This window comes from Beta vulgaris, chromosome 1, assembly GCF_026745355.1.
Source record: "Beta vulgaris subsp. vulgaris cultivar EL10 chromosome 1, EL10.2, whole genome shotgun sequence".
Taxonomy (NCBI): domain Eukaryota; kingdom Viridiplantae; phylum Streptophyta; class Magnoliopsida; order Caryophyllales; family Amaranthaceae; genus Beta; species Beta vulgaris.
Window position 1 is genome coordinate 40,838,891 of NC_079202.1, and position 72,089 is coordinate 40,910,979.

The window sequence follows — 72,089 nt, forward strand, 5'->3', positions numbered from 1 at the left end:
AAATAAAGATGGAAAATAGGATGTTTAAGTAGTACTCAAAGAAATAGAAACAGAAGGATGTTTAAGAGTATGAACTTGAGATGTTGAGATGTGAAGAATGAAACTGGTAAAATGCGGTATTTATAGGAATAATTTGGGGGGAAAATTTTAATTTTGAAATTCTATTGAGGTGGGAAAATCATGAAATGAAGTATGTTGGGAGTTGGGAGATACTTGCTGAATTGAGGTGAGCGGATGATAATTCATCAGTCTGCAAATGAATAGTAAAGCTACATTGCAAAAGCTTGCAATTACATCGTGATCCTGCAAATTCATTCAGTATGTTGGGAGTAACAGTAACAAATGAATTATCTTTCATTTTTTTTTTTAAAAAATTTGCCAACGTGGCCCACATATAACACAATATACGGCTATATCTTCTCCTTCTCTCTTTTGATACTGTTACTAATAGTATGTTGGTATGGTGCCTGGTGAAATAAAAAATGGTGGATGCAACTTGCAGGCTTTTCATTTTCCACCCATTTCTTCTTTCTTCCCTTTTATTCTTATCCTATCCTTTCCACTTTCTACCCCATTCACTCATTCATTATCTTATCACAATTCACAATTCAGATTTTCAATCTTCATAATTTCGAAAACAACCTCAATTATTTTCGAAGGGGGATAGGGGCCAGGTAGGGTACGGCCGGACCGCCGGAGGGAGAAGCGCAGGGCGGGAGGGAGATGTTGTCGCCGGACCGCCGGTGGGAGAAGCGCGGTTCCCAAGTTCTTGTTTGTCGGACCGCAGGTGCAAGAAGGGGGATTGCGGTTTTGGGCCGGTTTTTGGGGCAGTTTTTGTCACGGTCAGGTTTTTGGGGCGGTTTTTGTGGCCGGTTTTGGGCGGTTTTTTGGGCGGGTCGGTTTTTTAACGGTTTGATGTGCAGGTTCAGGGCTGGTCACGGTTCAGGGTCAGGGCCGGTTTCGTGGGCGGGTTAACCCTCGGTCTCACACCGGTTTACGGTCCGGGTTCAGGGTGGTCCGGTCCGGTCCACCCCCCCCAACTATGGACCCACGCCAACCCTATCCTCTATCCGGTCCTGGGCCGGTTCAGGCCCGTTCCCTCGAGGGTCCGGTCCGTTCGGTCCAATGACCGGTCCGGTCCAGGGCTGTGCCCGGTTGAGCCCGCCCATTGGCCACCTCTAGTAGTTACTGGGGGTAAGGGACAAAAGAAATTTGGTAAAAAGAAGACGAACTTTAAAAATTTGAATTCTAAGGGTCCTGAAACTACTGACGTTTGTAACTACTGTAAGGAAAAGGGGCATTGGAAAAATGAATGGCCTAAGAAAAAGAAGCAACAGGACAAGAGTGAAGCACTGCTGCTCTAGCAGAAACTGAAGGTAACTTTGAGGAAGATCTGGCCCTAGTAGCTAATAACCAGTCATATTGTAAGGATGTGTGGGTTCTTGATTCTGGGGTGTCGTATCATATTAGTCCATGCAGGGAGTGGTTTTCAACTTATGAGCAGATAAATGGAGGCAATGTTTCTATGGCCAACGGTGCTGCCTGAAAAGTAGTTGGAACTGGCTCGATTAGGGTAAGGACTCATGATGGTACATTCTGTACCTTGAATGAAGTTAGGCATGTTCCATTAATGACAAAGAATCTGATATCTTTGAGTCTTCTTGATAGCAAGGGTTTCAGTTTTCAAGGTGAAGGTGGATTTATGAGTGTCTATAAAGGTTCAAAGGTGGTTATGAAAGGTATTAAAAATGGTACCTTATATATTCTTCAAGGGTCTACTGTGACAGGTTCTGCTAATGTTGCATCATCTGAGATTCACAAGGAGGAGTTAACCAAGTTGTGGTATATGAGACTTAGGCACATGGGTGAAAGGGGGATGCAAATTCTGTCGAAGAGGGATCTTCTATGTGGGCACAAGGTGCAGGATCTAGAGTTTTGTGAACACTGTGTGTTTGGGAAGCTTCATCGCAGTAAGTTCCCAAAGGCGATTCATACAACAAAAGGTACTCTTGATTATATCCATTCTGATTGTTGGGGACCTTCCCGAGTTGCATCTATTGGAGGTCATAGGTATTTTGTGTCGATGATTATTCAAGAATGACTTGGGTAATTATGATGAAGCATAAAAGTGAGGCTTTCAAGAATTTCAAGTAGTGAAAGGTCCAAGTGGAAAATCAAGCTGAAAGAAAGGTCAAAAGGCTGCGTACTGATAATGGTCCGGGGTTCTGTTGGTCTGAGTTCGATAAGTTCTGCAAGAATGAAGGTATTGGTCGCCATCATACTGTTAGAAATACGCCACAACAAAATGGAGTTGCAGAACGCATGAATCAGACACTGTTGGAGAGAGCGAGGTACATGCTCTCAAATGCTGGGTTAGCTAGGAGATTTTGGGCGGAAGCTGTAAGTACAGCTTGCTATCTGATCAATCGTGGACCTCACACAGGTATTAATTATAAGACACCTTATGAGGTGTGGTCTGGTAAGCCTAAATCAAAGTGTCCACTTTCTTTATAATTTATGAAGTACTGTACTTAATTCAAAAATCAACTAAAAAATTATAATATTAGAAATCATAAATAAATTCAATAAAATTTCTATTTTGTTCATAGAACCTAACTTTCAAAAGTAAAAAAAAAAAACAAAAAGAATAGTGAGAGACATAAGTGACAGAAACTAAACCACTCAAATTTTGCAACTAAAAACAATTATACTTTGTATGTCTAATGTTCAAATTTCGACAAAAAATTCAAGCATGCATCGCGTGCAAAAAATTCTAGTTATTATTTGTTGAGAGTTTTTGGTTCTACTATTTATTATCATGTAAATGAGGGTCAATTAGAACCTAGAGCTAAGAAGGGTGTATTTGTGAGTTTTGGGAGTGGAGTAAGGGCTATAGAATCTGGTCGCCTTCTGCAAATCGTGTTATACTTAGTAGAAGTGTAATATTTGATGAAAATTCTATGCTTAACTCTCTTATGAAGTCTACAGTGGTGTCTGTTAGTAGTGATAGATCGATGTTGATAAATAGGTGGAGCTGCAAGTCACTCAGGCTGAGAGTGAATCACAGCACCAAGGTGGAGAAGATCAACATGGTGCTACTGAAGAGTCTTCTAGTTATCAGTCAACCACATCTGAAGTACATCAACCAAGCATAGCACTTGATAGAGCTAGAATAGTTGGTGTGGGGCCTCCAAAGAGGTATGGTTTTGAAGACATGGTTGCCAATGCACTACAGGTTGCTGAGGAGGTGGAGGTTGAAAATCATGAGCCATCCACCTATAAAGAAGCTGTTTCTGGAAGTGAGTCTACTCTATGGCTCGCTGCAATGGGAGATGAGATGGAGTCTCTAGATAAGAATCAGACTTGGGAGCTAGTCAAACGTCCTAAGGAGAGGAAGATTGTAACATGCAAATGGGTTTTCAAGAAGAAGGAAGGGTCTTCACCATCTGAGGGGGTTAAGTATAAAGCTCGGGTGGTTGCAAGAGCGTTCACACAAAGGGAAGTGTTAGTTGAGAACAAGCACTTAAGCAACTACAAGAGGGGGGGGGGGTGAATTGTAGTTGGGGAGATTTTCTAACTTTTTGCGGAAATAAAAGAATGATTGACTAAGAAAGAGATAATGCATAAACAAAAAAGAAATAAGAACACGGGAGTTTTATAAGGAAAACTTCCTAGGCTCAATAGGAAGAAAAACCTTGACCACGAGGGATTTTGACTCAATTCTCTTTAATAACTTTAGGCCAAAAGACTCTATTTTGTACAACCTAAACTCGGACCTACTCCGTTCCTCTAGGAACTGGTTCCCAGTCAACTTGTTCCCCCTGAACAGTTGACTTTCTCTCTTGACTTCACTCGAAGTCTTTTCTCTTTCTCTTTCTCTTTTTCTCTTAAAATGATTACAGATTTAGATTCACTCAACCCAATCTATAATACACTAAGTAATAATGAAAGAAGAGTAAAACCGAATACACTTTCACTAAGATATTACACTTAAAATTCTGAAAGCATACATTAAAAGATTGTTACACAAAACTATTTGTAGAAGACAATCTTCCCATGATCTTCTCCACGATCGTAATGAAGCTTGAATTCAGCCACACTCCGTCCATGATCTATCCGTTGCAAATTTCCGTTGGGATTAAGTTGGTTAGTTTCCACATGTTCAGCCACTAACACACGTGCACTCATTTCCCAAGCCTTGTAAGTAGGTGGTTGTTGTGGTTCCTAAAATCTAGGAACTACCTCAACTTATCCACTTTAGGCGCTTGTTAGGTTAGATTTTGATGGCTCTTCTACCAGAATTCTATCCAAAAAGTTGCGCACAAACTAACTTCACAGAATATTATGGAATCATAAAATATCACAATTTTTACATCCATAATATAAACGGTTTTTGTCACAAATAAAGTTTAACAACTTAATTTTTGATTAATCTCCGAATCAATTCTCCAAAGTTATTTAACATATTATTTGTGATTACTAAAGATAATAAATAAAAAGAATAAATCTAATTTATAAACTAAGTTCAAACAATATAATCTAATAACATAAAATAAACTAATAACACACGAATAAGCACTAAACTAAATTAAACAAAGTTAATTATTTGTCATTATCAAAATAGTGAAACAACAATATTCCCCCTTTTTGATGATGACAAATAATTGGAAAATTTTTATGTTTTTATGTTTTAAGAAAGAACGAAAGAAAAAAAAATCAGAAAAAAATCACACACAAAAAAAATCACCTAAGTAGACTCAACTAAGACTGGGTACAGGATCAGGCTCTACTGGGAACAGGGATGAGGAAACATGCATAGGAACTAAGTAGGAACGAAGATAAAATTTTTTTTATACAGTAATATATCTTCCCCCTTTGTCATTATCAAAACCAAGGGATGAACCTGCAGCACTAGAGAGTCAATAGTCTAGGCATCAAGCAAGTTGCTCAAACACAAATCTCATAATATTAGCCACACAAGCACAAAAAAAAATAAGCAGGCATAAAGCAACAATATCGACAGCAGATTTCAAGCAATATGCAGAGTAAAGCAAAAAAAAGAAGAAAGTAAAAGTACTTCACGTGTCTCAAAAGGACACATAAAGAGAGATCCAAAAGAAATTGTTTAACAATAATTACAGCCACAAAAAAATTGTCAATTGTTTCAAAGTTAAAGGAAGTTAGGGCTTTGAGCGTTTGAAGAGAGAGGAGACACAAAATCAATTTTTGAGATCACACCATCCTTGTTCCGATCCCCGTATCAGCATTCTTGATGGCTATCATTTTTGTTGCTGCTGAAATCCAGAGCAAGACAGTGTCTTTAGGATTGATCCTGGTGTGCAGAAGGGTCAAAGATCTGAATTTCCCGGAGTAGCTTGTTGAGCCCAGTAGTAGATAACAACGGAAAATCCACAGCAGTAGAAGGAACTGGATCTGAGTCTAGGTGAATAAACACTGTTTCACCTTGATCCTGCTCCTTCAGAGACTTGGACCCAGCTAACCTTTGACTCTTCCTCACAGACCCACTTGGAACTCCCTCTTCACCCAGCTTCCTCTTACTACCCTCAACCTTGATAGGCGTTTCTTCCCTCTCAAAGTCTAGTTTCCCATTGACTAACCTTAAACTAAGCCTTGACAGAGTGTCCTTGGTAAGATAATTTTTTGGCTCAAGATAAAAGGAGGGACTGGCAGGCAATTTAACTTTGCAATTTTTGAAAACAAAGGAGAGAAGGTTGCCATAGCCAACTTTGGTGTTATGGGAAATGCAGTGAGAGAGATGTGAAATAATCAAAGAGGGAGGTTGTTGTTTGATGTTATGAGCAAGGCAGATAAAATGAAGAATCATTAGATGTGGGTTTTTTTTGAGGAACGGTAGAATGAAATGCCAAACAAACTGGAATAACAATTTGTGAAAGGGGGACAATTCTTTTTGATCTAAAGATAATGCATTAGAAATTGCTTAAAGAAAGCAAGAATTTAAGCATTGGAGATCCATTGATATTAAGTTTGCCTACCATAATATATCTTTGTAACCTCAATTGGGAATCAACCATTCCCCAGCTTCTTTTCAGTCAAAGTAACAACACAACCATTCACTACACTCACACATACGCCCAGTTATGTTAAAAACTTGAACAAAATCTTTCATTCTTTTCATAAAGACCCTCATCTAAACTGATAATTTTCCACCATTTTTGAAACTTTAAGATGTTCAACAGTTCTGACCACTTGGACTTTTTTGCACCATGCAACATCAACGAAAAAACCCACAAGAAATTGGGATGACTTTGTTTTCTTACCTCGCTTTGTAGGAACTGTGATCTCCTTTTCTTGTTCACTTTCAGCTTCGTTTTTACCATCTTCTTGTTTCGGAGAGAGAGAAACATGAGCAGAGGATTTTGATTTTGACCCATTGGAATCTTCTTTGGTCTTGGATGATTCTTGAGGGATGATTTCATCAAGGGATGGTGTTTTCTCTCTAGGAAATTTTCGTAATCTCCGGTATTTTTACTGTGAGAAGACATGGTGAAAGGGGTTTTGGAGGGAGGTTGAAGATGAGCGATGAGAGAGAGAGAGAGAGAGATGAAATGATGTGAGAGTTGGAAGTCGTGAGGGGGTCAGTGATGTGATGGGTTGGGTTATAAAGTAATGATGATACCGTGTGAAAGAGAAGTAGAGGGTTAGGTTTAATGAAACGGTTTATTGGGTTTTGGAAGAAATATAATGAAGTTTCTTCATTTAACTCAGATTAACCGAACGTGTAATTGTGGCAATAATACATGTTAATGCATTTATGTATGGAATGGAGGTGTGAAAAGAAAAATAAGCAAGGAAATTTGGAGGGAAAAATAGAAAAACAAAAAAATACTCTTGCATATGATAAAATGTGTCCATAATGTACAAACTACATACGTTAAATATGTGCAAGGACAATAAGGGTAATATTCAAAGACATATGTGATCTTATACTTGACCCTAGGTGTATGAATTTTAATTCATGAAAGTTGCAGGACATGCTCAGTAAGAAACAATTTTCGGGGAATTAACATCATTTGTACATTCAAACAATTTTTATCATTCCTAGTTCCAAGCATATATTTTCAAACCTGTCCCTAGATAGAGGTTTAGTCAATATGTCAGCTTTTAATTTTCAGTTGGAACAAAAATCAAACTTTGACTAATCCCTTTTCTACATTGTCTTTTAGAAAATGAAGTCGATGTGAATATGCTTGAACCCTAGAGTGATGAACTGATCCTTGGAAATGCAAATGGCACTAGTATTATCACAGAGTAATAGGAACACACTAAATTTTATGCAAAGTCACGTACCTGTTGCTTGATCCATAATACCTGAGAGCAGCAAGCAGCAACTGCCACGTATTCAGCTTCGGCTGTTGAAAGAGCAACGGTGTTCTGTTTCTTTGAACTCCAAGAAACTAAGCTTGATCCTAGGAATTGGGCAATACCTGAGGTGCTTTTACAATTTACCAAGTCTCTAGCATAGTCAGCATCAGAATAGCTCACTAGATCAAAGATGTCACTTCGAGGATAGAACAAACAAAGATCATCACTTTCTTTCCAATATCTAAGGACCCGTTTGACAGCTGTCAAGTGAGATTCCTTAGGATTTGATTGGAATCTAGCACATAAACCAACACTAAAGGAGATATCAGGCCTACTAGAAGTTAGATAAAGTAAGGAACCAATCATACCTCTATAGAGTTTATGATCTACGGACTTACCACTTTGGTCCTCATCTAACCTTGAACCTGTTCCTATTGGAGTATGGTTGGTTTTTGCTTGATCCAGTCCATATCTTTTCAATAACTCCTTTACATATTTTTGTTGATGAATCATTGTTCCTCTTTCAGTTTGTTTGATTTGCAACCCGAGAAAGAAGTTTAATTCTCCCATCATGCTCATTTCAAATTCACTACGTATTAACTCAGCAAATTCCTTACAAAAAGATTCGTTAGTTGCACCAAATATTATATCATCTACATAAATCTGAACCACTAGGATGTCTGTTCCTTTGGATCTAAGGAACAGGTTCCTATCAACCTTTCCTCGTATAAAATCATTAGAAAGTAATAATTTTGAAAGTCTTTCATACCATGATCTAGAAGCTTGCTTAAGCCCATAAAGAGCTTTATCTATTAGCTTGTAGACATGGTTAGGAAGATCAGGGTTTTCAAATCCAGGAGGTTGTTCCACATAGAAGTCTTCTATTAAATATCCATTTAAAAGGCACATTTGACGTCCATTTGGTACAACCTAAAACCCAGGAATGCAACAAAGGCAATGAAAATTATTATAGCTTTTATTCTAGCTACAGGAGCAAAGGTTTCATCGAAGTCAATACCTTCTTGTTGATTATACCCTTTGGCTACGAGTCTGGCTTTGTTCCTTATGACTCTTCCATGTTCGTCTATCTTGTTCATGAAGACCCATTTCAGCCCAATCACCTTTTGGTTTTTAGGCTTGGTCTCAAGATGCTAGACCTTGTTCCTTTGGAACTCATTCAGTTCCTCTTGCATGGCATTTATCCAGTCAGACTCCAGAAGGGCATCATTGTGATCTCGTGGTTCTGTCATAGACAAAAAAGCTTTGAAGGCACATAAATTTTTCAGTTGGGATCTCGTTTGAGTTCCCTTTTTAATATCACTTACGATTAAATCCAAGGGATGGGATTTTAGGTGTTTCCATGGTCTTGGTTCAAAATCTCCTTGTCTCTGCTCCTCCAGCTTGAGGATCTTCATTCGTTTCATTCTCTGGATGAATTTCTGCTGCTTGTTCCTCCTGTATGACAGGATTAGGAACAACTATCTCTTCTTCAGGAATACACTTTTTGTGGTTCCTGCAGGTGTTAGTTCCTCATCAAGGTTATGACTCCTCAGAACGAGTCAGTCCAATTTCAAAGTCATTTTCATGACTTAGTTCCTGCAGGGAGTTAGTTTCATCGAAAATAATATGGACACTTTCCTGAACACACATTGTTCTTTTGTTGTAAACTCTATATGCTTTACTATTTAAAGCATATCCAATAAAAACAGCTTCATCACTTCTAGCATCAAATTTCCTAAATTGTCTTTACCATTGTTATGTAAGCTTTACAACCAAAGATTCTAAAGTACGAGATATTGGGTTTTCTTCCTTTGAGTAGCTCATAAGGGGTCTTCAGGACAATGGGTCTCAGATGACTCTATTGATGATGTAGCATGCCGTGTTTACAGCTTCAGCCCATAAATTCTTCGGAAGATTGCTGGCTATTATCATTGTTCTTGCCATATCCTCCAATGTGCGATTCTTCCTCTCGACCACGCCATTTTGTTATGGGGTCCTAGGAGCTGAGAAGTTTGTGATCAAGTCCTTCATTTCTGCAAAATTCATCAAATTTTGGAGTTTTTCAAACTCCTCACCATGATCAGAACGCAAGTGCTTAATTTTAAAACAACTTACTCTTTGAGTTTTTTTTTGCAAAGTTTACAAATTCATCAATGCCTCGTCTTTGCTATGAAGAAAAATAATATCTTGAAAAATCATCAACTATAACAAGTACATATCTCTTACCAGATCGGCTTTGGATTCGAACAGGGCCACATAAGTCCATATGAAATCAACTCAAGAGGACTTTGTGTGCTACCATCTTCTTCTGTTTGAACGAGGATCTAATTGTTTTCCTTTTGCACATGGTCCACAAACTTATGATTTGAGACTTTTATTGTTGGTAGTCCAACAACTAAGTCCTTACCACTTAGCTTCTGGAGCCACGCCATACTTGCGTGACCACATCTTTTATGCCAAAGAAGTGGTTCATTGTCGATGGCACTTAAACAAGTTAGGTTGTTCATAGGAACAAGGTTGATGTCAACAACATAAGTGTTTTCTTTCCTAGTTCCTTCCAGAATCTTGGTACCTGTTCCTGTATTACTTACTACACAACATTCATCAGTAAAATTTACACTATTCCTTTTGTCGCAAAATTGAGAAATACTAAGTAGATTGTGTTTCAAACCCTCGACCAAAAATACATTATCTATGGAATATAACCTAGACTTTCCTACCTTACCTATAGCTACAATATTACCGGTAAGATTGTCTCCGAAGGTCACAGATCCTCCATTATAGGATGAAAGCGAGAGAAATTTCTTTTTATCTCCTGTCATGTGTTTAGAACAACCGCTATCAAGGTACCGCCACAGGTTGTTCCCCCTCACTTTAGCCTGTATCCAAGGAAATCAATCAGTGGTAGGAACCCAGTCTAACTTGGGTTCCTCTGTTGGGCTAGTATTTCTCTTAACTTTCCACACTTGCTTAATTAAGCGAGTGTTCATCTCAATATGTTCTTCTCTGGAGGAACAGTCAGACACTAAGTGTCCACTGTTCCCACAGTAAGAGCATATTCGGCTGCTTGGAAGATCAACATATTTTTTCATTTTGTTTTTCTTCTTGTGATTGAAACCTAACCCACTTCTTCCTTCATTTTTATACTTTTGTATCCAACTCACTGGATCAGGAAGTGTTGTTCTTGAAGATTCCATTTTCTCTTTAAGTACCAGATACTCCCTCTGTTTCAAAATATAAGGCATTCACGCTTTACGAAAATTTGCTTTGATCACAAATATCTCTCAAATACGATAAATAAATATTATGAAAATTATACCGTTGGATTCGTCTTGAAAAATACTATAATAATATTATTTTTTTAATTTTTTTATCATCATAAATTGAGAGTAATTAACGGTCAAAGTTCGACCTCGAACCTCGTGTGTGCCTTACATTATGAAACGGAGGGAGTACTTACTTAAAACCTTTTCATGTTCGAATTTTAATTTCTCGAACTCGGATCTGGTATTTATAGAGGAACTAGTTCCTTCAGGAACAAATACTTTCAATTCAGCCATCTCCATATTCAAGAAATAATTTTCATTTTTAGCATTTTCAAAAGCTTCTCAAATACGTCGGTTTTCATCAATAACTTCAAAGAATCTTTCCTCAATATTAGCATTTACTGTTTTAAACCAATTTGAATGTCCTTTGGTGACTTCTAAGGCTTTTTCAAGATTTTCTTCTCTAACGCAAATGGCCTTGTAGTCATCCAAAGTTTCCGAAAGAAGTTTTATTATTTGATTCTTTGAAAGTTCTTTTAACTCTTCTTCAATAACATTAATGCGTACCTTGTTGTTTGGAAAGTCTTCTTACTCGTTTGTCTTTGCCATGAGATACAAATGAGTTGTTTCCTCTTCTGGTTGTTCCTGCTCCTCGTCTGAATCCGATTCTCCCCAGGTAGCAACCATGGCCCTTCTCATATCAACTTTTGAGAATGGTTTTTGTTGTTCCTTTCTCTTCTACTTGTATTTTCATTTGCTCTTGTCATTTTCCCAGAGAGGACATTCCTTTATGAAGTGTTCAGGACTTCCACATTTGTGACAGCTTAGCTTCCCTGGCTTTTTCAAGTTCTTTCCCTTGTAATTCTTATTGAAGAACTTCTTGAATCTTTTCACGATCAATGCTGCTTCTTCATCATCAGTTTCTGAATCCTTTTGTTCATCAGACTTGAGAGCCAAAGCTTTAGGTCTACTAGAGTTAACTTTATGAGTTCCTAGATGTATTTCATGAGTCAACAAGGAACCGGAAAGTTGCTCGATATTGAATGTGGTGAAATCTTTTGTTTCAAGCAGAGCAGTGACCTTTGCCATCCATTTGTCATCCTGACGTAGGCTTCGTAGTACTTTTCGTACTTGTTCCTCTGGAGTAATGACCTTCCCTAGGGATTCAAGCTCATTTATTATGTTGGAGAACTTTGTGAGCATTTGTTGAACAGACTCCTTAGGCTTCATTTGAAATAACTCGTATTTGTGTATGAGCATGTCAATTTTTGATCTCTTGACTTTGTTTGTTCCTTCGTGAGTAACTTGAAGAAGTTCCCACATTTGCTTGGCTGATTTGCATCCCATGATACAATTGTGTTCATGGGGATTAAGGCCACAGTGGAGAATCTTTTTAGCCAAGTTGTTCATCTCCATTTTATCGAAGTCATCTTTATCATATTTGGAGAGAGGTTTGGGGATGTCTTAACCCTTTTCATTTTTCTCTGTGACTTCAAAGTCACCAATCTCTATCACTCTCCAAACTTGATAATTTTCAACCTTAATGAAAATTTCCATACGATTTTTCCAGTATGGATAATACTTGTCATTAAAGTTAGGTGGACGCTGAGTTGAGTAACCTTCTTCCAATCTTTCTCCCGATGTGTTCATCATTTCCAGGAGCTGGCTCCTCAGTGTTAACTGATTTTTGGAGGAACCAGGCTCTGATACCAATTGTTAGTTGAGAACAAGCACTTAAGAAACTACAAGAGGGGGGGGTGAATTATAGTTGGGGAGATTTTCTAACTTTTTACGGAAATAAAAGAATGATTGACTAAGAAAGAGATAATGCATAAACAAGAAACAAATAAGAACACGGAATTTTTACAAGGAAAACTTCCTAGGCCCAATAGGAAGAAAAACCTTGACCACGAGGGATTTTGAATCAATTCTCTTGAATAACTTTAGGCCAAAATACTCTCTTTTGTACAACCTAAACTCGGACCTACTCTGTTCCTCTAGGAACTGGTTCCCAGTCAACTTGTTCCCCCTGAACAGTTGACTTTCTCTCTCTTGACTTTACTCAAAGTCTTTTCTCTTTCTCTCTTCTCTTTCTCTTTCTCTTTTTCTCTCTAAATGATTACAGATTTAGATTCACTCAACCCAATCTATAATACACTAAGTAATAATGAAAGAAGAGTAAAACCGAATACACTTTCACTAAGATATTACACTTAAAATTCTGAAAGCATACATTAAAGGATTGTTACACAAAACTATTTGTAGAAGACAATCTTCCCATGATCTTCGCCACGATCTTCTCCACGATCTTAATGAAGCTTGAATTCAGCCACACTCCTTCCATGATCTATCCGTTGTAAATTTACGTTGGGAGTAAGTTGGTTAGTTTCCACATGTTCAGCCACTAACACACGCGCACTCACTTTCCCACGCCTTGTAAGTAGGTGGGTTGTTGTGGTTCCTAAAAACTAGGAACTACCTCAGCTTATCCACTTTAGGCGCTTGTTAGGTTAGATTTTGACGGCTCTTCTACCAGAATTCTATCCAAAAAGTTGCGCACATATCCAAAAAGCTGCGCATAAACTAACTTCACAGAATATTATGGAATCATAAAATATCACAATTTTTACATCCATAATATAAACGGTTTTGTCACAAATAAAGTTTAACAACTTAATTTTTGATTAATCTCCGAATCAATTCTCCAGAAGTTATTTAACATATTATTTGTGATTACTAAAAGATAATAAATAAAAAGAATAAATCGAATTTATAAACTAAGTTCAAACAACTAAATCTAATAACATAAAATAAACTAATAACACACGAATAAGCACTAAACTAAATTAAACAAAGTTAATTATTTGTCATTATCAAAATAGTGAAACAACAGGAAGGAGTAGATTATAATGAGTTTTTCTCACCAGTACTCAGGCATACTTCCATCAGGGTGCTACTAGCAATAGATGCACATCAGGATCTTGAACTTGAGCAACTAGATGTGAAAACAACTTTCCTACATGGGGAGTTGGAAGAGGAGATTTATATGACTCAACCAGATGGGTTCCAAGTTCCTGGAAAAGAAGATTATGTTTGCAGATTGAAGAAGTCCTTGTATGGACTAAAGCTGTCTCCTAGGCAGTGTTATAAGAGGTTTGACAGTTACATGATTGAGTTAGGCTACAACAGGAGTCTGTATGATTGTTGTGTGTATCACAACAAGCTGTGTGATGGGTCTTTTATATATCTGGTCCTGTATGTAGATAATATGCTCATAGCTGCAAAAGCTAAGTCTGATATTCAGAGGTTGAAGGGTCTTCTCAGTGCGTAGTTTGAGATGAAGATTTGGGTGCTGGAAGAAGATTTTGGGGATGGAGATCTATAGGGAAAGAAGTCAGGAAAACTTTTCTTGTCACAGAAAGGTTATATTAGAAGATTCGTCAAGGTTTGGCATGACAACACTAAGCCTATAGACACTCCAAGTGCTTCAATAATCATTGTCTGTGCTTTTGCACCCAGACTGCTGAGGAGAAGGAGTACATGAGTCGGGTTCCTATGCTAGTGCAGTAGGGAGTTTATGTAGCTATGGTTTGCACTAGGCCGGATCTTGCACATGCAGTTAGTGTTGTTAGTAGGTTCATGGGTGACCTGGTAAGGAGCATGCAGGCAGTCAAGAGGATTTTTCGTTACCTTAGAGGTACATCTGACATTGGTCTTATTTATGGGAATGATACTCAGTGTTTAGTCACTGGTTATTCTGATTCTGATTATGCTGGAGATGTTGACAGTAGGAGGTCAATGACTGGTTATGTTTTGACTCTTGGTGGTTCTGTCGTTAGTTGGAAGGCAACTTTGCAGGCTACAGTTACTTTGTCTACTACTGAAGCAAAGTACATGGCGTTGACAGCAGCTGCTAAAGAGGGGATATGGCTAAAGGGGCAAGTTAGTGATCTCGGTTTACATCACGATCCGGCTACTGTGTATTGTGACAGTCTGAGTGCAATATGCTTAGCCAAGAATCAAGTCCATTATGAGAGGACTAAGCATATTGATGTGAGATATCATTTCCTGAGGACTGAGACTAGAATTAAAGTGAAGAAAGTAGGAAATGTCGATAATCCTGCTGATATGTTCACCAAGCCGGTTCCGCAGAGTAATAAGTTTCAATATTGTTTGGACTTACTCAATATTCGTGATTGTTAGTTGCCCTCTTGGGGCAATTCTGGGGTCCTTAGGGACTAATCTGATCTGGTTGTCTTTTGGGACAAATCTAGTTGAAGGGAGATTCTGGGCGTTGTGATCAATGCATATGTTTTCGGGTTTTATGGTGAGAGGATTCAAGTCAAGGTGGAGGTTTGTGAAAATATGCCTTGAATCGTTATAGTAGAGCTATCTAAGATTTGACGACTCACGGATTGCAGCACGACTCGCGGCCAAAATCGTCGAGAGCTTACCGCGACTCGCGGCCAGCTCCGCGACTCGCGCTTTTGCGAGAACTCTTCGACGCGTGTTTTAGTTAAGAGTTATTAGCCAGGTTAAATTTCTATTTAACCTAATATCGTTTATTCGACTAAGATAGCATATATAATATCTGTAACTTTGTTTTTCCTCACATCATCATCAATAAAATATTCTCTCTCTTTGTCGTGGACGTAGCCAAATTGGTGAACCACGTAATTCTGTTGTCTGTTTTTCATTGTTTTTGCATTCGTTATTTGTTTCTCTCTCACGTCCGTTATAACACATATAATAAAAGAATTTCCTTCAGCACTCACTAAGAAAACTGACGAATGTTTAGCTATGCCCTGTTGCAAGCAATTGTTTAAGAAACCACTAAAAATTGGATGAAAAGAATTAACATGATTTCCTACTAACTTCTGAAAGATCGACTTGTCGACACTAAGTACATCAACCCAACATCAAATTTCGATAATTCTAAGCTCATATGGAAAGTTTTCTATTGCAATAAACAATCATAGAAAAAATAGATATGTCTCTTACATACCTGTGCATAGTGAGTAGTGACAGATCTACGATTTTCAAATCGGGGGTACTTTGATTAATTGTCGAAAATGACCAGTCAATTAATTCAAACTAATTCATAAACACATGAAAGTTGACCTGATTCCTATATACTAGTACTAAATACTATGATATTACAGGTTCAAAATTGACCAAATATATAAATTAAAAGCAAATTAGTCTAGTTTGTAAAACAAGGGTTATATATCTCTATTATATGGAGCCTAACTCACTGTCTAAGTGCCTTAAAAAATAAAAATCAACAACATAACAATAAAATTTGTTTCCCTAAAGAAAACAGAGAAATTAAACTAACAGAAATCCAGCGACCAACAGTGGCAATGCCGGCAAACGTTTCCAAGTAGCAACAACGACGTCGAGGGAGCGAGGTGGGATTGTGCAGTGGCGCCGACGGTAGACGACACTCCAACAGTTATGGGTTGTAATGCGACGGCGGACGACACTTCGGCAGATGACATAATCTCTCATATCTGACGTGTGAGTTCTGAGAAAGTGAGGACAGAGAAGTAACGCTTCTCGTCCTCTTTCCCATACTGTTGGTATTTTTTATTTTTAATTTTAAAAATAATTTTCATTCTAATGAAAGTTAGAGACTAGAGAAAGACAGAAGAAAAGAAAAGTTGAAAAAGTAAAAGTAAGAAATGACAACTGTCAACTATCCTAAAGTAAGTTGAAAAGTTATACTGTTAGGCAATGCTCTTTCTTTTCTGCAAAAAGAAAAAAATGACAACTGTCAACTTCCCGATTTCAAGCTCTTTAATCAAAAATTTGTGATTGTTGTAACTATCTCGTTATTGATGGTTGTTTTCATCCCCTAGTTATCTATAAATGTAGATAACTCTTCGTCTTTCATCTGCAAAAAGTACTTTAGATCTGCAAAAATTAGTAGCATGGTTAGCATTAAAATCACTCAAATGTCAGGGCTATGAGCCTAGGAGAAGAGTAATGGGGCCTATTTTCATCATTTCACTACTTAATTCGTTCTTAATTTGGATTAGGTGGCTCCAATTCATGAGATTTAAGTACAAAATCGAAAGAGGGTTAGGGTTCTGCTGTTTATTGATGGGACTGTTCGTTTATATCTTTTTGAGTGCTTGGATCAAGGTGTCTTCATTATTTTTGGTTTTAAGGTCATTATTTCTTTGAGGAAGCAGTCTGCCTTTTGCGAAAAGCAGAAGTCTTTTGTGTCTGGTGGAGTTTTCTCCATTATTCAGCTAATTCATTAAATGCGATTGGAAATTTCTCTGGTAAGTTTAATTCAGAAGTGGAGTTCAGGGTTTTTTGCCCTAAATTTTTTGGCTATAAAAGGTGGAGAATTCAGGTAATCTTTCACTTCACTCCAAGTTCTGTTATCTCGGTCTTTCTCTCGAAAAATTTCCTTCCTTGGTGATCGCCTGTCTTTCTATTGCAATTTTCTTTGTGAGTTAGTGTGCTCTATTATCATGTTAGTTCCTAAATCTTTTAAAGATCTTATTTTATCTGAGCCTGCTGGAGGTAATGGTATGTCCTTGGATACCAATTCTCCTATTGCTGTGGTTGTCCCTATTCATATGTTACTGGGTCATCCCATGTTCTGGTTCTGCTAAGCTGGGTGTAAGTGATTAAACTGACCCCCCCTTTTTTCCTGATGTCATTAATGTTGATGATTTGCCTCAAGTTAAAAAAAGATGTAGAGGATCTCTTTAAGTCTTGTTTGATAGGTAAAATGCTAGGTAATCCTATTGATTTGCGTACTATGATCACTAGAACGATAGTCGAATGGAAATTCTGTAAGGGTGAAATTGAATTCATGGATATGAGTGATCAATGGGTGATGATTAGATTTGCTAATTCTGGAGATCTTTATCTTGTGTGGTTTGAAAGACCATGGCATGTGCAGGGAGAACTTTTTGTTCTCCAACCGTGGCGTGCTAACTTGGATTCTTATATTGAGGAGTTGAAATAGGTGGACCTGTGGGTTAGGATTCCAAGGTTTCTTATTAAAATTGTTAAATCTTGAGTTTGTGGCTAACTTGTTGGCTTCTAATAATGTGGGAACTTTTGTTAAACTTGATGCAAGACCTCTTTTAAAGCATAAAACTCATTTTGCTAGGGTTTGTGTGATAGTTGATATTACAGAACCTTTGTTAGAATATGCTGAAGTTGTCAGGGCTGGTGGCAGTACTAGTGGCTATGTTTTGTGGTATGAAAATTTTTCTATTGGTTGTTCATTTTGTGGTGGTGATGATCATAGTATTGAGAAGTGCACTCTGGTTTACCCTCCTCGGAAAGAAGTAACAGTTAGGCTTCTTAAGAAACATAAAAAGAAATGGTTTGTAAACTTCCTTGAAAATGCTTCAAGGCAAGCTAAGTCTCTCACTACAGCTGAGCAAGCTAATGTAGTAGAGGTAAGGCCTAAGCATGTTCCTAGAAATCTCATGTTTCTGTTGTCGGACCTGGTGTTTTTCAAAATTCTTCTAGAAAGAAATTTCATGCTAAGGTCTTTTCTGGTGTGAAATTTAATCCTGTCCAGAAGGGTATTGTGATGAATGATGTTGAAAATGTTGGGGCTGGGAAAGTTGCTGCTTTGAGCATGCCAAAGGCTAATGAGAAAGGTAAATCTTTAATGATTTTTGATGCTATTAATGTGGAGTCTTCTGATGATGAGCCTAACTGTAAGGCATTAACTCCCTCTCCTAATCCCTCTCTTGACTCCCATGTCAAGCCTTGGGCTGCTTTGAAGTGTATTGAATCAGTTTCTGAGTCTGGGCTATTGCTTCTCCATCCCCCTGCCAATGATGAAATTATTTCTCCTGTCCCTCTAAGAGTTGTGTACCAAACAAATTTGTTTGCTGGGAATTATAATGAGGATGCTGATTATTTTCTCCCTAAGGAGAATGACCTTCTTGACATTGATGACACCTTTTCTGGTGTTGAAGAGGGCACATATATTATTGATGAGCAGCAGGATGATGATGATGCTATGATAGATGACTATCTGTCTGAGCCTGAAAATTCTTTTCACACTATTATTTCTTAGGCATTTATGATCAAGCAAATTGAGGGAATTGAGGTTGAAGAGGCTAGTCATGTGTAATACTCCGTATTTTTGGAGTTAACTCTTTATAAATAAGAAATATAAAGAATATAATTGAAAGGTATTTTAGCATTATTTACAAGAAAATAATAGAATAATAATAATACAATTTGAGTATGTTTACAACTTTAACGTAATTCTATTATAGTCCAGTTTAGTTTAATTTCGGAATTTAAAAGATCAAACTGAGTCCTACTTGACCTAGATATTCCATACTATAAATAGAGAGAATAAGAATAAAAAATCAGATAAATTCAGAAACCCTAAATTATTCTCTCCTCTCTCAGCTGACCTCTCTCCTCCCTCAGCCGTTTCTCTCTCTCAGTTTCTCTCTCCTTCTCCCTCGTCAACCTACTCGGAATCTCGTCGCCTGCTCGAGTGTGCGCGAGAAGGCGGTGCAACAAGCAGCGAGGGTGTGCGTGCGGAGTTCGAGTGTGAGCGAGCGTGTGTGGTCGTGGTTCGAGGTGTGCGAGTATCGCTGTGGTGTGTGCGACGAGTTTTGAAGGTGGTGCGAGAAAGTTGTGCGGCGAGTGCTCGGGTGTGCGTGCGAAGTGGGAGAAGAAGTTCGACGTGCTATGCGACGAGCGAGGTTGTGGCTCGAGTGGGGTACGAGTGTGGTGTGCGAGTCGCGCAAGGGTCGAGGGTCGTGGTGCGTGCGTGCGAGCCGGGTGAAGTGTGGTGGTGCGAAGCAAGGGGAGAGGCTCAAGGGTGTGCGTCGTTGCCGGAAGTTTGTCGCCGGAGTCGGTTGCCGGCGAGTTTAGCGGTATTAAAACCTAATATGTTTAGTATATATTATATTAGTTTTAATATGTATTATTCTATTTTTCTATTAATTTAAGTTGTAAGTAATTAATTTGTAATTTGAGTAAATTAGTAATTAATTAAGTTGTATAATTAGTTTAAGTTATTAATCTGATTAAGTTGTAAATTTGATTTAATGTGTTGTAATTAAGGTGGGAAGTAAAGAAAGTAGATTATTGTTCATTAGTTGGAAGTTATAACCTTGCTATTCAAACCTGGTATTTGGAGTATTGGACATATAACTTGAATGGACTTGGTAAAGGTGTTAGGTGATTAAACTAACTAAAATAAGTTTGGCTCACTAACATTGACTCTTAAAAGACGCTAAGCTCAATAGAATAGAAAAGAAAAGGAAGTTATAAAACAATGAGATTAGCTATCGTTTATACTTCGAATTACTAAGTCGTTATAGCTAGTCACGTTTTAGTTGATAATATTATCAAGGACGTAGCACTGAAGTACTTACTACAATGGGGAGCAGACTAGGTGTATTGGTGCTGCTGCATGATACCGAGCATACGGGGGTAGTCATTATATTTGAACTCTATAGTGTTTTATTAAGTATTATAAGATTATTATGATTTACTTAATTAATTAGTGTGTGGTTTGAACAAAAGGGGTTGTTGATGATTCCCGAGTTGTAGTTACTTTTTATTTCCGCTGCATTTCAGTTTCGAGACATTGATTTGAGTTAACATTTCTTTTAGTAAGACTTGCGTTTCATCGCGACGGTAACACTCCCAAAGTCGATGCGACGTAGTCGTAGACGTGTATGGATTTTGGGGGTGTTACATCATGTGAATCCATTCTACATCAAGCTCAGCCAAGAGGAGAAAGGTATGCAAGGAGGATGATTCTGTCTCATTTGGCTTGAAGAGGGGCTGGGTTTAATCAAGACCTGTCTTCCACCTGCCATCTTTTTGATGAATGTAAGTTTTTGTATCATTAGGGGCTGCAAGAGGTATCTTGCAATGGAAGAAGTTAAAGACTTTTGTAAATGTAATAATGTGCAAATTATGGTTGTTTGTGAAACCAAAGTGCAATCCTCTCCCTTTGAGGGGAGTGTAAAGGCATTGTGATTTCACTAAATTTGATTATGTCCCCACTATTGGTTTGGCAGGTGGATTATGGTGTTTATGGAAGGATAACCCTTCTAATCCATTTATTTGAAAGTGATTTATAAATCTAGTCAGTTTATGGCTTGTTCAATTGAAGTTTTATCTATGAACTACTCCTTTATTGCTATTTTTGTATATGCTCCACCCAACCATGCTTTAAAACAAGAATTTTGGGAGGAGCTGATTGCTTATTTAAGTTTATTAGATTTGCCTTTTATGGTTTTGGGCGATTTCAATGAGTTGAGTTCAAGTAATGATAAATTAGGAGGAGCTCAATTTAGATATTCTCGACTTAATTACATGAATTTACTGTTTGAATCAATTGAATGTGTTGAGTTACGTAACTACTACAAAAGGAGTGTTATGGCGACGCTTTTTAACCCATTTAGCGACGCCAAAAAGCGTCGCTAAATTTGCTTGCGACGCTGTCTAAAAGCGTCGTGTCAATTGAGTCGGTAATTCGCGACACGTAAAAGCGTCGCCATTCTCGACGCTTAACATAGTCCCCAATGATTTTCGTTGCGTAAAAGCGTCTCCGTTCGCGTTGACTTGCAGCACCCTGTTGCCTCTAAATCTAGACGCTTTTTGGCGTCGTTAAATAACAAACTAGAAACACCCTTCTCAATCCCCTTTTTCAGTATAAACAACAATGCAAGAGTAAAGTAAATAATATAATATATATAGTAATTTAGAATATAAAGTCAACAATGGAACTTGAAGATTTCATAAAAATACTTCGAATAATGTATATATTATCGTAAAGATAGTTCGTACAATTAAAATCGCTACACACGTTCATCAAATCCTAATACTTCATAACTAATATGTTTTTAAAAATACCACAAAATTACAACACACTAAAAATGTAGTTGTAGCGTTACAAAGCTAACTAATACTAAAATCTAGCAAAACAAATGACGATAGCCAATTTGAAGCCTCAGGTAGTGTCCTCCTGTTCTTGATCTGTTGGACCTTTATTATTTTCGAGTACCTTCAAAAGATGAAAAACATATAAGACCAAAATTATAATTAGCACATGATGCATCTTCATTATTTTCGAGTACCTTCAAAAGGAGATAAAAAAGACAAAAAAAAAATATAATCAGTAATGATATAATATAAAAGTTTAGAGTTCTTCAAATCGAAAACTATATAATGCAGCTCATATTCTAAACTTAATGTTTCCATATCTGCAAAACCTCAAAAAGGAAGTTCACAATCTCACTGATAGAAGCAGAACATGATACTCCTACTTATATGCAAACCTCACCGATGGATAATACTCAGAGGAACATTACTGCTCACTTGGTTTTGTATGACACAAGTACGGATTAGAATTCAGAGATCTCTGTTGTTAACATCATTCCGTTTAACATTCACAGGTCAGTCATTTTCTGAAACTAGGAGATTTTCGGGAGAGTACCCAATCTAACAGATCAAAGGACAAACATATGAGAAGTGATAGCCAATCACGATAGAAAGTCGGAAACAATTGAAATTGTAGTACATAACAGAAACTTAATATGAAATGCATATACAGCGAGAAAAGAAAAACACCAAATGAAACAGTGGTAGATACAGACAGATGCACAAAAAGAATCGACCTCATAAATGTAAATACTGCATGAAGATCATTTTAGGCATATACCTTTTGGATGACACGACAACCATACATCTGCAGGCTCAGTGGCAAGATCTCACCTGCAAGTGCCTTAGCTAGGTCCCTCCTCTGATCAGGGGTTCCATACTCAAAGAACTGCAATATATTGAAGGTAAAGTATTATATTGACGCATACAAACAAGCAAATTATCTTAGTGCAATGAAAAAGGTAGCAACTCCTACCTTTTGAATAACATAATTTCCAAAAACATCCTTCATCAATTTGGAAGCATGAGGGAGAACTTCTTGAAACACAGATGCCTTGTCCTCAATGCTACAGTTTTCTAGTTTTTGTTGAATAAATCGACTCCCGTGTTGATCAACACTGAAAGAGGAGTACAAAATCACTTTTATCCTAAAAAAGGTGTTAAAATAATATTGAATCGAAAGATTGCATACTGCAATGAACTTGCCTAAATTCAACCACATGACCTACAATATCAGATAACTCAAACCTTCTACCTTTACCAGATTTTAGCTCTTCAAGGAAGGAGTAAGGCTTTTGATAATTTAAGTTATCAAAACCTCTTTGACCTTGCCAACCAGTATAAAAACCTCTTTCATTCTCTAAGAACGCTGGAGCGTATCGACACCAGGTTCATAGTTTAGGACATAAGTTTAAAGTTCAGATAAGTAACCTGAGACACCTAGTCACATACAAAAAACTGTGAATCCAAAAAGGAAGGTCCCCATAGAAGGGTAATCCTGAGCCACTAGTGCTTCCTTTTAGATCCTAGGTGGCTAGATCACGGCCATTGACCAGAGAGTCTCCTTAAGTAAGCTAAATTTCCATATTCCTTCTGATAAAGAGCATCACGATTTCCAAAGCCACAAAAGTATTCAACACGAATTCAAATTCCTCTTCGAATAAGAAAAATCTAAAAAGGAAACGCATACATCATAACGAAGATTCTCCATGTCAACTTTGTTTAGCTAACGATGTTTAAAACATACCCAAAAACTCCCCAAAAAAATACAGGGGTGAACCTCAAAGCTCTGGCGATTTGCAAGAACAACTTTCCACTAGGCTTCCACCACTTATAGACCTTTGACTGCAAAAGAAAGAATGTAGAGAATGCATTATTATAGACCATAAACGCAAGTTAAAGAATCATCTTTCTCAAAAAGCTTCGACTAAAATTTTCAACAGAGCACATAGTTAGTGAGCCTGCTAGCATAAACAATAGAAGAGTACCTGACCAAAGCTGAACACAGGAACCAAAGGACAACCCTTCTCCAAAGCCAGGCGAACAAATCCTTTCCTATTTCTAAGAAAAATTACCTGCAACAGAAAAGATTAACCAAAACTAAGCATTAAGCTGCCACAGATACATAAAGTCATAAACCATATGTCCATACATAGAGATCAAGGGAGTACAAAAGGGAAGAGGATATATGAAGGGCTCTAAATGTGATTTCTTTAAAAATGTAAAGCATATAAAAATACAGATGAAAGAAATCTGTATGAATGCTAGACGCACAAATACACAAGGCAATTCAAACAACCAGAACAGCAAAAAATGTGATGCAAGGAAACCACAAAAAGAAAACGTTTGTCCAATCTCATGGATTGGGCAAACAATCAAATCTCAGATAGAGAAAACAAGATAGCACAAGGATTAAAAAAAAACACTACTTTCTACTATCAAATGTTGGTAATCTTACCCACTTAAAAAAGAGTGGACAAATAGTTCAATCTCTTTCTTTTTTATTGAAAGGAAATAGTTCAATCTCTCAGATGAATTTATAGTCTCCTAAACACAAGATCTTACCATTGGGACGTTCCTAAAATTTCAAGCGTAAAATGAGAAATGACATATTCCTGAATTTCCTTAATCAAGTGTTCAATTCGATCCGTCAGCAATAATTGATGGAAGGCTGAGTAATAAATAATTCAGAGACAATTGAGTGAATTCAGATTGGAATCTTACATATTCAAGAAAAAAAAAGAATTGTTCGCAACAAATTCAGAGTGAATTCGCAACAAACCTGATTTCGGTTGATTCACAACAATCCTCAGCCTACTGAAGACGATTATTCGCAACAATCCTTGGCCTACTGAAGACGATTATTGAAATCTCATAGATTTCAGTTGCAAATTGATTGTTTTCGCGCAGTTGAGATTGATGAGAGGAAAGATATAAAGAATTCAAATGGAATAAGTCGAAGATGCAGAACCAACAAAGGACAAGGATTACAGAGAGACGACGAGATTACCTGAGAATTCACACGCCGGTGAGGAATTGAGAAGAATCCGGCCAGCGTGATAGGGTTTGATGTTAGGAGTGGATCGAGTACTGGGGAGTGGGGAGTTATTAGCAGCGGTTTTTGAAGCCCATATAGGCACGTGTGTTGCACACATGATTTTTGGACGCGAAAATGCGTTGTCAAACTTCTCGATGCTTTTAAGCGTTGAGATGGGGCAGAAGTTTTGGAACCCACCCAACGCCTATACCGTGGCGTCGAGCAATAAGCGTCGTGATAACACTCCTTTTGTAGTAGTGTACCTTTTGAAGGCATTACTTATACTTGGCAAAAAAAGTCACACAGGCCCAATAACATACTTGAAAGGTTAGATAGAGGTGTAATTAGTTTGGATTTGATGAATTTATTTCCTTTTTCATCATAATTTTACTTCTCATTGCCCAATCTCAATATCCTTAAAACTAAGTCAAGCTAGGAAGGCCCCTCCACTTAGTTTTAATAAACTATGGACTTCGAGAAACGATTTTGATTGTTTAGTTAAAAAATCTTGGAGTACTCTTTTCCAAGGATCACATATGTTTTGTTTCACTCGTAAATGTAAAATTAAAGGAAAAAAGCAAACTTTGGTCTACTACAAGGTTTGGTAATATTTTTCGGCAACTAAGAGTAGTTGAGGAGAAATTAAAATCTATTCAAGAGAGATTGATTGTAGAAGGAGACTCTCAACATCTTATTGATTTGCAAGACAAATTTTTAGTTAAACAAAATAAGCTTTTACTTTTTCTAGACATTCATTCAATAACAAAAGCTAAGTCTAATCATTTAAAACTTAGTGATGCAAATACTAGTTATTACCATGCATGTGCCACTATTAGAAAAAATCGTAATCTGATCAACCAAATCCAAGATGAGCAATGTAATTTGATTACGCATACTACGAGAATTGAGGAGTGTATTACTAATGCATTTAGACAACGAATTCTGAGGAATACTTATTGTTCTATTAACAATTAGGAGGATTTTGATCTTTTAGAATGGATAATTTCAGAAGAAGATAATGAGTTTCTTTGTAACGAGGTTACGTTTATTTGAGGAAGTTAAAGCAGCTACTTTTGATTTAGCACATGATAAATCCCCTGAGCCAGATGGTTTTCCCCCGTTCTTTTTTCAAAAGTATTGGTCTCTAGTAGGAAGACCGTTATTTAGAGCTACCAGAGCTTTTTTTCACTCAGGAAATCTCCTAAAGGAAGTTAATCGTACCTTTTTATTACTCTTATTCCAAAGATTGATAACCCTTCCAATCCTAACCATTTTCGGTAATTAGTCTTTGTTCTTGTTAAGTTTTTGTCATTAGTTTGATTTTTATCCAATCATTTGCTCAATTCATTCCAAGTGTTCATATTAGTCATATGCTCAACACTATTTTCATGTTTTTTGAGCCTCTCGCTAATATGCCTCCAATTACATAAACCACCATTTACTAGCAAACTTCGATAGCAAACAGATTTAAACAATTTACACCAGAAACATGACACTTTATCAACATGTTTTGAGTACACTAACCATTTTCTATCACTAGTCTCACCATTACTTAAATTTCTAGAATAATAAGAATAGGAAAAATGCCTATTATTATCATCCATGGGAAAATCAAGATTCATTTCTCTTATAGGCCCTTTTTCAATGGTTATGTCTCTTACATTATTATTAAGGCTCTCCCAATTTTTAGGATCACAAAAATCAATGCAAAAATTTTCATAGTTAGGAGCATTTTGAACATCATTTGGCTCATTTGTGTCATTCATATCATCATTCTCACTAGTATCATTATGTAAATCATAATTCTCATCGACATCATTAAACAAATTTTCATCTTCCCTGACATCATTATACATATTTTCATTCTCACCATCATTAATCCCATTTCCATTCCCTGTTACACTAGTTTGCATATTAACATTATCACTTATATTATTATGCATATTTTCATTATTAGTAACATTTTTATGCTCATTTTCATTCTCATTTGAATTTCCATGAGAATTCACTACTTCAACAACAAAATTGTGAAGAGCACCTTGCTGTGATTTCTTATTTTCTTCATCACGTTTTTTTCTTTTTCTTTTTTCAGACCCAGATAAATGTTTTTTGGGAAACATACTATTCAAAATGTAAACAAAATAATCAACAAAAATAAGAAAAAAATAATTACACTTGAAAGAAGAATCAAAGTTCAATATGTGCTTTCAAATTTGTAGATTTTTTTCATCCCAATTGAGAATTCAACATCCTGTAACCATAATAAAAAAGATATTAATAATAAGTATTAAAAAGCATAAAAAGATTCATAAATTAAACTACAAATTTAATTCAAAAATTAAAATTACCCGAATGAGAATCACCCAAAAGTCACAAAATTATCCTTTACCTTCCAAGCCGTAGAAATAGATGGGTTGATCCAAGTGATTGTTTTTTTTTTTTTTTTGTTAAATAATGGAAATTGCTTCAATAGATTGATACTAAAATTTGAAGTCAAGACCCTATTTAAATTGGAGAATTTTTTTTTTCCATTAACAATAATTTGGGAAAGGAGGCAAAGAAAGATTTTGACTCTTCAATTTTTGGGAAGCATTGGAATATTGGAAGAATTAAATGAGATTTGGAGAAAAGCAGTAGATGGAAATGAAAGGCCACGAAAAATTGCAAATAGGAGGAAATAAGGCTAATTATTTCTCTTTTTGACTTTTCCTTTCCTTCTTCTATGAATATTGCCTCTTAAGTATTAGTTATCACGTAGTATAATTACTACATTCTTGATTCTACCATCCTTTTTTTTAATTGTATAGCTTATAGGCTGATTATTTTTTGGTTTGGACCCCTTTGCCTAATGGGCCCTAGGCCACAACACTTGTTGCCTACCCCAAAATTCGTGCCCGAGGATGAGATACGAGAGTTGAGAGATGAAATGGGGATGAGAAGATAGATGAATTTCGTCAGTTAGGGTTTAATAGGAGGAGAGAGATGGTTAGGTGAGAGATGAAAGGCAATGGAGAGTAAGTGTTTTAGGGTTATGTTGACGAGAAGGAGTGAGAGAATAGGGGTCTAGTAGGGTGAAATGAGAGAAGAGTGGGTTCTGGTAAGTGAAGCGAGAGATGTGGTTGAGCCGTTACTCATCATGTTAGGACGAACCAGATCAGTTAATGAAAACTAATCCCGTTTTTCTCCCAACTGGATGAGTTAATTGACCTAAGCCCATAATTTGGTGGATTTATTGATCCAGTTTTGAGAGAACCGAATCAGTTTTGTGTATCATATAAGGTTTTTTCCATTAGTAAGGGAATGAACTTTTATAGTCGAAGACTTAAGTAGGGTTTTACATAGAGATGCTGTAACACCCCAGAATTTCAAAGCAGAAAAGAAAGAAATAATAATAATAGAAGTATAGGACGATGGCGGAAACATCGTCTTCTAGGAATGTCACTACTACAAGAAATGCGTTTAAATATCTAAGTGATAAAACCAACATAAATAAATAGTATAAATAAATTAAATTGATAACCAAAAGAGAAAACTAACTCTTAAATTAATAAAAGAGTCTAGGCCTAAAACATCTAACATTTTAATGCTCACATCTCAACCCGAGCCCAAAACCAAATAAGATTGTCATCAACATATCCTGCAAAAATAAACAACAAACATCCACAATCAGTGGGGAGTAACTAACAGCTCTCCCAGCTCAATTAGGATCCATGTAGAAGTTATCAAGCGTTAATAAATAAGTCCCAATCAACATAAAAGATCAAACTGAACCAAATAACAGCAAAACAACAACTAACAGTTTAACATGGTTAAATAAAGTAAATCATGAATAGTAAACTTAATATAGACATACAAGATCAAAAACATAAGCCTCCAAAATAATATAAATAGCTTTTGAGAAAGAGCAGAACGCCAGTGGATCGCAACCCACTTCCTAAGGTTTGTCAGATCGAAATCTCCAGACAGCCTATGGGCTTACGTTCCCTACTGCATGTGTCTAAGAATGGCCATACTCCCGATGCAGGATAGTACCCAGCTTAGTACTTCCCAACCTCTCGGATGACAACAATTAACCCAAGTAATACCCCTAAATCGTAACCTAGGTGGTTGGCATGTTCTTCACCGGGGACTACATCTATCCCACCGGATATCTTAATCTCAATAAAATATTTTCACAATTAAATACAATAATTCATTCATCAAATATAGAATAATAAGGATTCCCTTCAGGCCTTACACCTAAAATCAGCATAAACTAGGATCGCAATCCAATAGTCTCAATTCAACGATATTTATTCTTCTCAAAGTAATAGTAATATATTACTAATAAAAATCAATTCACCCAACTGAAAAGAATAAATCTTTCTTCAAACATAAATATACACCAAAAACGCAGTATAAACAGATACTCCAACTACTACACTCTCGTTGTCTGAGTTTGGGTACAAGGTTAATTACAATGTTAGTCATAATACCCCTGGTACATAACTCTTGGCGAAACGGTACTAAAGACAGTATTATTCTCCCTCGAGTATTGTAACGTCGACAACTTAGATATTGATTTATAAAACTACAATATTATTATAATCCAAAATCATACAAACAACCAAACCATCATAAAATAATTAAAACACTCATAATATAAATATATGTCAATTAATAATAAAAATAATAATAATAATAAGCTCATGTAAGCATGCATATAGCAATAAGAGTAAATCATCATACCTGCATACATTGACACATAAGTATACATAACTATAACACCAAAATCTTATTCATCTGATACGCCAGTATACTTGAATCATATCTAATCATTCAAACAACCCAACATCTTACAACACCATAACTACTAAGATGTAAATAAAAACCGTAAGCTTGCCACACTACCATGCTAATACGGAAGAAGCATCACTCTTAAGTTTGTGGCAGATAATAACAACAGATAACAAGCCATGGACATGAATCTTCCTCAAGCGACTTACACCGGCAGGCAACATATACATACTCTCATATTATAATCATTTTGATCATACTTAAGCAAACAACATAATAGGCGTATAACAACATGATTTACAATGTCTACTAACCAATATGTAAACCATAAAGATATAAAAAACAAAAATTCTAACCATTAAACTCTAGCAAGGATAACAAAATAGTAGAATTAGTTTCCTTCCACATAACTATCACTCATAAACATTTAAGTATAACAAGTATAACATCAATAATATGAAGCTTTAGCAACCCACAAATCTTAACATAAAAATCAACACAACTTAGATATTAAGAACTAAATAATTCCTAAACGAATTCTAATCGCACTAGGTTCGCCATTAGTTACCTTTGAAGACCTCCAATTGCTTGCATTTTCATTATGTACTGTTCTGTTATGATCTTGATTCCCGTCAATGTGTAGCTCTGATTTAAAATCTCTCCGGTCATAATGAAGGTCCAGATGTGCTAAATATGCTGTCCAAATTTCAGGGCGATCCAAAGGTTAGATCTTCAGCGATGATCAAATTCGTGAAGGTGCGACAGGAAAACAAAACTGGGTGACCGTCTGATTGAAACAGAAAACTGCGACCAATTCTTCCCGTATTTTCAAAAACGAATAACACCACGAGCAAGATCTCTCCGAGTAGATGAATTTCAACTACTCACACGTCCAATTCCGATAAGAGACGAAGGAGATATGGGGCAAACAAGTTGAGTGTGCAGAAATGGCCGAAAATGTGAGAAGGGAGAAGGACTCTTTATTTTTCTTTGTAAGGCTGGTGTGAAGGGAGTGTGCAGCAAAAATAATGTGATGGTTCATATCATAAAGCAAAGGTTTAATTGCATTAAGATGGGTTAATGGGGGATGGATCTTCACCTTTTGGTGGTTACAAAGAGGGATATATAGAAGATGCTAATACTATGCGTAATCCTTCTCCACTAAGTTTTGGACAACATAAGAAGGATATGAGTTCGCAAAAGAATTCTTTATGTTGGTCGACCCATATTATATACAACACTTAAAAACTAAAATCACACGCTACTTAAATTTATAGAATTACTATCTATATGATAAAATAAATACGCACATCATATACACTTTAAATTAATAAACACAACATAACACAATATAAATAATTATACACTTTAAAAATAGTTTTTAATAATAAATTATTTTATTTTAATAGAAAATATCATTTTAATGTAAACAACACCAGAAAAATAATGAGTGAAAATTACGTGGTGTTACAATCACTCCCCCTTAAAAGAGTTTCGTCCTTGAAACTTGGAAAGAAATAGAGACCAAAAGAAAATACTTTTGATAAAGAACATTAAGAAAACAGAAATCGATGGATATTAGTGAAGAACTAAACAACTTTACAGGTACAAAATTTGATAACTCAAATAATACACGTTTTATTTTGGAAGACCAAAAAGAGTTGTATAGTAAGGAAGCATGGTAACAAACATCATTTATAAAATGTTGAAGAACCAAAGACAAGTAGAAAGTATAAGGTAGAAACGTTAGCAAAATAAACTATTGCTAATTTTGCAAAGGAGCATGAATAAATATTTAAGTAAAATTATAAAAGAATAAATGATCATACATAAATATTTTTTAGAAGAAACGAAGAAAAAAGTTCGTGATTGATATCAAACCAATTTAAATAGAGTACCACACAGGTTATACTCCACTTAAAGAGATAAGAACATTTTAATAAAGAGTAGCTAGCTGCTTTATTAAAATAACACTACGAACACAAGTCATGACATATGTTATAAGAGGTACGCCTCCTAAACATATATATGAAATTTTAAGTTCGCAAAAGAAGTTGATAACTTTAAAATAAATTTCACAACGACGAAACACAAATAATAAATAGGCTATAAAATAATAAATAATAAACAACAATTTTAAAATTTGTCAAGTCGACACAAATATGCATGGAACCACCCATTGCAACATAGTATCAACAAAACAATATTTGAAAGGCTTCTTGTCAAATCGACATTAAAGTTTACCGGAATCACCCAATATAAACTTAATATCAACTCAAAAAGAAAAGTAACTCAAAATAGATAAAATGTCTCAACTTATGAAATTGACATACAAGTCAAAGGAATCACCCATTATGACTCAATATCAACTCAAATAATTTTAAAATTTAGACTTATCAAATTGACATACAAGTCAAAGGAATCACCCATTATGACTTAATATCAACTCAAACAAGTTTTAGATCTCGGCTAAACACAATTTTCTTTTCAAAGAGAATAGCAAAGTATTGACAATAACAAAACTTGAATATCAAAATATAATTATAATATAAGTATGAAATTTATTAAGAGCAAATATATAAAATATTATTTGAAATATGAACTCAAGTTCGAAAGTTTTGTAAATGACAAAAAAAACAAATAAGAAGTACTCGCATAAAACCAGTACTTAGTTGAAAGAAATAGACGCTATATATCGTCTCCATAATAAGACACACTATTAAGCAACCATAAAAATAGAATAACAACAATGTACTATACATAACTATGTTAAAATAAAATGTAAACATAACATAATTTTAACGCGCAACTCAACCCTGAACTAGAGGGATATAAATCACTTTGCTTTCACAGCGCACTCTGATAACAAGAAAGGTTAAACGTAGGAGGTAGTCCTGCAAATAAGATTAGCAAACTTGGTAGACTAATTCCACCAATAAACAAGTAACTATACATATTATATATGCTCCACAAGCATGAGAGCACACCACATTCCATAAGGCTTCCCCTTACTTCCTCTACCCATCTTTCTCTCATTATAGCGAAACTACAAAACTTAATTCTAAACAGATTTTATCTCCTAAGCTACTAATAATTCTAAAGAATCATTAGCAACTCCTTTTTAAAGTTTAGGAGCGTTTTGCTCTGATACCAACTGTAACACCCCAGAATTTCAAAGCAGAAAAGAAAAGAAATAATAATAATAGAAGTATAGGACGATGGCGGAAACATCGTCTTCTGGAATGTCACTACTACAAGAAATGCGTTTAAATATCTAAGTGATAAAACCAACATAAATAAATAGTATAAATAAATTAAATTGATAACCAAAAGAGAAAACTAACTCTTAAATTAATAAAAGAGTCTAGGCCTAAAACATCTAACATTTTAATGCTCACATTCAACCCGAGCCCAAAACCAAATAAGATTGTCATCAACATATCCTGCAAAAATAAACAACAAACTCACAATCAGTGGGGAGTAACTAACAGCTCTCCCAGCTCAATTAGGATCCATGTAGAATTATCAAGCGTTAATAAATAAGTCCCAATCAAATAAAAGATCAAACTGAACCAAATAACAGCAAAACAACAATAACAGTTTAACATGGTTAAATAAAGTAAATCATAAATAGTAAACTTAATATAGACATACAAGATAAAAAAACATAAGCCTCCAAAATAATATAAATAGCTTTTGAGAAAGAGCAGAACGCCAGTGGATCGCAACCACTTCCTAAGGTTTGTCAGATCGAAATCTCCAGACAGCCTATGGGCTTACGTTCCCTACTGCTGTGTCTAAGAATGGCCAAACTCCCGATGCAGGATAGTACCCAGCTCAGTACTTCCCAACCTCTCGGATGACAACAATTAACCCAAGTAATACCCCTAAATCGTAACCTAGGTGGTTGGCATGTTCTTCACCGGGGACTACATCTATCCCACCGGATATCTTAATCTCAATAAAATATTTTCACAATTAAATACAATAATTCATTCATCAAATATAGAATAATAAGGATTCCCTTCAGGCCTTACACCTAAAATCAGCATAAACTAGGATCGCAATCCAAAGTCTCAATTCAACATATTTATTCTTCTCAAAGTAATAGTAATATATTACTAATAAAAATCATTTCACCCAACTGAAAAGAATAAATCTTTCTTAAACATAAATATACACCAAAAACCAGTAAAACAGATACTCCAACTACTACACTTTCGTTGTCTGAGTTTGGGTACAAGGTTAATTACAATGTTAGTCATAATACCCCTGGTACATAACTCTTGGCGAAACGGTACTAAAGGCAGTATTATTCTCCCTCGAGTATTGTAACGTCGACAACTTAGATATTGATTTATAAAACTACAATATTATTATAATCTCAAAATCATACAAACAACCAAACCATCATAAAATAATTAAAACACTCATAATATAAATATATGTCAATAATAATAATAAAAATAATAATAAAAGCTCATGTAAGCATGCATATAGCAATAAGAGTAAATCATCATACCTGCATACATTGACACATAAGTATACACAACTATAACACCAAAATCTTATACATCTGATACGCCAGTATACTTGAATCATATCTAATCATTCAAACAACCCAACATCTTACAACACCATAACTACTAAGATGTAAATAAAAACCGTAAGTTGCCACACTACCATGCTAATACGGAAGAAGCATCACTCTTAAGTTTGTGGCAGATAATAACAACAGATAACAAGCCATGGACATGAATCTTCCTCAAGCGACTTACACCGGCAGGCAACAGATATTCATACTCTCATATTATAATCATTTTGATCATACTTAAGCAAACCAACATAATAGGCGTATAACAACATGATTTACAATGTCTACTAACCAATATGTAAACCATAAAGATATAATAAAACAAAAATTCTAACCATTAAATCTAGCATGGATAACAAAATAGTAGAATTAGTTTCCTTCCACATAACTATCACTCATAAACATTTAAGTATAACAAGTATAACATAATAATATGAAACTTTAGCAACCCACAAATCTTAACATAAAAATCAACACAACTTAGATATTAAGAACTAAATAATGCCTAAACGAATTCTAATCGCACTAGGTTCGCCGTTAGTTACCTTTGAAGACCTCCAATTGCTTGCATTTTAATTATGTACTGTTCTGTTCTGATCTCGATTCCCGTCAATGTGTAGCTCTGATTTAAAATCTCTCCGGTCATAATGGAGGCCTAGATGTCCTCAATATTCTGTTCAAATTTCAGGGCGATCAACGGTTAGATCTTCAGCGATGATCAAATTCGTGAAGGTGCGACAGGAAAACAAAACTGGGTGACCCGTCTGATTGAAACAGAAAACTGCGACCCATTCTTCCAGTATCATCAAAAACGAATAACACCACGAGCAAGATCTCTCCGAGTAGATGAATTTCAACTACTCACACGTCCAATTCCGATAAGAGACGAAGGATATATGGGGCAAACAAGATGAGTGTGCAGAAATGGCCGAAAATGTGAGAAGGGAGAAGGACTCTTTATTTTTCTTTGTAAGGCTGGCGTGAAGGGAGTGTGCAGCAAAAATAATGTGATGGTTCATATCATAAAGCAAAGGTTTAATTGCATTAAGATGGGTTAATGGGGGATGGTTCTTCACCTTTTGGTGGTTACAAAGAGGGATAGATAGAAGATGCTAATACTATGCGTAATACTTCTCCTCTAAGTTTTGGGCAACATAAGAAGGATATGAGTTTGCAAAAGAATTCTTTATGTTGGTCGACCCATATTATATACAATACTTAAAAACTAAAATCACACGCTACTTAAATTTATAGAATTACTATCTATATGATAAAATAAATACGCACATCATATACACTTTAAATTAGTAAACACAACAACATAACACAATATAAATAATTATACACTTTAAAAATAGTTTTTAATAATAAATTATTTTATTTTAATAGAAAATATCATTTTCAATGTAAGCAACACCAGAAAAATAATGAGTGTAAATTACGTGGTGTTACAGATGCAAACTAGACCTAGGAAATGAATTGGGCCTAAATGGAGCTAATATTAGAATTGGATTAGAATTAGACTTAAATTGGAATGGACTAGAAACGGACTTGGACTAGACTTAACATAAGATGTAAATGGGCCTAAGATCGACTCTAATGCTAGCGAATGTATGCACTCAAATTTAGATGGGCCTAGGATGAATGCAATATGGAATCTAATGCAAATGGGCCTATAATGAATGCAAGTGGACTGGATTGAGTTGCTTGAATTGTTTTGAATAAGGTGTTTGGACTAGGCTTAGAATATTTGAAATTCGTTCTTGAAAGGAACCCCTTGTTTTTATCTTTTGTTTGGAAAAGATGATGGATTATTTTTGGTAATATTTTTTAAAATGTCTTGTATGATGATGATTAGTAAATGCTTTTGAAAAAGGTAGAATAGACATGGGTGTAGGATTGATTTTAAAAGATGTATGTTTTTTAAACTGATTGAATATAATAAGGTAAGATTGATAGGGATGATAATCTAGACACTAAGGAGAAGGTAGACATGCATGACGATTCTAACTCTACCATGACTATTTTTCTAGTTGCACTTTTTAGGATAGACTGGACCTTGCAAGAAAAAAAACTGATTTTTATGCTTGAATTAGGTGAAACCCCTAGAATGACCATGCTTTTACGCGAATGCAGACGGAACGAATTATAGGATCGACCACCACGACGACTAAATTGACGAAAATCATTCGATGCACAGACTAACGTACCACGCAAGCGCGTCTTAATGCGCTTGGTGCACTTATCCTGTGACATGTTTTTGGGGGATTCAGGTGAGGTTTTGGCCAATTTACGATCTTTTATTACGTGATGCACAACAACGAAAACTTGACAAGTTAATAATAGGCAAAAATGCCAATCACAAGCAAATGTCATGTAACATGGATGCAAAAGTGCCAACCTAGCTAAACTACATTTCTATGTTTGAAACTCTGGCAGGTTTAGGTTAAGTCTGACAGGGTCCATGATTAAGGGTTCATGATTAAGAGATTGATCCCACCCTTCGTACCTCTTCTTAAAGAGGTAGTCATGTGTAAGACGCACTCCCGTTCTCAAGTCAAGAGCAAGAGAACTATGTCATGGTTTGATAGGTTTGCTTATTACTAAGATCCAACACTATCGATCGTTGTAAAACCCCGAACCTTAATCTCGTTTTATTTCACCAAGTACCCTCGAGTTTTCAGAAAATTCACCGGGTACCCCCCATGTTTTCAAAATTCACAAGGTACCCCTCAGTTTTATGTAAATATACCTAGATACCCTTAATGACTAACGGGGTTAACTACTGTTAGTCATTAACCCTAATTTTCTTTTTGTAATCCTAATTAATCCTTAATCCTAACCCTAATTCTAACTCCTACCTCTAACCCAAACCCAAACCCATCCTCCCACCACTCACTCCCCCACCCTCCTACCACACAACCACCCTCCCACCACACCACCACCCTACCACCCCTGCCCCTCCCCCACCCCCGCAACCTCGCTACCCCCTCCCCCACCCACGCAGCCCAACAGTCGGCCCACGCAACCTAGCAACACTCCACCCCTTCCCCACCCCCGCGCCCCACCCTGCAACCTCGCTACCCCCTCCCCACCCACGCAGCCCAACAGTCGGCCCACGCAACCTAGCAACACTCCACCCCTTCCCCACCCCGCGCCCCCACCCCTTTAATTTTCGCACATTTCACCCACCCCCCCATTTCCGCAGACCCTCCCTTGAATTTTCGCACTTTGAACATCTCTGATCGAAGAAATCGAAGAAAGATCAATCCAAGGTGCTACTACTGTGTCGGGGGTCTCTGTGGCGGGGGGGGGGGGTCGGGCTGCTGCGTGGGGTGGGGAGGGGAGGGATGCTTCATGGGGTGGGGGAGGGTCGGGCTGCTGCGGGGTGGGGGGAAGGGGCCGGGCTGTTGTAGGGTGGGGGAGGGGATCGGTCTGCTGCGGGGGTGGAGGAGGGGGGCTAGGTGGTGGTTAGTGTTACGTAGTGCAAAACTAGTAATTTAATATCACAACTCCCAAAGATAGGTTCTTAAAACTGGAGACTTGTGCAGCAATAATTGGCTCGAATCCTAATGCTAACTCCTGACCAGCAACCTGCAAAAAGGGACCCACCCTGGAGGTTTGGGTGGTATTTCCCCCTCCGATGCTTAAGTCAGATGTCAGGGATGTAAGGAACTTTTAGAGAGAGAAAGTAGAGAGAGAGATAAGAATTTATGGCAGAATAACAGTACTATGCCCTGAAAAACGTACCTTTCTTCCTGAAATCAAGGACTATTTATACTGTTTGAAATGACTGTTGTACCTTGATGTCACCCTAATTTGGGAGCATCTGATTGGGTAATCAATAAAATAGTGACATGTGGCAGTGGTTGAGTGGTCAGTACATCTCACTTTCATACAAAGGGACATACTACTTTTGTTGGGCCATTAAAGGGACTTTTAGTACTCTTCCTTCAGGGAAGCGTACTTTTAGCCCTGCAAACTGGTGGCCCTTTGTACTTTACCTTCATGAGCGCATGCCACGTGTAGGGCTCTGATGAGGCCACGTGTCAGCTTGATAGCCGTTGATTTTTAGGCTACAACATTTGCCCCTTAAAAGAGGGAGTTATTATCTTTTAGGCGCCAAGACGGTTAATCTTCCTCTTTTAACCGACCTGGAACTGCCCTTTTCTTTTTCAAAAAAGGGCGCCACTTTGCCGGTCTCCACAGGTCAACCCTTATGAACAACGGTTACTTTTTACCGGATGGGGGGGGGGGTCATTTTCACCCCTCTATAAATATGGGACTTAGTCGCTCCTGGAATCATTTTAACATTGCTGAGAAATTTTCTAGAGAGAGAGACTCTGCAATTTTTACTGAGTTTTTTAGAGAGAGAAACTACTCCCGTCCAAGCTCTTGCAATTGTCACTTTGCTCGTCAGAGGCCTCAAGTCGTCTTTGACATTCTTTTTCTTTTCTCATGGCCGGCAAAGTCAGACGACCCAGTCTTTACCTGTGTAGGGTAATCTGGCGCGCGTCAAGCAAACAGCTCGTATCAGACGAGGAGTTAACCTGCCGGCCTCCAGCTCGGAAATGGAGGCATCTACTGGACGGATTCCCGCTGACGGAGACGCGAAGTCCAAAGTGCTCGTCCAGCAACCCCAAGTCCTTCCCCTGAACACGTCCAGGAGGAACAAGAAATCAGAGGCTCCCCAGATCCCAGCCCGTCCATACGTAGGACGGTCTCGGATGAGCCAAAGACGGCCAGCTCTTCCAACCCCGCTAGCGATTCAGAGGAGCCGTCGACAACTTCGTCTGAAATTAGACGGCAGCTAGGTCCTCTTTCTGACCCTAGATTTATCTTGGCCGATAACACTTGGCTGGGACGATTAGGCTCGGACCTTAGACCCTTTTCAGTGGCTATGCCCATGTCGGGCTACCACTTCGTTCTTCCTGGCCGAGAGGATACCATATTTAGTGCCCCCCCAGGCCATTTTGCCGTTTATCGCCTGGAATTAGATGCCGGCCTGAGCTTTCCTCTTCACCCTTTCATCAACCAGCTACTTCATTACTATGGCATAGGACATAATCAACTTGCCCCAAACTCCTGGCAAAACATCCTTACTTTTCTGGTCGTTTGTAATTTAAAAGGAAAGGATCCTTCCCTGACCGCCTTCACCCACATTCATTACGTTGCCAAGGTTCCTAGAACTGTTGAAGGAAGCTGGCTGAGTGTATGCAACCGTCAAGGATTCTTGACGTCTTGGGATAAGACATCCAAAATGCACTCTTGGAAGGGTGAATTCCTTTTCGTCCAAGCGCCCAGTAAAGCGGTTGCTAATCGGCTTCGGTATTTTAGCCGATCCAACACTAATACTGGACGGATGACTTCGTATCTGGAGCTAAAGAGTAACTCTGCCGAGGAGATGGTGGAGTACTTCCGGATTTCGGAGTATTCCATGGAAGACGTCTCTTTCAAGGGTCCGTCCAATTGGATCCCCTTTAAAGAGATGTTTTATCATGATAACTTCTTAGTCGCTGCCGGCTTGCGGCAGGACGAGGACAGAGGTATATCTACTAAAAATTCTCCAAGTGAAATTCCCGGCCTGATTATCATTCGTCCAACACCTGCTTTTTTATTTTCTTTTTACAGATTCAGCCAAAAGTAAACTCAGGAAATCTTGGATAGGAGATATGAGCTCGTCCAGATTTGCCGATACTCTCTGGAAGGAATACAGCAAATCAGGTGCCGAAAAGAGGGCCGACACCCTGGTAAGATTACTTTTTTTTTTTTTGCAAAGCGTCCAAGCAACAGCTGGACGAACGGTTTATTCGGGAAGCAACTCGTCCAGGCTGATATCCTGACGGGCTGCCTCTTCGAGGAGCAACACGTCCAGACAATGACTGGACGAGCTGCCTCTTTGAAGAGCAACTCGTCCGATGATGGCTGGACGGGTGCTCTTCGAGGAGCAACACGTCCAGACATGACTGGACGAGCTGCTCTTTGAAGAGCAACTCGTCCAGACATGGCTGGACACTGCCTCTTTGAAGGAAACTCGTCCAGTTATGCTGACGGGCTCCTCTTCGAGAGCAACACGTCCAGACGTTGTCTGGACGACCTGCCTCTTTGAAGGACCTCTAATTTTTTTACATATTTCTAACTTCTTAGAAAAATGCCCCAACATCAAAGGCCTTGGCTGAGAAGGCGGCAGCGAAGAAGCGGCCGGCTGGAACCAGCGAAGCTCCTCCTTCTAAGAAGGCAAAGGGGTTTACTGCCAAGAAGAAGAAATCGACACGGCCGGTTCCTAAGGTCGTGATCGACATTCCGGCCAAAGAAGAGGCCAAGGAGGAACCGGCCGAGATTGGCTCTCTGGCCCTGGTGACCTACGCCGGCCTGCCGAGCAGCCTGCAGCCTCACAACCTGACGAGGTTGTCATTTTGGACGACGCAGGCCAATCTTCTCAGCCGGACGCGGCTGCAGACGGGTCTGCTTTCTCTGGCCAGTGCCAAGCTGGTAGCCAGATGCCTACCGCTATAGGACGGCTCCCGTTCTTCTGGTGAGTCTTATTATTCAAACGTAGTTAGAACACTACGGGTTGGCGGGCGTCCGATGAGTCCGTCCAACAAACAGGCCGTGTTATTCCCATCAGATGTACTGACAGTCTAACTCTTTCAGATAAAGGGAAGGGTCCAGCTGTTGACGGCTCCCTATTCTTTCTGACGATGAATCTTCTCCAGCTTTTGGAAAGATGTCATCGTCCGAGAAAGCTCAAGCTGGAGCTTTTCAAGTGCTTTCCTGAACCCTACATTAAGGGGTTGAGGGGAGCATCATCTGGGCATGTAGGAACATGTCTCAACTTGCTGCCGAGGTACATCTTTCTTTCTTTAGACGCTTATTTTCTTTACTTAGATATGTATTCTCCAAGTTGCATTCGTCCTGACTCTCTTGTCCTCCTATTTTCAGCTCTTTGCTCGCAGCATAATAACTGAAGATTGGGCGAAGGAGCTCAGAAAAGAGAATAAAAGGCTCGTCCAAGACGTGACCGCGGCTGCGGACCTAGCTCAGTTCAAAATGGGCGAGCAGAAAGTGCTGCATCAGCAGTCTAAGCTGGCCTGGGAGATGCGGTCAGCCGAAATTGAGTCCCAAAACAAGAGTTATCTACTTCGGCTGACCGAAATGCTGGACGAGAGAGCGTCTCTGGAACGCTACCTTTGAGACGAGAGGAACTCAGTCATGACCATGGCTGCTGAATTTTACAAGGAAAACCTCGTCCTGAAGGTAAAAAATCAAACTCTCCGAAATGAGGTTGTGGCCACGGTTGAAGCGGCCAAGGGGCTTGAACACGTCATAGATACCAACAAAGAATGGGCGGTGCAGGCCTTTGTATGATGGCCGAAGAAGAGGATATTCCCAGATATGCTCGTCGGCTGGAGTTCCAAGAAAGTTGCACAAAGCCACCATATCAGGGGCAGAACTTCCCGTCTTCGAAGAATCCTCTGAGGATGAAGAAGGAGAAGAAGATATGGAGGCTCAGGACGAAGAGAACAATGATCCTCCTCCGCTTAATCTTTTGTTGTATCTTGGCCGTGAGCCACTTGTACCTTTTCTTTTTTGTACTTTGTTTTTAGATTAGATTGTAATCATCCTTTTCATATATGAAAAGCTACTTTTTCAATCTCTATTGTGCTATGCTTTATTGTTTTAGACGTCTTACATTATAATCCCATATTTATACCAAGTACAAAAGCAACTCGTCATAATATCCTTCTGACGATCCAATCAGCTCTTTTGGCCGATTGCATTAGGGCCTTCTTTAATGTCCAAGTATAAAAGTAATTCGTCAACAAGTTTTGATCTGACTCATTAGCTCCTTTATTGACGTTCATCATCAAAAACTTGTAAAAACCTGCTAAGTAAATGACTTGTTCGGCCGGAACCTGGACAATCATTCGTCATTGGACAAAGACTTAGTTATTTATAAATTATGCCCCTATATGCCCCTCTTCTTGGACGAGGAGTACTTATATCGTTCCTCTGTTCAAGAAGAAGTAAAGACGATAATTTGTTTTAAATAACTTGGACGTTTTTCTAAGAGTGATTGTAACTCGTCCATCTTTGTTAAATCATGAGATAACTTGTTCCTTTACTAAGGTTGTTATCCTAAGTTTTTGGCTTCTGGACGGAAAGCAGGATACCTGTATGAGGCGTCCTAATTCCAGCCGACCTTGTTTAGGAGGTGTTCAACTCTTTAAGTAAACAGCCGGCCAAGACTATATATCTATCCATTTTTGGACGATAACATGTTCGGCCATCCTCCTAATGAAAGGTGCATTGTTCTTTTGTTTGTTTAAATTAGTTAGCTTTGACATAATATATAACTTAAGCAACAAATCAAACAAAGTCATAGAGAAGTAGAGCTGTATTATATGAAGTTTGCTTGACGAATAGTCAAGGTACATGTATACATTCTACTTTTTCATTGTAATGCATTAGTAAAAGATTACAACTTTGTAGGATGCCCTAAGCAAAGTATATTTTCAAATGTCAGAATTCCACGTCCTAGGAATGGGACGTCCGTCCAACCTTCTAGACGAAAGGTGCCATTCTGAACTACTTCGATTATTTTGTAGGGTCCTTCCCAGTTAGGGGTAAGCTTGCCTAACTCTTTGGCTCGGCCGACCGCTTCCATTTTTCTTAAGACGAGGTCTCCCAGCTTTAAGGACGCCTTGCAACTCTCTTGTTGAAGTCCCTTGCCATTCTCAACTTGTATAGTTGCATTCTCAGCAAAGCGTTGCCCTGACTTCGGGAACAAGTCCAAAGCCGTCCTAAGAGCTGCCCAGTTAGCATCTTCTGAGTACATCATTACTCTTAAGGTGGGTTCTTCAACCTCAATAGGAAGGACGGCCTCAGAGCCATAGACCATCATGAAAGGAGTCTCTCTGTGGAATTCTTGGCCGTTGTCCTTATTGACCATAAGACCAGCTGCAATTCTTCTACCCAAAGCCCCTTTGCATTGTCCAACTTCTTTTTAATCCCGGCCGAAAGAATCTTGTTAAAAGCCTCAACTTGCCCATTAGCCTGTGGATGAGCTACTCGGCAAAGTGAGCCTTGATTCCTTGGTCAGCCAACCATTGACGGAGCTTGGTGTTTCAAATTGTGCCCGTTATCAAAGACGATCGACTGGGGCATCCCAAACCTTGTAATCAAGTTCTTCCAGATGAACCCTTTGACGTCATTAGTGGTGATGCCTCTTAATGCTTCAGCTTCAACCCATTTTGTAAAGTAGTCCACAGCTACTATTACAAATTTCTTCTGGCCGGCAGCAATAGGAAAAGGCCCAAGAATGTCCATCCCCCATTTAGCAAAGGGAAGAGGAAAGAGAATTGGAGTCAAATAATTGGACGGCTTTTGATAGATATTACCATGCTTTTGGCAACTATCACATTTCTTGGCGTACAGCAGGGCGTCTTCTTTTAAGGACGGCCAAAAGTAGCCCGTCCTGAGAGCCTTTTCTGCCAAAGCTCTTCCTCCAATGTGGGAAGCACAAGCTCCCTCATGCAACTCCTTTAAAACGTCCAAACCTTCCTTTCGGCTGATGCATTTGAGAAGAGGCCGATTGTAGGATTTCTTGTATAGAGTCTCATTCCACAACTCAAACCACTTGTCCCTTCTTTCGCATACTTAGCTTCAATTGGGTCAAGAGGCAAGCGGTCAGTTTTCTTAAATTCAATGATTGGGCTCATCCACTCATTTTCTCGGCTGAGAAATAAAACTTCTCCGGCCTCAATGCTCTTGGCTGCTTTTACCTCCCAGAAGACTGTTCTAGGAACGTCTCCCTTAGCCGAGCTGGCCAACTTAGAAAGGGCATCAGCCTGATGATTCTCGGATCTGGGCACTTGATCTAGGACGAACCTTTTCAAAGACTTGATATCTTCCTTGACTAAATTCATATACTTGCTCATGGACACTTCCTTGCATTTAAACTCACCATTGACCTGGCTGACGACCAGCAGAGAGTCAGTTTTAGCTTCAATTTCCAAGGCTCCAGCCACTTTGCACATTTTAATACCGGCTAAGAGAGCTTCATACTCTGCCTCATTGTTGGACGCCTGGAACTTGAACTTCATTGCATACTCAAACTTATCTCCCTTCTGGGGACTGAAAGATAATCCCTGCACCACATCCATTCGCAGTTGAGGATCCATCTACCATTAAGGTCCAATGACGCTTTCCCTCTGCTGGATCTTGGACGGGGTCTATAGCTGGCCGGGTAAGTTCTACAATGAAATCGGCCAAGGCTTGCCCTTTGATTGCCTTCCGAGGTCAAATGTTAAATCAAACATATTGAGCTCAACGGCCCATTTTAACATCCGGCCAGAAGCATCCATTTTATGCAATACTTGTCTCAGTGGCTGATCAGTATAAACGAGAATGCTGTGTGCTAAGAAGTAAGGCCTTAACTTCCGGCTCGCCATCAACAGAGCCAGGCCGAACTTCTCAATGGACGAATACCTGCTTTCCGCATCCTTCAATACATGGCTCACAAAGTATACGGGTATTTGCACTGCGTCTCTCTCAGCCAAGAGAACAACACTTACCGCGAAAGGAGATACGGCCAGGTAAACGTATAATTTTTCTCTTTCGGCCGGGCTGATCAATCTAGGCAGTTGCCGAAGATGATCTTTTACTTGCTGAAGCGCTACCTCAGCCTCTTCCGACCACTCAAACTAGGCGTTCTTCTTGATAGTTGCAAAGAAATGGTGGCATTTGTCCCCTGATTTCGAAAGAAACCGTCCAAGAGCAGCCAAACAGCCCGTCAACCGCTGAACTTCTTTGACTTTGGACGGAGAAGACATATTCATAATAGCTTGAATTTTATCGGGATTTGCCTCAATCCCTCTCTGATCAACCAAGAATCCCAGAATACTTTCTGCGAGAGAGACGGAGAAGACATATTCATAAAGGGTAAGTGTTGTTCTCTTGGCTGAGAGAGACGCAGTGCAAATACCCGTATACTTTCTGCGGATTGAGCTTCAACTTAAACTTCCTCAAAGTAAGGAAAGTTTCCCTCAAATCGTCCAGATGATCTTTTTCTTCCTTACTCTTGACGATCATGTCGTCAATATAGGCTTCCATATTTCGCCCAAGCTGCGGCTGAAACACCGTGTTAATGAGCCTCTGAAATGTGGCTGGCGCATTTCTTAGGCCGAAGGGCATTCTGAGCCATCCATACAATCCTTTCTCAGTAATGAAGGAAGTTTTATCTGATCATCCGGCCACATAGGAATCTGGTGGAAACCGGAATAGGCGTCCATGAAACTCAGCAGGGCATGGCCGGCCGTTGAATCTACCAGACGATCAATATTAGGCAATGGAAAGCTGTCCTTAGGACAAGCCTTGTTCAGATCCGTATAATCAACGCACATTCTCCAAGCGCCATTCGGCTTTGGAACCATCACAACATTTGCTACCCAATCTGGGTAATATGTTTCCCGGATGAATTAGACTTGAGCAGCTTTTGACTTCTTCATCAACGGCCTTATTTCTGGCCGGCCCAGGTCTTCTCTTTGCCGAATAGGCTTCTACCCGGCTCAATATTGAGCCTATGCACTGCCACTTCAGGATCTATCCCAGGCATCTCCACTACAGCGTAGGCAAACACATCTTCAAATTCTCGTAGCAACGCAACTAAGGTGTCCTGAATCTCTGATCTCAAAACTGATCCTATTTTCAATGTCCTTTCCGGACGTTCTGGGTTCAAGCAAATCTCTACTGGACTTTCTACCGGTTCTGGACGTTCTAGTCCCAGATTCATTATAGCCATGATCTCTTCAGATGAATGTTTTTCTTGATTGCCAAACACTTTCTCTTCTTGCTGGGCAAAAGCATGGACGGATTGCTTTAAGGAAGAGGTATCTCTTGACCTTCTCAACTTCTTCTTAAGCTCAACAATTTGGCCTTTCACTTTCTCGGCCGGATCATCCTCCTTGTCCTTTGGACGCCTGCCCTCTCTTTCCATGATGATGGTTTAAGAGTGGTGAGTAGCATTCTCTAGCAGCTTGCTGATCTCATAGAGAGATCCAATCTTTCCCCCATCACACTCAAACTTCATTAACATCAGGTGGGTCACAATGACAGCCTTGATGTGATTTAAGGTAGGTCGTCCGAGAATGACATTATAAGCGGTCAAGTCTCGTACTACCAAAAATTTCACAAAAAGCGTCCTGGCAGCATCTTTTTCCCCTACCCTGACGGGCAGTGTGACAGTCCCCATGGGATGGATGACCCTCCGCCAAAACCAATTATAGGATGATTTACCGACATCAAATCATTTTATCAAACTTCAAGCGAGACAAACAATCAGCACTGATTATATCAGTGGAGCTTCCAGTATCAATCAGAATTCGCCTAACCCTTAAGGTTGGCAATCTTCATTTCCACAACTAGTGGATCATCATGCGGCGTCCTTACTTCCCTCGGTCCAGCTCGCTGACCACTATTTTTGGAAAGGATCAGACTCGGCCTGGTAGTGAGCATAACCTGACTGAGTTCCCTTAAATAGTTTTTGTGGCCCCGATTTGTTGGACCTCCAGCCGCAAATCCTCCTGAGATGACCATTACTACATCATCATCCGTGCTACCTCCATCCATCTTCCTTCCTTGACGGTTATCTCTTTTCTGGAACTTCCTTCCTGACGAAGGCAGGTAATTGTTCATCTTACCTTTTCGAGCCAACTCTTCTAGTGCTTCTTCAAGTGTTGCATTCATTGGTTTCATGCCCACAATCTTTGTGGAAGTGACAATACTTGCTTTATCCCTGTTACGGTAAGGCGTCTTCATTTCGGCCGGCGCCTTTAGCTCATGCTGATCCTTTATTTCCATCAAAATGGAATATTGATCTTTGTTGAACTCTATTGGTTCAACTGAGGCCGCCGGCTCGGATCGCCTACTTCTTTTGGACGAGGTGGTCATAGAAGTCATTGCCCAAGTCTCAGCCTTTTTGGGCGGATTCTTCTTTGGCTGAACAGCTTCCTCACTTTCTTCACTTCTGGTTGTTTTGCCTCAGCACAGACCTCTGTGGCATGAATGAATGCTCAGCTCCTCAAGCTTCCGTCAAAGTAGTGATTTTCTTCTTTACCAAATCAAACTTAAAACTTCCTGGTCTTAACCTCTGATAAGGCGTCAAAGCCACACCGCATTAGATCTTGGATCTGCAATGCTCTAGATTAATCTCTTCACATAACCTCTCAAGCTCCTTAGGACCTTGGATGACTTTACCCAAGTGCATGCTTGTCTTTTGTTCCTGACGATTAGCCACAAAGTGACTGGTGAATAGAATGCTAAGTTCAGTAAAATTGTTCACTGAGTTAGGCGGCAAGTTGTTAAACCATTTTTGCGCTACCCCCTTCAAAGTACTGGAGTAAATTCTTACACCAAGTAGCATCGTCCACCCCTTGGACATACATCTGATGCTTGTAAGCTGATAGGTGATCGTCGGATCAGTAGTTCCGTCAAAAGGTTCAATGGTCGGGAGCTTAACCTTTGGGAAAGGAGGGGACTCCATATCCTGACCGAGAAAGGAGTTGGCCAATGATCTGGAGTGCCGCAACCTGACCCTCAATGGGTATGTGCTCCTGACGGTACTCTTTAGTAACCGGATTAGATGAGGTGTTAGCTAAGGCTTGACGCCTGTACACCATTGGCTGCAAAACTGTCTTTTCCTGCCTTGGCTGAAAAGCATGATGGTCCACGGCTTCGTGCCACTGTTCTGGAAAGGAGTCTTAAGGACGGATCCTTCATATACGGTGTGGAATCAGAGGCTGAACGCTGCTGAGCTGCCGCCCTCTTAGCCTCCAAGTACTCCATAGCATCAGTCTCCATCATGTGACCAGTAGGAGGAATATTATCTGCTGGACGGACTACCAGCTCCAGTCCATTTCCTCCTAGAATCACTAACAGCTGGCTGCTTTCCTTAGAAGGCGGCCTAGTCAACTCTAGCCGAGGTGGCCGACTAGGTCCTGGACGACCCTCTTGGGATCGCCCTTTGAGCGGTTCAGCCGTCTCTCCTCCTGGACTCAGCTGAAAAAACAACATATTGTTCTTGATCTGCTCCTCCATGACAGCGGCCATTCTTGCTTGGAAGTCATTTAACACATTCTCCAAGTGACCAGCTGTCACTGGATGGTCAAGATTCTCCTGGATAACTGGAGTTACAGTCCTACCCTCCAGATGGACGGCAGCATGGCCATGGTCTCGTCCACGAGGCGGCCTCTCCTCATCCACAGTGTCTTCTACCTGAATTCTAAAACTTCTATTCCTTGCGACATTCGATGAATGACAGTCCGTCATTGCTGCGTCTCCCCACAGACAGCGCCAAATGTTACGTAGTGCAAAAGGTTCTTAAAACTAGAGACTTGTGCAACAATAATTGGCTCGAATCCCAATGCTAACTCCTGACCAGCAACCTGCAAAAAGGGACCCACCCTGGAGGTTTGGGTGGTATTTCCCCCTCCGATGCTTAAGTCAGATGTCAGGGATGTAAAGGAACTTTTAGAGAGAGAAAGTAGAGAGAGAGATAAGAATTTATGGCAGAATAACAGTACTATGCCCTGAAAAACGTACCTTTCTCCCTGAAATCAAGGACTATTTATACTGTTTGAAATAACTGCTGTACCTTGATGTCACCCTAATTTGGGAGCATCTGATTGGCTAATCAATAAAATGGTGACACGTGGCAGTGGTTGAGTGGTCAGTACACCTCACTTTCATACAAAGGGGCAGACTACTTTTGCTGGGCCTAAGTACAACTTTTGGGCCATTAAAGGGACTTTTAGTACTCTTCCTTCAGGGAAACGTACTTTTAGCCCTGCAAACTGGTGGCCCTTTGTACTTTGCCTTCATGAGCGCATGCCACGTGTAGGGCTCTGATGAGGCCACGTGTCAGCTTGATAGCCGTTGATTTTTAGGCTACAACAGTTAGGGTTCGGGTTAGTTAGGAGTTAGGTTTTAGAGTTTATTTAGGTTAATTAGAGTTTATTTAGGTTAATTAGGGGAAATTAGGGGTTAATTAGGGTTAATGACTAACGGTGATTAACGTCTTTTTCATTAAGGGTATCTGGGTGCATTTACATAAAACTGAGGGGTACCCTGTGAATTTTGAAAACATGGGGGGTACCTGGTAATTTTTTTGAAAACTCAGGGGTACTTGGTGAAAAACCGTATATTTATTAGTTAATTATGTCCTAAACTTTTTTCATAATCATCATGGTTAAGGTTGTCCCCTAAAAGATATTTAATTTGATTATTTCAAAAGTAATGTTTATTATGGCAATAGTTTACTTATTATAATATAGTAATATGGTTTGATATTTACTAAAAATGAAAGATCAACGTGACCATACATTTCATCTTTTTGCTCAAAGTTTCATCTCCTTGCTCTCCAAGTATTCTAGAAGATCTTGATCCCCCATGTATTTTTTGCCATTAAGCCTCCAATTTCTTACTGAAGTTTTCCTTTCGTAAAATTTCTATAAATAGTGGGTTAATTTCACCATTTCTCATCCACTTGAAAATTTCAAACTATAACCACAACCTCCATTAGCATCACTAAATAAAAATCAGAATTTTCATTAATGTGTCTTCTTCTTGTTGAGTATTCATGAATTACCACGCTCCTTCTCCTTTGATTTTATGTTTTCCTACTGTATTTCGCCAATATCTTCTTCTTAAAGTTGGAATGTGCCCATGCTTTCTTCACAAAAGTTGCAGATATAGAAAAGTTATCGAATTTAGACCCAAAAATCATGCGATTCAGAGTAAAGAGCTAAACCCTCTGAAAGTTTTCAGTTATTGTTGCCAAATATTATACGTTCTTCTTGCTTCTTTGTTCTAATCATAATTCATGAAACCCAGAGACTATTTTCTGTGTTAAGGAAGCAATGATTGTATTGAACTGGTAAATGGGCTAGCTACAAGTGGGGTAATTATGTTCACGATGTACAAAAAGGACAAAAAGTGGTCAAATGTTAATGTACCATTTTGTCAAAAACTTGTATTTGCCAATGAACTGCTCATGTAAATGGTCCTTGCTGGTAGACTATTCAATGTTATGTTTTCTGATAGTATTTTCGAAAAATTACCAAAATGATGTATTATATGCATGTGTGTGAAAATGTTTACGAACTAAAACTGTGCTTACAGGCTAAAGTAAAGTTCATGAGTTTTCTACTCATTTTAGGTTACTTTTCTATGTTTTCCTTTTTTTTTCTATTTCATATAATTATTAAGGTTTTATGAAAATAGCTCAAGTTCAATTGTGACATGGATGTTCCGGATGGATTATGTTGAAGTTGCACTATATAATTTGGGATTTTTATCATCTTATGTATTATGAGTAATAATTACTATTCTAATTGAGAGTTTGTATAATTTAGAAACTATTTTAAGGCTATTATTTTATTTGTGGGCCTATAACCCATAGCTTAAGTTTCACTTGCGATGTCAATTATGAGTAATTAAGGTTTTGGATTTTTAGGGCTTTACAATCGCTTAGGGCGGTGCTTTTTGAAAGGACAAAGAGCAAACCCCCAGGGATGACCTCACGCATAGAACATGCACTAATAAGGCAAGGTAGATTGTCCTTATGATGACTTAAATAATAGTCATGCATATGTAAAATTGTATGTCATTCTAATGCTAAAAAGAGTATGAATCGTATTTTTCGAGTTTCACCCACTCATTCAAAAAAAAATTATTATTTTTTTAAATTCGCCCCAGTGAAGTCGCCAAATTGCAAGCCTTTTTTATTTCACCTACACGAGATGAGCACGTATTTGACTACTTTATTGTGATGGCTTTATTGAAAACGTTTTGAAGTCGCCAATAAGTCGTTAAAAGAAGACTCGTAAACCTAATTAAATATTGGGAAATAGTAAGGACAAATTAGGGACTTATGGAAGGTATATTACCACGTCCTGACTCCAAGATGGTCAATAAACCATAGATTAAGTTTGGGTGAGGGTACGAACACTATCAGCAAACATTCGGCCATTAATGGCCTCTACTAAATATCAATTCATGTTAGGTTTATACATAAGAATAACCATAAAATATTTTCATGCACCCTGAAAATATACTAGTCTAGGTTGGTTCAGGAATTTTTTAGTGATATGTAATTATGCCATCAAATTACAGGGAATCTAGCAGGTTGTTCGAATTATCTTATTAATATAAGAACAGCTTTTTAGGTCTTGATTAGCAAAAATAACATGTGGGGGTGATGAAAGCATTATCGGGAACGATCATGTACCATATGCATGTATATGTACGTAAAATAAATAGCAAAGAAATAAAAGGGGATATAATGTACAAAGGAACGATTTTTAGATTAAATATCTACATCAGGAAAGAATTGGTTAGTAACTACAATATAGAAATAAAGGATTTATTCAAGAACGACCCTTAGGATTATACCATGACTTAAACCTATAGAGATTGACAACCTTCGGGACGAGCGATCATGAAGCCTAAAGAAATGAAAGTGAGTATGTGTTTAATTTTGTGTTGAAAAGTATGGAAGTATGAGTTTTGTAGAGAGGTTTTGTAAGTGTATTCGTAAAGTTTGAAAGTATGAAAGCTGTAATGTAAAAAGTATCGAAAAATTGTCTTTGAATCGGGAAATTAAGATCTATTTATCGGGAAAAAAATATGTGTGTCACGCAGACAATGCGACAGGCGCACATCTCTGTGTGACGCACAATTACACATGTTAGTCGCATAAGGGGGTGGGGGAGGGTTTGCGAGGATGTGGTGGGGGGTTGTGGTGTTGGTGCGGGGAGGTGGTGGTGGGTTAGGGTTAGAAGTTAGTGTTAAGGGTTAGGGTTAGGGTTTTGCTAAATAAATTAGGGTTAACACTAACGGATTTAACCGCCGTTAGTCATTAAAAGCACGTTGATGTATTACCAATAAACTGAGGGCCGGGGTACCTAGTGTATTTTGAAAAGGTAGCTGGTTAATAAACTGAAAACTCAGGAGTACTTGGTGAAAAAATCAATAATTCTACACTTTCCACTATCCTTGTAACTGACGCATTAGGATTTTCTTATTTATATTGCTTGTTGACACTATTCAAAAATTTCATTTTGATCTTAATCATTATCTATACAAATATATTAAAAGGCATGTATAAACAAGAAACTCTGCTACGTGACGCTCTCACTAGGGTGTTTTAGTTCATGTAATCCATATACAATAAAAAATTAAGAAATTGCATAATATAGGGTTTGATCTCGAGACCTCAAGTATATATACTAAAGTCTTAACGACTAGGCTAACTTGTATTTAGTGTTATTATCATAAAGTATTATATTAATAAATGAAATTTTTTCTTACCCGGGACATAGCCCGGGCCTAATAACTAATTTATACTTAATAAATAGCACAGTTTTATGAAATCTTGTTACATTCGTCTCGTTATATACTTTTTTAATATCAAATTTTCATGATTTAGGCTGCTCTCATTTCGTTCACCGCTACTACGAGAATCACGTTTGCTTTATGTTCCTCTTGCTACTAAGGGGGCGTTTGGTTTATATTATGGTATGGGTTTGGAATCAGGAATGAAACCAAGGTGGTATGGGTTTGGAACTTGATACTTAATACCTTGTGTTTGGTTTCATTTAGGAATGCAAATTTTCTTTTATTTGATACCTAGAGGTAAGTTATGAGCCATACCCACCTCCCCCCATGGGTTTCTAAACCCCATACCTTATGGATTTGAGGTATAGATTTAAAATTTAGAAATAAGTTAAACAAACACTAGGTATGGGTTTTGTTCATTCCAAACCCATACCTCATATACCTAAAACTAGTGAACCAAACACCCCCTAAGATGTTTCAGTTTTCCAAGTTGTCTCTTATTGTCTCCCCATGGGATTCAACAGAAGTTCAAAAGATTGACCTATTCTGAATGTCTCCTTGCATAATATGAGTTTCAAACATTGATGATTTGGATGTGAATGAGTTGAATTACTTATCCCTAACTTTATTCGTGAACTATGTATTCAGGAATTGTGAAAGCATTCGGCTCCTTCATGCATGCTCCGCTTGGGGAAATATAGCTCAGTTGGTAGAGCGCCACTCTTGCTATGGGGTTGTATGTCTAATAGGGGAGGGTTAGTCCCACATACTAGGGTAAACCGCCTTCACTCTCTCTCATACTCCACATTCTCCCTATAAACACATTGAAATCTGATACTTATTTAAGTATCAGAGGCACAATCTTGATTACCCTCATCTAGGCTCGGTGTTCATATGCAAGGCATCGATAATGTAGCAAGGCAGCGTGCTGAAATCGTGGTGTAAATCAACCCTACTCTAAAGTTGAATTTTTCCCGCTATATACACATAGCCCTACACTTGCACTCGTGTGTGGTTACTAGAACTAGAGTCGGTCTTTTACTCTTCTTTTTCTTTTTGAAAGAACGGACTTTTACTCTTCTAACAAAGCTTAAAAGATTTAGTACACAATTCATTACTCTTTTCCAAGAATATATGACACTAGTATCGTGTTATTTGACACCCAGGTATACAATAAAATCAAACAAACAAAAATTTAAACTCAATTTAGTTATCCTCCATCAGTCTTTCACTTGAATAACAGCAACTTACTTAAGAGCCAGAAGTAGAACTATACACAAGAGTAATTGATATTCTTCTAAACGTTCATATTTAGAAATATCACAAGATATATATATCAACAAATGATGATATACAATACTAAAAGCAACTCTTATGATCAAATAATGTAGTTGCTTAGTTTTGATTTGAATTAAGAAAAGACTGATGTTTAATTAGTAAGAGTTGATTCAAGAAGACAAATACTTTTCAATGGTATCAGCCAAGGTAGACTTGGGCACAGCACCAATAATACTCTCTTTTCTTTCTCCATTCTTGAAGAACAAGACTGTAGGAATGCTCCTTATGTTGTACTGAGTAGCAATATTTGGGGATTCATCTGTGTTCAACTTGTAAACTGCAATCTTCCCTGAGAACTCTTTCGCCAATTCGTCAACAACCGGAGCAATCAACTTGCACGGTCCACACCATGGTGCCCAAAAGTCCACCATCACCGGAACTTGGCTGTCAAGGACTAGCTCTTTCCAGCTTGAATCATTCACATCTTGGACTATAAACACAACACCAACCAAAAGAAAAAGATATAGGAAAACAGGAAAAGAGTTATTCAACTTTGATTAATAATTATCATTGAATAATGTAATCTTGTCATCGTCCCAAACAATTATATATCATTTGAATTGTCACAAGATACCAAAAAAAGAACAAAGGTGTAATTGAAGTTTACTTATGTATCCTTTACAAGTTCTTAAATGCTAGTATTAGTTGATGGTAAAACGTGGATCACTCATAATTGCATATCTGGGGTTACTGACATGAATTATTAAGGTTGTAATTGAGATATTGTTAATAGATATATATGAGGCTACTAACAAACGTTAATGGATTCCTAATAATAAATGATATACCTCTATATTATAGTTTTTATAAAGAAAGTAACTCAGTAAGTATATCTAGCTTCCAGTCAAGCTACATCATGTATAGTATAAACCTATCATATGCTTCAAGTCAAGCTACGACATGTATATAATTAAGAAAAACAAACCTTGCTTCACAGCTTCACTAGCCTTGCACACAACGCTTGATTTTCGGTATGTTCGAGGAGATGAAGACGAGACCAAAGAAGTTGAAGCTGAGGAAGATAATGCAGGAAATGATTTCTTTAGACCTTGAAAAGTCGTCAAATTAAGCTTGTAAGGTGGAAGTTGAAGAGCATGAGATTTTACAGCAACAGTTCCTACACTTGCTGTTGTGCTCAACTGTAAACAATTTTCTATAGCCATGATAGTATAGTAAAAGTATATATGTTTTGGTTTTTGGGAGGAAATGTAGTTGCTCTGGTTTTTGTGTTAGAACTTAGAAGTAGTGTGTTTGAGCAAGGAAATGCTGTTTTTAGATTTTGTTTAAGTTGTGTGTTGTAGAAGTGGATAACTTGAGAAATTTTATGAGGTTGTTAGAATGATCAAATTCATGTGGATCTAGTTTACTTGAGGCCCTTTCAATTTTGGCTTAATATTATAGGACCACTTGTCACTTCCACGTCATTTAGGCTTGTGGTGGTGGCCTTTTCACCTTGGCTTGTATAGTTGTATAGTAGCTACAGAAAGAGGGCAACAGGCAAGGTGATACACATGTCTTAAGTTGCCTAGTGATACATAAGGTGTTAATTGATAAATTGAGACTTGAATCATTAGGGATGGCAGGTGGGTATAATTTGGCGGGTTTCGCACCGCATCCGCCCCAGTTGGGGCGGGTATGGATATGACTTTGGTGGGTAGTGGGTGGGTATGGATACGAAAATCAAATCCGCCATGGGTGGTGGGTAGGTGGTGGATATGAGGTCACATCCGCCCCAAATCCACCCACCCCGCCCCATATCCGCCCGCCCCACCCCATATCCATCCGCCCCGTATAATATTTACTAATTTACCCTTTATAAAATAAAGAATTATGTTCATAAATCTAAAAAATTGTAAAAAAATAATTAAGAAATATGAATACTAAGAATGTGTACTTTTTTTTGTTTAAAATGGGTGTTTCTAATAATTAATTTATATAATAGGTTATATATAGAAAACAAATCAAGTGGGCCGGTGGAAAATCCACCTAGGTGATGGGCGGGTATAAGTGGGTAATGGATATCCACTTGGGTGGTGGAGCGGATGTGGGTATAACCTTATACCCACGTGGGCGGAGGTGAATATGGAAACTTGTACCCGCCATGGTTGGCGGGTAGGTGGTGGGTATGGAAAATTTAGGTGGAGGTGGGTGTGGATTTAGGGGTATCCGCATCCGCCCCGCCCATTTGCCATCCCTATTCAGTTTGGATCGGTTTTGTTATTTCACTATGAACACTACAAGAGGGGGGGTGAATTGTAGTGTGGAACTTATTGCCCAAATAATGCGGAATTTAAAACATAAGCAATAAGGAACAGAAAGTGCAAGAGAGATTTTTACGTGGAAACTTCTTGTCTCAATACAAGAAGAAAAACCACGACCTACTCAGGATTTAAACTCTTCACTATAATAGGAAATCTCCTATGATTCAACCTATTACATACTCAAGTTCCACTCAGAACTCCAACTCTCTCACAATCTCTACTCTATACTCTAGACTTAACTCTAAGTCTTTCAAGAGTTCCCACAACTCTTTACCAAAGGTTTACTCAAACCCTTCACCCCTAGATAGACTTCACCCTAACTCTACGCATACACAATAAGAACTTACTCAAGTTCCTAACTCGAACTTACTCAAGTTCCTAACTCGAACTTGATGCAAGAATTCACTCAAACCCTTTACCAAGTTCCCATTACAAGAGTTCACTCAAACCCTTTAACCCCAAACTCAAATATAGACGCTTGATAATTTGGTTTAACTCGAGTATATAGAAACTGAATAACTGTAAAGGAACATGGCACTCGTAGGAACTTGAAACTCAAAGGAACTGACTCAAACAAGGAATAGAAAATATATTTCTTTTGTAACGCTATTCCTTAAGCCATACTTATGGAAAGACATAAGTCTAACACTATGGAAAGACACCAGTCAGACAATTTGAAACTCAATTGAACTTGTATATTTATAGCAGTCTTTTAGAATGAACGTAGGATTAATCATGTGTTAGTGGTTAAACCATTATCCCATGATGTTCCTTCCCTTAAGGAACACGTTCCTTAACACATCCCATGATCTCCATGATCAGTGTTAAACGTGGGAAAGAATTAAGTTACTGCTTCCTAAATTTTAGCAACCACTTTGAGCATTAATTTGAAAATCTGATTTAATTAAAAACATATTAATTATTAAATCTGAAATTAAATTATTTTAATAAAAATATTATCTTTAAATTTCTTCCGTAAAAACCGAATAATATTTTTATTATCTTTTGAAAAATAAAATCTTTTCCTTAAAAAGATTTTCCATAAAATCAGATTTTTCCTTAAATGAAACGGTTACCTATAATCTAGGCATATTTTACTCAACTGACATAACTTACCGTTGTAATGCTCCATCCTAAGTCTAGTTCCTTTTAATAGTTAGTTCCTTTAACTTAGATTAAAAGACCACTACGTCTGTTCCTTTAGAGAGGAACAGACAGACAAGTTCTTTAACAATACTCATTATACGTATTATAAATCTAGGCTTTTTATTTTCCAAAAACTAAAAAGATAAAATTAAATTAATTAAAATTAGATTCCTAAAGAAACCGATTTTATTAAAAACTTATCTTTTATCCTAAAACTAAAACTTATCCTAAAACAACTAATGCATATTATTTATAAATAATTAACCACGTAGAGATTTATTAAGAAATAAACTCTTAATAAATTCTTATAGATTAAGATAATAATATGCATCAGATTTATTGACTCTTAAATACTTTTGACTCTAAGTTCCACGAGTTCCTTTGACCTTACGAGTTCCTTTAGACCTTGTTCCATTACCTTTCATGTTTCCATATACTTACATGAATCCTAGAAAATAAACTCATATTTTCTGCCTTCATGCTCCATGCTGCTCCAACTCAAGAATCGCATGTTGATAGCTCCACCTTTGGAACTTCAGTGTGCTAGTTCCTTTAAGAAACTTTGCACTCATAGTTCCTGCTCAGGAACTTCTTGTTTCAACTCTGAAACGTTATATTGCTGCTCCCACTCAGAACTGCTTCAGAACTTCATATTCAATGTTCCTCATAGGATGTACCTAGGAACCGCTCTATTTATGTTCCTTATAGGAACTCTTTTAGGAACTTCACTTGTGGGAAGACCTTCATGATATGATATATTCAACCTTTGATGACTTGTTTCATGTTAATGTAATATGCACATCTCAAACACACATGTTAGTTAGATAATCATCATTTGTTTACAATCATCAAAATACTACATGACTCAACAATTTCCCCCTTTTTGATGATGACAAACAAATGATGCTTATCACAAATTATGCAATAAACGATGTACTTTAATTCCCCATAATGAACAAGTCATGCATGTATATGAAGGAGATATACATAAATAACACATCATATAAAGAACATTCATCATAGAAGGATATAGGCTTAACTATATATGACCTTAAGCATCATACATATTCTTCCCCCTTTTGTCATTATCGAAAAGGATCATCTTACACACATTTATTTTAGGTAAATCATATACACATTATTTTATATGTTACACTTACCACCATCACGGTTAAACACTTGTTAGTCCCAAAAGCTTCAAGAATCTCAGTTTTCAAACTTAGGATGCACGTGCTACACAAATTTCCAACTCACAATCCAAAGACCCAACTTCAAAGACCATTGAAGGAACTTGACAAGTAAGAAAATAAAAGTCAAGCAAAAATCAATTTTGAAGGTCAAGAATGGATTAAATGATAGGACATTGTAATAACCGGCTCAAAGAAATATGAAAGAAGTTTGTGGAAAATTTTGAGTAGAAGGAACTTGAGATATATTGTGTGCTCTATGGTTTAGACTTATAATAAGAGGTTCTCAACAATTATTAGAGTTAATCACTTCACCTCACACTATTGAAATCTCTATCAAACCCCACACACATTCACCGTGATATATATATATATATATATATAATATATATATATATATATATATATATATATATATATATATATATATATATATATATACCAAGTTCACTTTAACTTGACTAATTAGCCATGAGGAACTCATTGAGTGAAGAAACTTGAACGAGTTCATCTTTATAATCAAGTTTTTCAAACATTCGCTTATGTTCCTCTTCTCAAATCATCAAATCCACGAGTAAGCATTTTCACAACCATATATATGACATATTGAATTCTAGAAAATAATAAAGATTGGATCACCCTTGTTTACATTTTTTTTTTTTCAATTTTTTTTTTTTTTTTTTAACAAGGGTGTCATTACAAGATGTTGTACTTTTCCTAGAATGTCACATTTACCTTCCACAAAGAAGTAAACATATATATCGATTCCTTCCTTATTCCCCCTGAGTGCTTTACCATTCCTTCATCATTAGGAACTTATATGAGTAGCTCCATCTATTGATATATCTTTTTGAGCATCAATTGTTAAAACATATAATACTTGCTTCTCACTTCTTCCTTAACTTCCCCCTCAAAATATATTTACCATTTATCACTCTTTATGTATCATTGAACCATAAAAAGTCATGAATTTTAATTTAGAGCACACGGGAATTAGGATATTTGAAGTGACAGGATATGAATGGAATGATAAATTAATTAAGCAAAGGGTATTTGAAGAAATGTGGTGTGAACTGTTGATAGTTGGCTAAGAATAGGTTTGTTCCCTTTAAAAGTTAAATGAAATGAAATATATTAAGGGAATTTACCATCTTGTTCCAACAAGGTTTCTTTCATTGTATCTTTGGCAACTTAGGACTTTCATGTTTGCCAGCATCCACAATTCTATTATGAGACCTCTAACACTCTTAGGCAAGGGAATATGCCTTTACGACACAAAAATTAAGTGTAACATATTTACTCTAGTGTGCATATAATCACTTTAATTTTAGTACATGTAAGAACCCAATTCGACAAAACTTTTGGAAAAGAACACGTTTATGCTCAAGTCATACTTCATTAAGTCTTGTTCCTCTAAACAGTCCATGAATAGGTGAAATTATAAAGAACATATATTCACATAATTCAAAGCAAGATTTTAAAATTTATGCATTCAGATTAATAAATTTTAACAATGTAATATATTAATGTGAATAGGAACATCATAACTTAAGTCATATTTCACCATGAATATAGAACTACCTCAAGTACCGGACTGATTTTGATGACTTACTTTTGAATTCCTGAACTGTTAGTTCCATCATTTTGATGTCTTCACATCTGATGGATACGTCCATTCCAACTTGACTCATACTCATCGTTCTTCAAAAGTTCCTTGACATGTTTTTGTCTATAATAATCTTATGCGCCAAGAGAGTAGTTGAGTTCCCTTATCATGCTCGTGTACTCATTTTCGTATAAGGTTAGCAAAAACTCTTGCTTGCATAAATAGTTAGTGTACCAAGCATATTATCCATATTACGATGTACAACTACTAAGTCAATTCCCTTGAAAACAGAAATTATTTTTAATTTTGAAATCATTTTTCAAGAAGAAACTTGATGTTGTTCCTCGTAGATTTTCAGAAAAAAAAAAAATTTGAACACATTGAAAATCTATTTGGAACGTCCTAAATATCATGTAAGAAACAAACAATTAGAATTCTAATGGCTTCTAGACTAGCAACAGGAGCAAAGGTTTCTTCACAGTCAATTTCCTTCTTGTTGAGTATAACCTTTTACTACAAGTCTAGCTTTGTTCTTAACAATTGTTCCATACTCATCTAGTTTATTTCTAAACACCCATATATTTTAAGCCAATTATTTTTTTTGTTTAGAAGAAGGAACTAGATGTCATACCTTGTTTCTTTCGAACTCATTTAATTTAGCTTGCATGGCAGTGATCCAATCAGAGTCAGTTAGGGATTTTTCATGATTTCATGGTTCCATCATTGATGGAACGGATGAAATGCACAAAATTCCTTAACTGAGATCTAGTTTGCATACCTTTGGATATGTCACTTATTATGAGTTTCACTGGATGAGATTTCTGATGTCTCCAAGGTTTGGTTGAAACTCCTTGTATAAAGTTTCTTTGCCTATGTCTCTGTGAATGAGCCATAGGAATACTTCTTATGTTCCCGTTAGAATCAAGAAACTCGATTGTTGGAACTCTTTGTTCCTAGTAATTGTGTAGGAACTCGTTTACACATATTCATTGAGTTAAAATTTTATTTGATGAACCTGAACTTGATCTTCATTTTTAAGCTCTTTTCCATAGTCTTATAATCTGTGACTATTATTACTTTCTAGAGTGACATATTTCATATTAAGAACTCTAGCTGCACAGAAACTTGTGAGTTCAACTATAACAAATAATAATCATCTTTGACCTGTTTACTGGGAACAAACAAGTTAGTCTCATAATAAATATGTCAACTCTTCATAACACATTATATATTCATTTGCATAACTCTTTGTGTTTAACAATTGAGGTGCATTTTAACACTACCTCATCGCTTCTATTTTTAAAGTTCCTTAGATGATTCTTATTGCTATTATATTCCAAAACACTTAAATCAAATGCTTAAGAATATAATACACAATGTTTTCTCCTTTGAAAATGTCATAGGATGTCTTGTTGATCATCAACTTATAATCATCCTTTGTTGATGATTTAGCAAGTGACATCGATTGCTTTTTCTAACTTGTTCCTTGTTCCTGCATACATCATCAAACTTGTTTGGAACTTGGTTCCATGGTTAGATCTTGAATATAATAATTTATGAACACTTATACTTTTAATCTTCTTAGCAATGATTTCACATTATGTGGAATACTTATCTTTGCGATTAAAGAAAAGAATCAAGTGTTCCTTAAATAACTATAAACAAGAAAAATCTCCTTCAAAATTCTAATCTAAACACTTAAAATGCCACGCAAATTCATGTGAAAAGGTTCGAAGAATTTGTGATGCACACCAAATTTTGAAAAAGATAAGATCACATACTATCTTCATGGACACAATATACAAACGTATACCTTTAGGAACTAGATATAAGATATACCTATAATCAAGTTCCTTGGTCTAAATTTGTCAACCATGATGAAGTTAGAATGTTATTATTTTGATAGATATAAGTAGATCATCCTCAATAATGACTAGTCATGTCATGTTGTTAGGAACCAAATTGAGATCCACAAATTATGTGTTCCCTACTTGATTCCCTTCAAATGTAACATTTCTAGCTTTTATTGAAGACACAATTTAATTGCAAGACAACCAGAGTTAGTGAACTTTAAAAACTGTAAACATAAAGTGCTTCATTAACTCGACAATAAATATGTATACAATGAAACAAGAACTTAACTTACCAACATTTGATTATTAAACATCTTACCATTTTACGTTGGTTTCTGAAGCTACAGTTCCTTCATCATAAGCATATAGCGAGAGTAATGTTGATTTGTCTATCATCATATGCTTGGAACACTCGTTGTCGAGCTATATCTTACGAGTTGTTCCCCTCACTAAATATTGTTTGTTCCTTCAGTTTGGGTTGTCATAAACTAAGAAATATAATCCATAAAGCGAACCCAAAAAGAAATACTTTGTGCATTTTAATATTAGTAGGTTAGTCAAAAGAGATAATATAATTAAAGCATATAATGAAATAAAGTTCCTTAAAAAATATAGTCTCATATGAAGAGGAACTTCTGCTTTGTTCAAGTGAACTAAGATTAATTTCAAAAGAATTAGAAACTTGTTCCAAATGTTGGTATTTTTCTATACCATTTAGTAGTTCCACTAATATTAGTTTACCATCGCTTCCTTCAAATCAATAGTCAATGTTTCTTGATTTGAGAAGCTGATTTTATGCATTTAATTTGGTGGAAATAGAATAAGTAGGCAATAGGAACAATTTGCTATTATAAGAGAATAAAGGCACTGAGACTTTAATTACTTAACTCACTTAATCACTTAGTCAGAGACACTTAGAACTTCATTAATTAAGATCCTATATAATAGTTATTTAGATTAATCATGAGATTAGATCATAGGATCATGGATTTACACGTTGTTCCTTTCCTTGAGGAACAAGCACATCATGCGCCACTTTTATACGTTAATTGAACGTGTTATATCCATATCTACTTTCCTAAATTCTAGGAAATTGTTAAGCATAAAAATTAATGTATAGTTCTTTTTAATAATATCCAAGAAGGTTTTTCTTTAAATATAAAAGATTTAATTTTTTTTTTATTAAAATCTTTCCATAACCAAAAAAATCTTTAAAATGATTTAACTTAGTCAAAATCTTTTTCGTTAAAACCTTCCTAAATTATAGCCTTAATTAAGCTTCTATTATTATTTGAAAATGAACATCAGTTAATAGATCTGTTGATTCATGCTTAATTACTATACTCAGTGATTATATTAGAGTTCGTTTGAATCAATTTAGTTGTGCCAATAAGTTTGTTCCTTTCAGAGGAACTGATAATCATTCTCTTATTACATCTATAAGTTCCTTTACCAATATTAATTATATCCGTAGACAAACCTACAAGATATAATTTTACTTGCACAAAAACTTGAAGAGAAGTTAGATTGAAATAATTCATATATATGTAACGATCATAAAACAACTTCTCTTTCATAACCTTCTTCAATCATGTATTTATAAGAGATATCAAAAATCAAATTTGATAATAATAATGACCAAGATATATAGTATGTAAAGATTATTACCCAATTTCTAAGAAATATATTTCACCTTTTACATACTTTTTCTAGTTTTGTAGTCATAGGAACTCATGTCTAGAACTACTTTCTAGAAACAACTAACCTCTACATCAAGAGATGTCAGTTCCTTTCACATTACCTGCAAAATAAGCAAGTTCTTGGTTTTTGGTACCCAACTATATGTTGGGTCCTTTCTTGTTAGTAGGAGCAACATAAGTATCCATATTCATGATGCACGCACATATCTACCACTACTAACAAGGAACATCATGTACCGACATAAGAAATATTTCAAATATTCATGATGCATAATAAAACTATCATTTGGCAAATGAATAATAATATGAGCGTGATATAACATGCCAAAAATAATGGATTTTCTTAAGATGAGAAACCAAGTTCCAAAACACAAATATGCATTGTTCCATATAACTTGTTCCTTCAACATTTCTAGTATATGATTCTTTGATATTTTAAAGAAATTGGAAATCTGAATTTTGTTTTAGAAAACAATGCTAAAAGTTATCCTAAATTTCTATAAAACATCAAAGCCAAATAAAACAATCTTACTAGAAATACTATAAGGAACAAGTTCCAATGTAATATATGCGTATAAAGAATATCTCAAGGAAGAGATACTTACATCAAAGGGGTTGTTCATAATCCTTGAGTGACTTTTATTGTGTATAAAAAGTCAGCCTTCACTTGTTCCTTTGAATGACATCGGGTGGAGTTCCTTTCTCGTATGTGTTCTTTCTTCTTGCAGGAACTTAACTCAGCAGGGTTTCCTGCTTATCAATGAGTTCCGGCTCTGATACCAATTGTTATTTCACTAGGAACACTACAAGAGGGGGGTGAATTGTAGTGTGGAACTTATTGCCCAAATAATGCGGAATTTAAAACATAAGCAATAAGGAACTGAAAGTGCAAGAGAGATTTTTACGTGGAACTTCTTGTCTCAATACAAGAAGAAAAACCACGACCTACTCAGCATTTAAACTCTTCACTATAATAGGAAATCTCCTATGATTCAACCTATTACATACTCAAGTTCCACTCGGAACTCCAACTCTCTCACAATTTCTCTACTCTATACTCTAGACTTAACTCTAAGTCTTTCAAGAGTTCCCACAACTCTTTACCAAAGGTTTACTCAAACCCTTCACCCCTAGATAGACTTCACCCTAATCTACGCATACACAATAAGAACTTACTCAAGTTCCTAACTCGAACTTACTCAAGTTCCTAACTCGAACTTGATCAAGAATTCACTCAAACCCTTTACCAAGTTCCCATTACAAGAGTTCACTCAAACCCTTTAACCCCAAACTCAAATACAGACGCTTGATAATTTGGTTTAACTCTAGTATATAGAAACTGAATAACTGTAAAGGAACATGGCACTCGTAGGAACTTGAAACTCAAAGGAACTGACTCAAACAAGGAATAGAAAATTATTTATTTTGTAACGCTATTCCTTAAGCCATACTTATGGAAAGACATAAGTCTAACACTATGGAAAGACACCAGTCAGACAATTTGAAACTCAATTGAACTTGTATATTTATAGCAGTCTTTTAGAATGAACGTGGGATTAATCATGTGTTAGTGGTTAAACCATTATCCCATGATGTTCCTTCCCTTAAGGAACACGTTCCTTAACACATCCCATGATCTCCATGATCATGTTAAACGTGGGAGAGAATTAAATTACTGCTTCCTAAATTTTAGCAACCACTTTGAGCATTAATTTGAAAATCTGATTTAATTAAAAACATATTAATTATTAAATCTGAAATTAAATTATTTTAATAAAAATATTATCTTTAAATTTCTTCCGTAAAAACCGAATAATATTTTTATTATCTTTTGAAAAATAAAATCTTTTCCTTAAAAAGATTTTCCATAAAATCAGATTTTTCCTTAAATAAAACGGTTACCTATAATCTAGGCATATTTTACTCAACTGACATAACTTACCGTTGTAATGCTCCATCCTAAGTCTAGTTCCTTTTAATAGTTAGTTCCTTTAACTTAGATTAAAAGACCACCACGTCTGTTCCTTTAGAGAGGAACAGACAGACAAGTTCTTTAACAATACTCATTATACGTATTATAAATCTAGGCTTTTTATTTTCCAAAAACTAAAAAGATAAAATTAAATTAATTAAATTAGATTCCTAAAGAAACCGATTTTATTAAAAACTTATCTTTTATCCTAAAACTAAAACTTATCCTAAAACAACCAATGCATATTATTTATAAATAATTAACCATGTAGAGATTTATTAAGAAATAAACTCTTAATAAATTCTTATAGATTAAGATAATAATATGCATCAGATTTATTGACTCTTAAATACTTTTGACTCTAAGTTCCACGAGTTCCTTTGACCTTACGAGTTCCTTTAGACCTTGTTCCATTACCTTTTATGTTTCCATATACTTACATGAATCCTAGAAAATAAACTCATATTTTCTGCCTTCATGCTCCATGCTGCTCCAACTCAAGAACCGCATGTTGATAGCTCCACCTTTGGAACTTCAGTGTGCTAGTTCCTTTAAGAAACTTTGCACTCATAGTTCCTGCTCAGGAACTTCTTGTTTCAACTCTGAAACGTTATATTGCTGCTCCCACTCAGGAACTGCTTCAGAACTTCATATTCAATGTTCCTCATAGGATGTACCTAGGAGCCGCTCTATTTGTGTTCCTTATAGGAACTCTTTTAGGAACTTCACTTGTGGGAAGACCTTCATGATATGATATATTCAACCTTTGATGACTTGTTTCATGTTAATGTAATATGCACATCTCAAACACACATGTTAGTTAGATAATCATCATTTATTTACAATCATCAAAATACTACATGACTCAACAGGTTTAGACTATTTAATTCAGACTTAATCATCAGTCTATGGGAATTATTCAATCGGATTTTTCAATCTAATTTGGTCCAAATTAGGTTTATCATATAGTCCAAATCAAGGCCCATTACAAAAAAATATTTCACTTTTGAAAGCAGACAACACATCAACATTAAAACAAAAAAAAAATCATTATTTATCTTTCCATCTATACTTTCAATTCTTTATTATTACTTGGGTTTATTGATATTTGAGTTGCTAATATAAAAAGCTCAAATTATGACATACTGGTTCAAAGTCGAACTAGACTTGAAAATTTTGGTTCAGTTCAGTAGTAGGGTCAATGCAGTTAACCATTGCAATTCTGGTTCAAATCAAATAGTTCAGTTGATTTAATTTAGTTTGTTTTTTCCAACTTAATTGATTCAGTTTAAACTTTTTCGGTTTCAGTCTCAATCCATACAGTTAATTCAATTTTCAATCAAGTTCAGTTCAGTTTACAGTTGTCTTTTGGTTTGACCCGCACGGTTTTGGTTTAAACAGTTGACTTTTTACCTATTACTATCAGTTAAACAGTTATTTTCAGTTCGGATTCAGTTAATTTCAATTTCTTAAAAAAAAACTTCATAAACTTGGGTTGAGTTTGATATCGGTTATGCCATATGCATCTTTTTATCTCTTCATGTTTCGGGTCAAAAGCTTACCCGTTAAAAAAAAAACTCAGATGGACTTTTGTCATATTGGTTGAACTTGTCGGAACCAGCTATACCATCAAGATTCAAGAGACGTGTCTATATTTATCTACAAAAGCGCATTTGAAAGTTGTAAGTTTACTATGATATTGTTTTATCAAGGGTTTGACATTACATTTTGGGTGATATTCAAAATTTCAGTTTCAAATTTTTCATTATATGATGTCTAGTCATTGTTCATTTGTATCTCGATTATAATTATGTTAGTAATACTAAATGTACTTATGTATGATAACTTTGTAATGTTACTATGTATATAGTTTTTCAATGCGTATATTGACTTGTAACTATTAATGATGAATTGATGATTGTCGGTTATCAAGGTGATGATGATTTATAATGGTGCTTGATCATAATTAGTGATGAAAATTATGATTAAAGTCGATAAACACAAGCTAATACGAGTATAATGTGACAAAAATCAGTTTGGATGTTCTTATTTGGACATCTTATTTGAACCGTATGCATCAAAAGGTGCATGTACGGTTCCTAAGAGATACAATTTTACCCTAATCAACCGACTTTATCGAGAAAGATTACTTTTTTTAGGCCAAGAAGTCGATAGCGAGATCTCAAATCAACTTATTGGTCTTATGGTATATCTCAGTATCGAGGACGATACCAAGGATTTGTATTTGTTTATAAATTCTCCTGGCGGATGGGTAATACCCGGAGTAGCTATTTATGATACCATGCAATTTGTGCGACCAGATGTACATACAATATGTATGGGGTTGGCTGCTTCAATGGGATCTTTTATCCTGGTCGGAGGAGAAATTACCAAACGTTTAGCATTCCCTCACGCTTGGCGCCAATGAGTTTTTTATTTGAGAGAAAAAAGAAGACTATGCCTTCACCATATGAAATATTAATATTAAGTAATAATAGCATGGCACTTTGAATTCGATATGAGAAAATTTTGCTCGATTTTATTTTCAAAACATTCGATTATGTATCGAAAAGTAGTATGAGATGAAGAGTATTCCCGATTTTTTGATTTTATATCAGGAGTCCATTTCAGCGTCACAAACTTTTTTTTCAAAAAAAGACTCTATTTATGTTTGAAAGAATACAAAAAGCTTTCTTCCTTATTTTTCAGATCAAAAAGAAACTTTGGGATTGCTGAACTACAGACGAAATAAATATCTAAAGCAACGGAGCCATCATAGTATTTTTGAACTCCTACGAAAAGAAGGTGGTAATTGGATAATTTACTGATCTGGATCTGATCGATCCTATATTTTCTCTTTTTTTTTCAACGGAAAATGAAAGTAAATTCCATTGTATAGCCGTATGCAATGCGAAAAAGATGCACGTACGGTTGTTCAATTCTATCTTTTTTATTGTTATTCCGTATTTTTTCTCGTCGCCTCTTTGTGCGAGATAGAAGAACTTTTTTTAGGATATATCATCAGGGTAATGATTCATCAACCCGCGAGCTCTTTTTATGAGGCCCAAACGGGAGAATTTCTCCTGGAAGCGGAAGAACTTTTGAAATTGCGCGAAACCCTCACAAGGGTTTATGGACAAAGAACGGGCAAACCCTTATGGGTTGTATCCGAAGATATGGAAAGAGATGTTTTTATGTCAGCAACAGAAGCCCAAGCTCATGGAATTATTGATCTTGTAGCAGTCGAATAAAAATAGTTAACCGTTTGAAATTTTATATTTTACTAGGTTTACCATTCTAGGTTTACTATTCTATTAACTAGAAATACATTCGGTTAGGATTGATCTAAACCAGCCCATTATGTATATGATTCAGCATGCCAACTATTAAACAACTTATTAGAAATACAAGACAGCCAATCAGAAATGTGACAAATCCCCCGCGCTTCGGGGATGCCCTCAGCGCCGAGGAACATGTACTAGGGTGTATGTGTGACTCGTTCAGATTATAAACTGGAACAAAACAAAATGAAAGAAAACAATTTTTCCAGTATCAATGATCAGTACTGGTGAATAGTATAAAACTCCAGTCACTATCTAAAATGAATAAAATGAAAAAGATCTATTCATCTATTGGGTATGAAATTTATGGTCTCTATTGGTATAAATCGGTTTAAGATAAGAAAAAATTTCCCATTGGTAGCGAACGTTATCCATTTAGCAGGGAATCTTCTTTTAAGAGCGAAAAAATTCTGCTCCCATTCTTCCACAAACGGACTAACAGGGTCAGCTATCCAGCTAACCTTCAAAATTAAATATCGTTACTGTACAGGTGGATCTCATTGTGAAAGACCTATTACTGGATAATTCTTTGTTATATTAGTTTCCTCATCGTAAGTAATTCTTTAATGGCAATCTTAAATTTTTTTATGTTGGTTTTCTCTTTTTACAATTTTTCTTATTATGCATAGTTGTAAATTAGGAAACGAACGGGAAATTTTGAAGTTCGGAATATTATAATTTTTGTACCATTGACTAGTGCTCGAAATATACTTCGAAATAAGATCTATATACAATATAGTTCTACAACTTATGAATAGAACGTGCCACGTAGGATTGTCATGTCAAATTGTTATTTTTTTTTACAAAAATAGAGTTCTACGTAAATTTAAATACATATAAGGAGCTTTGCATAAGTGAAATAGAGTTTCATGTTGAATGAACGACTTAAATTATTATATTACATAATTTGTGCATATATAACTTTTGCTACGTGATTCAAAATATTATAATTTTTATATCATTGGATAATGCTCAAATTATATTTTGAAATAAGATCTATATACAATATAGTTCTACTTATGAATAGAGAGTACCATGTAGGATTGTCATGTCATTTATATTTATTTTTAATATAACAAAAAAATAGAGTTCTACACTTATTTCATTCATAGAATATTTATTGAGTACATAATTATTCATGTTTGTTTTTTCACATATATCTATATGTCAGATTTTATTCTTTTATCTATGAACTTGATTTTACTAAACTAATTGGAAAATTAAGATTTGCGTTTCTAGACTATTTGAGGTCACGAGTCATAAGAAAGGAGAAAGTTTGATAAGTCTTGATATGGTCATGATGGATGAAGAGGTAAATTTTTATCATAAACATTATTTTTGATTATTAATAGAGATTAATTTTATATTTAATTAATTATATTTATGATACTGTCATTATGATTTTTTTTTTCACTTCCCAATCTTCCATTTTATATGCGTTAGTGTGTATGTGTCATTAAAAGTTGAAGTTGTGGCTGACACTCACGTTTTCTAAAATTTTTCTATCATGCATCTATTGAATAAGCACCCTCTACTTTATTCAAGTACCATCGGGGTGTTCTTCATGTTAAAATTATGTTAATTATGTTAGTCGTACCAATTATCGAGATACTATTTAATAATATAATATACTTAGCTACAATATTTAGAGTAATAATAAATAATAAAAAATAAAAAATTTAGAAATAAGAGTATATATAATGACAAATACTTTCTTCATTCTTTTTGTATTGCAACAATAAGTTTGTGCATGGTTTCTAAGTAAATGAAAAAATGGGTAGTTTAGCATAGGTACCCCTTCAATTAACAAGTGTAGGGGAAAAGTAAATCCTTAATAAAGTGAACGCAACTTTGTGAGGCAATTTGATGAGTAATTAAGGATGATTTTATTAACATAAAGTAAAAGCAATATTGTCAATTATATTTGTTTTTTTTACTAAAAGTGGAGTGGTCCAAACAGATAAAACTACCCAAAATGGTGAATATTGCAATAGAAAAAGAACAAGGGAAGTATGTAAATAAAAAGGTGTTGAAAAATTTCATTTTACAGCAACATAAAATCAACAATATTAACAAAATATTTGCGAAAAAAATAATATAAACAAGAACCCGTGCAATGCACGGGCTTCAAAACTAGTAAGAAAATAATGTGAAAAAGAGGAGGAGAGAGAAAGAATGAAAACCTAATCTAAATAATATTAAGTAACCTCATATGACTGGGAAAGTAATAGACAAGATAAAGAAAGCCTTGAATAAAGCATTAATGGGCGGATCAGTGATCCGCGCGTACGCGTGGCAGATTCCAGCAGAAACAGTGCAATCTTCTAGAAGGGATAAATCCTTGAATAGAAGTCTCATTGGGGTGTGACACCTTTAGTTGGAAAGTTTTTCAAGTCTAGTTTCCAAATATGCTCGAATTACTTGATTTTAATAAGCACATCAAAAGTTATTGTCAGAAGAGTAGACATGACTCTTTTTTCACATTTCTTTTAATGATTTTCCGCTTTGTTTTCGCTCAATCTCGTATTATGACATATCCGTACAATATTTATGCACTGTAGCTTCTTTTCAAGTGCTCCTAGTCCTCGAGCTTAGCTAATTATACTCCAAATATGTTGTCATTAACTGAAATTCATCAAAAATAAGAAAACATACAGAGTAGGATTATAATAACATCACTTAAGAATATGATGCAATATTGAACATAAATATGAAACTAAATGTTCTAGAATACAATCTAAATGCACCTAAAAATTATATATAAATATGAGTTATCAAACTCTCAAGAAAGACTAAAAGTAATCTATTTTACAATAGATATTTGATAAATACAATTGAAACTAAAAGTAATCTATATTAGAATAGAACCAACGATATCTTGGCCTAGTGGTTAAGATTGAGGTGTTGTGAACGATAGGTCACAGGTTCGAATCCCCCCTCCCCTTCTTTGTACTTTGTACCGCTTTCGTGGCTCATATGAATAAAAAAAAAATCTATATTATAATAGATATTATAGACTTACGAAAATGAAGTAGATGATTGGTGATAACCCATATAGCATAGATTATCACAGGGAGATATCCCATCAGCACCAAACATATCCAAAACTCAACCTGTAAATTCAAATTTATAAATTAAATCATGTAAGACATATTACTTCACATATTCATAATATAAAACCCCCTAAATTCTTTTATTGAATAATTAAATTATGAGTATCTTCTTAATTACTGCAATAATTTCTTGCAATAATTATGATTATCTTCTTAAGAATGCCAAATCTTTAAACTTTGAGGTGAAGATGGTGTGTCAAATGAACCATATTCATTCTCCATATAAACAAAATGTAAGGTGGCTGGATATAGGG

The 72,089-nt window shown here is 36.6% G+C and overlaps 2 protein-coding genes and 1 long non-coding RNA gene across 3 annotated transcripts; all 3 read right to left on the reverse strand.

The window, feature by feature from the left end:
• Nucleotides 1-21,585: 21,585 nt before the first annotated feature.
• Nucleotides 21,586-26,672, reverse strand: LOC125497057 (uncharacterized). The gene is made up of 6 exons (XM_057392003.1): nucleotides 26,214-26,672; nucleotides 23,504-23,590; nucleotides 23,263-23,360; nucleotides 22,492-22,633; nucleotides 22,297-22,404; nucleotides 21,586-21,639 (listed from the first exon to the last, which is right to left on the reverse strand). Exons 1-6 carry the CDS (start codon nucleotides 26,670-26,672, stop codon nucleotides 21,586-21,588), a joined length of 948 nt encoding a protein of 315 aa, XP_057247986.1.
• Nucleotides 26,673-27,915: 1,243 nt separating this feature from the next.
• LOC130592183 (uncharacterized) lies at nucleotides 27,916-30,362 on the reverse strand. The gene is made up of 2 exons (XR_008970407.1): nucleotides 29,897-30,362; nucleotides 27,916-28,189 (listed from the first exon to the last, which is right to left on the reverse strand). It is a non-coding gene; the product is annotated as an uncharacterized LOC130592183 (long non-coding RNA).
• A 23,125-nt stretch (nucleotides 30,363-53,487) lies between these two features.
• Nucleotides 53,488-54,955, reverse strand: LOC104905713 (thioredoxin M-type, chloroplastic). Its single transcript, XM_010694322.3, has 2 exons — nucleotides 54,582-54,955; nucleotides 53,488-54,086 (listed from the first exon to the last, which is right to left on the reverse strand). Exons 1-2 carry the CDS (start codon nucleotides 54,817-54,819, stop codon nucleotides 53,767-53,769), a joined length of 558 nt encoding a protein of 185 aa, XP_010692624.1. The 5' UTR covers nucleotides 54,820-54,955; the 3' UTR covers nucleotides 53,488-53,766.
• Between the last annotated feature and the right edge of the window lie 17,134 nt (nucleotides 54,956-72,089).

Coding starts and splice junctions, on each gene's coding strand:
- LOC125497057 (XM_057392003.1), bottom strand. CDS start 26,672: ATGTTTCCCAAAAAACATTTATCTGGGTCTGAAAAAAGAAAAAGAAAA. Junction 23,591..26,213: donor GGGAGAGCCTTAATAATAAT/GTAAGAGACATA, acceptor TTTCTGTTGCAG/GTAATTTTTCTTAGAAATAG. Junction 22,634..23,262: donor TTTTTTTGGGGAGTTTTTGG/GTATGTTTTAAA, acceptor CTCCTCTTTCAG/TGTTGATCAACACGGGAGTC.
- LOC104905713 (XM_010694322.3), bottom strand. CDS start 54,819: ATGGCTATAGAAAATTGTTTACAGTTGAGCACAACAGCAAGTGTAGGA. Junction 54,087..54,581: donor TAGTGAAGCTGTGAAGCAAG/GTTTGTTTTTCT, acceptor TTGTGTTTATAG/TCCAAGATGTGAATGATTCA.